This window comes from Enhydra lutris, unplaced genomic scaffold, assembly GCF_002288905.1.
Source record: "Enhydra lutris kenyoni isolate GAN:26980312 unplaced genomic scaffold, ASM228890v2 scaffoldscaffold4, whole genome shotgun sequence".
NCBI lineage: Eukaryota > Metazoa > Chordata > Mammalia > Carnivora > Mustelidae > Enhydra > Enhydra lutris.
In genome coordinates, this window is record NW_019154088.1 from 1,344,204 (window position 1) to 1,411,699 (window position 67,496).

A 67,496-nucleotide genomic window follows, 5' to 3' on the forward strand; every position below is an offset into this window, starting at 1 on the left:
TCTTTGAGCATGTAAAATTATCAGAAAATACTGATTGAAACAATACATTATTTTATTATCTTTAACGACTTTATTTATTCATCTGACAGAGACAGCAAGAGAGCACAAGCATGGGGGAGCAGCAGAGGGAGAGCGAGAAGCAGGGAGCCTGGCTTGGAACTTGATCCCAAAACCTTGGGATAGATGCTTAATCGACTGAGTCACCTGAGCAACCCTATTTTTTTTTTAATTTTACTTATTTATTGAGAGAGCATGTAGAAGTGTGGAAAGCAGGAGAAGGAGAAAGAGAGAGAGACAGAGAATCCTCAAGTAGATTCTGCCCAGCATGTGGAGCCATATGTGGGCTTGATCCCATAACCCTGAGATCATGGCCTGAGCCAAAACCAAGAGTCAGATGTTTAACTGACTGGGTCACTCAGGTGCCCTTAACATAGTTGTTGTTTTTAATAACTTTAAGAGCTTTATGTTTTCACTTTTTATAGCAGTTTTACTTGGTGTAAAAAGACAGCCTATTTCATTTAAAAGGAATGTGCTAGCCAGTGATGGAAGATGAGGACTCACTAACTTCACTAAAAAAGGGATGAGTATTTCTAAGTGATCTCTCAGGAGGCAAGTGGCAAACCTAACTGTTTTATCACCAGTGCACAGCACAGTGCCCTGAGAGGGTGCACATGTACTTACTTACAGACCCAATCACCTTAAAAAAAAAGCATTTATAGCAAAACTAAAGAATTTCTATTTAGAGTACACTTATTTACAGTTTCTGTAGCTCATCATGCTTGTTTCCTATATCAAGAAACCCAGCTCTTGACTGAATCAATGCACCTACTATTTGCCTCCATGGAAAACAGGGTCTTTTCTTTTTCTGGTCCCCCTAAGAAGCCACTCTCATCAAAGCATAGAGCTTTGCAGAAGATTTATTGGGAGGATGATTCCTGTGGTGATTTTCTCACATAAATGAATTATGTGTTTTATTTCAAAGGTACCAAAAAATCTTCTGCCACCCCTTTCTACTGTAACTCTAGAAGGTCTCCCTGAGAGAATCATTCCCCATGCTTAATTGAAGGCTTTGCTGTTTCTGATAGGACACATAGGAGCCCCTATTCGTTGGTTTTGTTGGGTATCATTTCCTTGTCTGCGTCTAGGCATTCATTACAGTATTTGTGTTAAGGAGTCTGAGTAAGGGTGTTTCCCAGGGAGCATAGGCCGTGCTGTGTACCTGGAGTTAACTCCAAAACTGGCTACCAAGAAATGATGAGGAAGGGAGAAACACCAAGAAGAATGTGGTGGTTTCTCAAAGACAAACTTACTCCACTGCATAATTTTACCTCCAGCCTCTTCTGACTTCAGACTCTGCCAGTAGTCTCTTCTGAAAATCCATGAGCCATAGTTTTGATATAATTGGTGATAATATGTGAATTCTTTGGGGGAATTTTCAAGACAACTGGAGATTTGAAATATAGGGGTGAGTCCCTGAATTTGGCTCCTGAGAGTTAAAATTATTCATCACATGCCCTATCTTTATGTGTAAATCCTCCAGTGAAACTCAAGGAAACACTAGGCAATTTGCAATTAGATTTAAGAAGACATTAATATAAAAAAAACAGCAAATAATTAGATATCAGTAAAATAAAAGACACTCCCTTCCAAAGAAGTGATTTAGATATATAAAGAGAAATGTCTTTACATTTCACATTTTCTTTTTCTTATTCACTATACAATGTTTCCAAGTTCTAGATAGCTTATAAAAGTATAAATAAAAGGGAGAGGTGTTGATAAAATAGAATATACAATAACTGAACAACAAAAAAAGAAACAATGTTTTTTCATGGTCTGAATTTCTTATTATGAATACTACTGTACAATATAACTATAATTTTTAAAAGCCTCAACAAATTAAATGTCAGTCATGATTCGATAATACATCTGTGGCTATTAGCAACAATAGCTGAGGTTAATGAAACTTAACATCAGGGAAAAACTGAAAAGAACAAATGTACTTGATTCTTTCATAAAACAGAACTCCAGAAAGAGATGAGTCACAACTCGAGGAAGAGTTCCAATAAGCTCTAGATCTTTGGGTTTTGCTAGGTTTTGTGTTTTAGTTCATATAATTTATAACTGAGCAGAGAAGGGAATAAGACCTAATCACTCAAGGCAATGATTCTGCCTCTGAGTTCTCATACCATGTAATGGTTTCTCATTATCTCTTGAATTTTTTATTAATAAATAAAATATGCACAGAAGTACACCTGGCAGATCTTGCACATCTTGTAAGTTTTCACAAAGCAAACACTTGTGCCTATCAACCACATCAAGCAACAGAACATTACCAGCACCTCAGAAGCCCTTCCTGTCACCTTTCTGTCCCTATTCCCCTTCCAGGATAACCACTCCAGGAGCTTTTTAAATATCATATATCAGTATGGCCTATTTTTGAACTTTATTTAAATAGGTTCATATAGTATACACACTTTTGTGTCTCACTTTTGGGATCAACATTGTTGATCCTATCTTCCTCTGTGTTAGCCATTCAAAAAATTGTTAGACTTTATTGTAAAAAAATGGTTCATATTTTGTCTATGTAATTTCTTAGACTGGATTTCTATCATGTCAAGAAAACATTTCAGATTTTCAATTTCATTTGTAAAGCAAGTAGATTATATTCCTCAAATTCATATAACTGGATATACCAACGTCCAATACCTCAAAACTCTCTCTTCCATCCATCGTTATTACTTTTATTATGTTGCCTATATAATTTTTAATGATGCATGAAAATTTAGATACAAAAATATAAGCAGAAATTGGAATCTCTAAGGAAGGACATGAAACTGAGAAATGAAACCCATGCTTACTGACTGATCTCTGTTTCTCTCCTATTCAGGTAACAAGATACCTTCCTCCCAAAGTCAATGAATGAGACAAATCATTCCTGGGTGACCGAGTTTGTGTTGCTGGGGCTCTCTAATTCGCAGGAGCTCCAGCCTTTCTTGTTTCTCGTATTTTCACTACTTTACCTAGCAATACTGCTGGGAAACTTTCTTATCATCCTCACTGTAACCTCAGATTCCCGCCTTCATACCCCCATGTACTTTCTGCTTGCGAACCTCTCTTTTATAGATATATGCGTTGCCTCTTTTGCTACCCCCAAAATGATTGCAGACTTTCTGGTTGAGCACAAGACTATTTCGTTTGATGCCTGCCTGGCCCAGATTTTCTTTGTTCACCTTTTCACTGGCAGTGAAATGGTGCTTCTTGTATCCATGGCTTATGACCGTTACGTTGCTATATGCAAACCTCTCCACTACATGACAATAATGAGTCGTCGTGTGTGTATTATACTTGTTCTCATCTTCTGGCTTGTGGGTTTCATCTATACTACTAGCCAGTTGGCATTTACTGTTAACTTGCCTTTTTGTGGCCCAAATCAGGTAGACAGTTTTTTCTGTGATCTCCCTCTAGTGACAAAGCTGGCCTGCATAGACACTTATGTTGTCAGCCTACTTATAGTTGCAGACAGCGGCTTTTTTTCTATGAGCTCCTTTCTCCTCTTGGTTGTCTCCTACACTGTGATACTTATCACCGTCAGGAACCGCTCCTCTGCTAGCATGGCAAAGGCCCGCTCCACACTGACTGCTCATATCACTGTGGTCACATTGTTCTTTGGACCATGCATCTTCATCTATGTGTGGCCCTTCAGCAGTTATTCTGTTGACAAAGTCCTTGCTGTGTTTTACACCATCTTTACTCCCATCTTAAACCCGGTTATTTACACTCTAAGGAACAAAGAAGTGAAGGCAGCTATGGCAAAACTGAAGAGTCGGTACCTGAAGCCTGGTCAGGTTTCTACTGTCATAAGAAATGTTCTTTTCTGGGAAACAAAGTAAACTTATACAATGTAACTACTGTAGCCTTGACTCTAGACAATTATAGATGGGATAACTATGATGTTAAAGTAGATCATTTTGACCAGAAGAAAGGGTGGATCAATTTGATTGAAAGAGTAATTATAATAATAAAACCCAAAGATTGGACCTTACTGATATTTAGAATCTCTAGCCTTATTTGTGTGTCCTATATCTATTTCATACTTTTTTATTTAAAATTTTTTTAATATACAGCCCTTGAATACATTATAAATGGCATTTACTCATATATAATAAATAAACTGCACCTCTTCTTCTCAAAACTCAGATGCCAATTATGGAGTAATAGGTATATTTACCTATACAATAGAGAAAATAGATCTGTTTACATATACATGACACACCTAGATAAGACTGCATTTCACACAGTGCTAGGTAAATGAACACATGAAGCCAATTCTATTATTGGTGTTAATGTTACAGTAACATGTAAAATAGCAAGGCTATCCAGCAAAGGCATTTATAGTCAACACTTTCACAAATCCTTCTTCAATGTTGCCTCTTAATACATATTATTCATGGAAACAACTAGCTGAATAAATTTATTCACCAGAGTGTGCTGCATTTAGTTGGGGGTAATTTCTGTTTATTTTTATAAACAGATTGTATTTATTTACTTGAGAGAGAGAGAGAGAGTCCAGCATGAGCAGGGAGAAAGGCAGAGGTAGAGAGAAAGAGAGAAGCAGAATCTCTGCTGAGCAGGGAACCCAAATGCAGGGCTAGATCCCAGGCCTCAAGGATCATGACCTGACCCAAAGGCAAATGCCTAACCCAATGAGCTACTAGGCACCTCTTAATTTATGTTTAATACTGATAAAATAATCTGGAGAACTTCATAGATGAGTTATTTACCACTTATCATCTTGATTATGGGAGTCTGAAAGCTCATATAAAACACACTCTCTCTCTATAGGTATTCATAATTCCTGTCTTTTCAGATAAGGTAGTTTTTTACATATCAATAGTTGGTAGAAATAATCATTTTCCTATGTAGACTTAGCTATAATTTTATTTTTATATTGCATAATGCAGGTCCAGAAAATGACAGAACCCTATTTCAAGAACTTTGGGGTAGCAATGAAATGCCTCCTCCATGATCACTCATGAAAATAAGAATTTCTAGGAATACTCATTATAACTTATTTTAGACTTTTACTCTATTTTTATATTCACATTTTACTATATTCACATTTTTCCTATATTTTTCTACTGTATTCTATTTTAATAATCTGTTATAATGTTACCTGTTTTCTAGACTCCAATCTTTAGAATCTCCTAAAGGAATTCTACAACTATTATTACTGAAAGAAAAATTAAGTTCTCACTTTTGAAATAGAGGGTACCAATTTATTATTGACCTAAAGGCAAAAGCAATTCCAAGAGGGACATTTATAGTGATACAGGGCTACATACAGAAAGTTAAAAAGTCTCTGTGCTATTCCTTATGTTCCACATAGGAGTGAAATTGTATGATAATTTTCTTCCTCTGCTTGACTTATTTCACTTAATATAATCCCCTTGGGGTTGGGGAGATTGGATAACTGGATAATGGGTATTAATGGGGGCACATGTTGTGATGAGCACTGGGTGTTATATGCAACTAATGAATCACTGAACACTACATCAAAAACCAATGATGTACTACATGTTGGCTAACTGAACATAGCAATAATAAAAAAAAAAAGTAGAAAACCATCAAATAAACAATCTAACCTTACACCTAAAAGAAGAACACCAAAGGCCAAAGTTAACAGAATAAAGGAAATAATAAATATTAGAGTAGAAATAAATGAAATACAGAGTAAAAAAAATAGAAATGTTCAATGAAACCAAGAGCTAGTTCTTTGAAAAGATAATTAAAATAGGTAGATATATAGCCAGACTAATCAAGAAAAAAGAAAGAACACAAATAAATGAAATCAGAAATGAAAGAACAGTATCAGCTGATACTACAGAAATACACAGGAGTATAAGAGGATACTATAAAAAATTATATGCTAACAAATTGGATGGACAAGAATAAATGGATACATCCCCAACAAACATATACTGAACATCCTAAAAACATTTTCCAATGATGAAACAGGAAGAAATTAAAAACCTGAACAACTAGTAGTAACAAAATCAAATCAACAACCCCAAAATTCCCAACAAATAAAAGCCCAGGACTTGATGGATTCACAGGGAAATTATAACAAATATTTATAGAACAGTTAATAGTGAGGTGCCTGGCTGGCTGAGCTGGTTAAGGACCAACTCAGGTCATGATCTCAGGGTTATGAGACAGAAACCACACTGGGCTCCATGCTGCACATTGAATCTGCTTAAGATTCTTTCATCCTCTTTCTCTCCCCCTCTCTAAAAAAGATAATAAAAAAAATAAGGAACAGATAATACGTGATACATTGCATCAACAAGAGAAATGAGAAAAACCATTCTATCACTTCAAAAGTTGGAGAAAAGGCATTTGACGAAGTACAATATCCATTCATGATAAAAACCCTCAACAAAGTAGGTTTAGAGGAAGCATACTTCAACATAATAAAGGCCATATACGAAAAGACCCATACCTAACATCATACTCAATGGTAAAAACCTAAGAGCTCTCCTTCTGAGATCAGGGATAAGACCAGGATGTTTGCTTTCACCCCTTTTATTCTTCATAGAACTAGAAGCCCTAGCCATAGCAATCAGACAAGAAAAAAAAAATAGGCAACCATACTGGTAAAGAAGTTGTTCAACTGTCACTATTTGAAAATGACATGATCTACATACAGAAAACCTTAAAGACCCTACCAAAAGAAACAAAACAAATGAACAAAGAAAAAAAAGATACAAACAAAAACCATATTCATAAATATAGAGAATAAGTCAATGGTTACCAGAGAGAGGTGGGTGGGGCAATGGGTGAAACAGTAAAGAGGATTAAGAGTACACTTAACCATGACGAACACTCAGTAATGAATAGAATGTTGAATCACTATATTGTACACCTGAAACTAATATACCACTATATGTTAATTATACTGTAGTTAAAATATAAGAAGAGAAAAATAGTTAACATCTCTTCTCAAATTAATTAAAAAAAAAAGATGAAGAACTAGAAGAAGCTTCCAAATTCATTCTACAAGGCCAAACTAGACAGAATCCACAATAAAAAGCAAACTACAGGCCAAAATCCCTCATTTACACAGATGCAAAAATCCTTAACAAAATATTTGCAAACAAAATCCAAAAATACATAAAAAAAATCATTCACAATGATTAGGTGGGATTTATTCTGGGGATGCAAGGATGGTCTAGTATTTGTAAATCAATCAACATAATACACCATATCAAAAAAGGGAAGATAAGAATCATACAATCATCTTAATAGAAGCAGGAAAATGACAGTATATCATTCATTCATGACAAAAATCCTTAATGGGCACCTGGGTGATTCAGTTGGTTGGGTGCCTGATTCTTGGTTTTGGCTCAAGTCATGAAAGAAGAAATAAGCATAATGATGGCAGTGTCACAGCCTAAAAACATTAGGGATACCTTTTACAGTATGCTATGTACACCCAATCCATTTTCCTTTGCTTTCTTTTTCCAAAAACAGCTTTACTGAAGTATGACTGGCATACAAGAGATGGTGGGGATTAAGAAGTGCACTTGTGTGGTAAGCACTGCATATTGTACAGAAGTGCTGAATCTCTATATTGTATACCTGAAACTAATACCACATTGTAAGTTAATTGGACTTTAAATAAAAACTTAAAAAGTTATCCATATTTAAGTGTACCTCTTGATGTCAGAAACAAGTCTAAACCCTTGAAGTCATCATCCCTTTAACCCAAGAATGTCACCTGAATGAAGTGAATACCTGCTTTAATTCCTTCCTCAAACAGCAATAAGCATGTGATATTCATCAAGATGGCCACCATCAAAAATGCTCCTATTATAACATTTTATTTATACCAACATATCACAATTAAAAAACCCTAGTATACAAATTATAAAAAATAAAGGGTGACAAATTTATCAAATCATTAAAATATGGTTTTCAAAGAGTTACATATGAAAATGTGAACATTATTCTTCATGTAGCAATAGATGGAAAATGAACCAAAAGCTTCAAAAACATTACTAACAGTTTAGACACAATAAAGCCTTTTCTTACTTGTCTCTTGTTTTCCTTAATTTAAAGAACATTATTAGGATATTTAACCATAATTATTATAATAAATCTATTAACTCTACCCTCCCTTTTATGTCATATTCCACAATTGGCCTATTTTTGTATCCTTTTCTCAACAATTTATTTCTCATCCGATTCTCTAGTCCTGAACCAACATTTCAAATGTCTTGGAGAAGTAATAATTCACAATATATGTTACAAATATTTAGTTTTAAAAGATTATATCAAGATTTGACAAACTGAAAGAAATAATCAAATGTTTCACTTGAAAATGTGGTATAAGATAATCTTGAAGAGACTATCTTGTTTCAACAAAACAAGAAACAGATGATTATGCTGTGACTCATATGGCTTTATAAACTGTGAAACACATACAAATATGCTAAAAGTGCTTGTGGAGCTTTTACTTCAGAGTAGTTATTTGGGGGCGCCTGGGTGGCTCAGTGGCTTAAGCCTCTGCCTTCTGCTCAAGTCATGATACTAGGATCCCAGGATCAAGCCACACATTGGGCTCTCTGCTCAGCAGAGAGCCTGCTTCCTCCTCTCTTTCTGCCTAATTATGATTCCTGTCTATCAAATAAATAAATAAAATCTTTTTTTAAAAAAAAAGGGACATGGTTTCACTTGTTTGTGGAGCATAAAAAATAGAATGGAGGACAAGGGGAGATGGAGAGGAGAAGGGAGTTGAGGGAAACTGGAAGGGGAGGTGAACCATGAAAGACTATGGACCTGAAAAACAATCTGAGGGTTTTGAAGGGGTGGGGGTGGGAGGTTGGGGGAACCAGGTGGTGGGTATTAGAGAGGGCACAGATTGCATGGAGCTCTGGGTGTGGTGCAAAAACAATGAATACTGTTATGCTGAAAAGAAAAAAAAAAAAAGGGACACCTGGGTGGCTTAGTTGGTTAATCGGATGCCTTCAGCTCAGGTCATGATCCCAGGATCCTGGGATTGAGTCCTGCATCGGGCTGCTTGCTCAGCAGGGAGCCTGCTTCCCCCTCTGCCTGCTTTGACTGCTGCTCCCTCTGCTTGTGCTCTCTCTCTCTCTGACAAATAAATAAATAAAAATAATAATAATAAAAAGTTACCTTAAAAAAATCTTTAAAAAACAGTAGTTATTTGGAACTTGCATATGATTTCAGTCTTAACAAATTCCTATTAAAATGTCCAAATAAATTCAAAAGTTCTAAACATAACCTGCACTGAAAAATAATATAAACACCCAGAGGAGTAATTTTTGTGACCATAGAATAGAGAATTGTTTCTTATACTTGACATCAAAAGCAATAGCACCATTATGTATTTAATCCAAAGGATACAAAGAACTCAAACTCAACAACCGAAAAACAGGTAATCAGGTCAAAAAATGGGCAGAAGACATGAACAGACACTTCTCCAAAGAAGACATACAAATGGCTAACAGACATATGAAAACTCTTCAGCATCACTAGCCATCAGGGAAGTTCAAATTAAAACCACACTGAGATATGACCTTATACCAGTTAGAATGGCCAAAATCAACAGGACAGGAAACAAGTGTAGGGGAGGATGTGGAGAGGATGTGGAGAGGACCTTTCCCACTGTTGGTGGGAATGCAAGTTGGTGCAGCCACTTTGGAAAACAGTGGAGATTCCTCAAAAAATTAAAAATAGAGCTACCCTATGGCCCCACAATTGCACTACTGGGTATCTACCCCAAAGGTACAGATGTAGTGAAAAGAAGGGCCATATATACCCCAATGTTCATAATAGCAATGTCCACAATAGCCAAACTGTGGAAAGAGCTGAGATACCCTTCAAAAGACAAATGGATAAAGAAGATGTGGTCCATATATACAACGAAATCTTACACAGCCATCAGAAAGGATGAATACCCAACTTTTGTATCAACATGAACGGGACTGGAGGAGATTATGCTGCATGAAATAAGTCAAGCAGAGAAAGTCAATTATCATATGGTTTCATTTACTTGAGGAGTATAAGGAATAACATGGAGGACATTAGGAGAAAGATAGGAAAAGTGAATTGGGGGAAATCGGAGGAGGAGACGAAAGATGAGAGACTGTGGATTCTGAGAAACAAACTGAGGGTTATGGAGGGGAGGGAGGTGGAGGTATGGGTGAGCCTGGTGGTAGGTATTATGGAGGGTATATATTGCATGGAGCACTGGGTGTGGTGCATAAACAATGAATCTTGGAACACTGAAAAAAATAAAAGATGTTAAGAAAATAAAGAGATGCAAAGGCTTAAAAAAAAAAGAACAAAACAAAACAAACCAAAAAAAAAACAAAGGATACAAAAATAATGATTCAAAGGGACACATGCCCCTCAATTTTTACAGCAGCAATGTCCTCAATTGCCAAAATATGGAAAGAGCCCAGATGTCCACTGATGGATGAAAGGATAAAGATGATGTGACATATATAGAATGGAATATTATTACTTAGCCATCAAAAAGAATGAAATCTTGCCATTTGCAACAACATGGGTGAAACTAGAGGGTATCATGTGAAGCGAAGTAAGTCATTCAGAGAAAGACAACTACTATATGATTTCACTCATGTGAAATTTGTGGAATTTAAGAAACAAAACAGATTAACATACGGGAAGGGAAGGAAAAATAAGATAAGGTAAGAACACAGAGGCAAACCAAAGAGACTCTTAACTATGGGGAACAAACTGAAAGGTTTTGGAGGGGATGTGGTTGGGGGGATGGGATAATTGGCTAATGAGCATTAAGGAGGCCATAAGGATGGGAAACTGAGCACTTGGTGTTATATGCAACTGATCAATCACTAAACTCTACCCTGAAACTAATAATACATATTGGTTAACTAACTTGAATTCAAATAAAAATAAATTTAAAAACATATTTAAAAACTATAAAAAAAGTCAAAACTTCAAAGGATATATTCAAGAAAGTAAAAAGCCTACAGATTAGGAGAAAATAATTGCAGATTACATATCTGATAAGGGACTTATGTCTAAAATATGTTATTTATACTTTCTACAATTCAGCAATAAAAAGACAAATAACTCAATTTAAGTGCTCAAAGGATTTGAATACATATTTCCTGAAAGAATACAAACAAGTATTATGTCTCCATCAGAAAGGATGAATACCCAACTTTTGTAGCAACATGGACGGGACTGGAAGAGATTATGCTGAGTGAAATAAGTCAAGCAGAGAGAGTCAATTATCATATGGTTTCACTTATTTGTGGAGCATAACAAATAGCATGGAGGAAAGGTGAGTTAGAGAGGAGAAGGGAGTTGAGGGAAATTGGAAGGGGAGGTGAACCATGAGAGACTATGGACTCTGAAAAACAATCTGAGGGTTTTGAAGGGGCGGGGGTGGGAGGTTGGGGGAACCAGGTGGTGGGTATTGGAGAGGGCACGGATTGCATAGAGCACTGGGTGTGGTGCAAAAACAATGAATACTGTTGCGCTGAAAATAAATTTAAAAAATTTAAAAAAATAAAGGGGATGATATCAGCATTTCCCCATGGAGGATGATATTTGCTGTGGGTTTTTCAGATAGATTTTATGAAGTTGAGGAATGTTCCCTCTATCCCTATATTTTGAATCATTTTAATCAGGAATGAAAGCTGTATCTTGTCAAATGCTTTTTCTGCATCAATTGAGAGGACCATGTGGTTCTTCACACTTCTTTTATTGATTTGTTCTATCACATTGATTTGCAAATGCTGAATCACCCTTGCATCCCATGGATAAATCCCACCTGGTCATGGTGGATAATCTTTTTAATGTACTGTTGTATCCTATTAGCTAGAATCATGTTGAGAATCTTGGCATCCATATTCATCAGGGATATTGGTCTGAAATTCTCCTTTTTGGTGGGGTCTTTGCCTGGTTTGCAGATCAGGATAATGCTGGTTTCATAAAAAGAGTCAGGAAGTTTTCCTTCTGTTTCTACTTTTTGAAACAGCTTCAAGAGAATAGGTCTTATTTCTTCTTTGAATGTTTGGTAGAATTCTCCAGGGAATCCGTCAGGTCTTGGGCTCTTGTTTTTTGGGAGGTTTTATGATCACTGCTTCAATCTTGTTTCCAGATATTGGTCTATTCAGGTTGTCAATTTCTTCCTGATTCATTTTTAGAAGTGTATAGGTTTCCAGGAATTCATCCATTTCATCTAGGTTGCTCAACTTACTGGCACATAACTGTTGATAATAATTTCTGATGACTGTTTCTGTTTCCTTGATGTTAGTTGTGATCTCTCCCTTTTCATCCATCATTTTATTAATTTGAGTCCTCTCTCTTTTCTTTTGGATTAGTTTGGTCAATGGTTTATTGATCTTATTGATTCTTTCAAAAAACCAGCTTCTAGTTTCATTGATGTGTTCTACTGTATCTCTAGTTTCTGTCTCATTGATCTCTGCTCTAATCTTAATTATTTCCCTTCTTGTGTGTGGAGTTGGCTTAATTTGTTGTTAATTCTTCAGTTCTTTAAGGTGTAGAGACAGCTGATGTATTCTGGACTTTTCAATTTTTTTGAGGGAGGCTTGGATTGCTATGTATTTCTCCCTTAGGACTGCCTTTGCCATATCCCATAAGTTCTGGACCGAAGTGTTTTCATTCTCATTGGTTTCCATGAATTATTTAAGTTCTTCTTTGATTTCCTGGTTGATCCCAACATTCTTAAGCAGGGTGGTCTTTAGCTTCCAACTATTTGAATTCCTTCCAAACTTTTACTTGTGGTTAACTTCCAGTTTCAAAGTACTGTGTTCTGAGAAGACTCCACCCTCAAACTACCAGAACTCATACAGCAATTCAATAATGTGGCAGGATTCAAAATCAATGTACAGAAATCAGTTGCTTTCTTATACGCTAACAATGAAAATATAGAAAGGGAAATTAGAGAATCGATTCCATTTACTATAGCACCAAGAACAATAAGATACCTGGGAATAAACCTAACCAAAGAGGTAAACAATCTGTACTCGAGGAACTACAGAACACTCATGAAATAAATTGAAGAAGACACAAACAGATGGAAGACCATTCCATGCTCTTGGATTGGAAGAATAAACATTGTTAAAATGTCTATACTGCTTAGAGAAATCTATACTTTCAATGCCATCCTGATCAAAATTACACCGGCATTTTTCAAAGAGCTGGAACAAACAATCCTAAAATTTGTATGGAACCAGAGGAGATCCCAAATTGCTAAGGAAATGTTGAAAAACAAAAATAAAACTGGGGGAATCACGTTACCTGATTTCAAGCTTTACTACAAAGCTGTGATCACCAAGACAGCATGGTACTGGCACAAAAACAGACACATAGACCAGTGGAACAGAGTAGAGAGCCCAGATATGGACCCTCAACTCTATGGTCAAATAACCTTTGACAAAGCAGGAAAAAATATACAGTGGAAAAAGACAGTCTCTTCAATAAATGGTTCTGGGAAAATTGGACAGCTATGTGTAGAAGGATGAAACTTGACCATTCTCTTATACCATACACAAAGATAAACTCGAAATGGATAAAAGGGGGTGCCTGGTGGCTCAGTGGGTTAAAGCTTTGCCTTTGTCTCAGGTCATGATCCCAGGGTTCTGGAATCGAGCACTACATCAGGCTCTCTGCTCAGCAGGGAGCCTGCTTCCCCATCTATCTCTCTGCCTGTCTCTGCCTACTTGTGATCTCTGTCTGTCAAATAAATAAATAAAATCTTAAAAAAAAAGAAATGGATAAAAGATCTCAATGCGAGGCAGGAATCTATCAAAATCCTAGAGGAGAACATAGGCACTAACCTATTTGATAATGGCCATAGCAACTTTTTTCAAGATATGTTTCCAAAGGCAAAGGAAACAAAACCAAAAATGAACTTTTGGGACTTCATCAAGATCAAAAGCTTCTGCACAGCAAAAGAAACAGTCAACAAAACAAAGAGGCAACCCACAGAAGAAAAACAAAGAGGCAACCCATGGAGAAGATATTTGCAAATGACATCACAAAAAAAGGGCTGATATCCAAGATCTATAAAGAACTCCTCAAACTCAACAAACACAAAACAGATAATCACATCAAAAAATGGGCCGAAGATATGAACCGACACTTCTCCAAAGAAGACATACAAATGGCTAATAGACACATGACAAAATGTTCATCATTTAAATTCGGCATACATAACTTTTTTTTTAATATTCATTTTTTAAATTTATTTTCAGCATAACAGTATTCATTGTTTTTGTACCACACCCAGTGCACCATGCAATCCGTGCCCTCTCTAATACCCACCACCTGGTTCCCCCAACCTCCCACCCCCCCACCTCTTCAAACCCTTCAGATTGTTTTTCAGAGTCCATAGTCTCTCATTGTTCACCTCCCCTTCCAATCTCCCCCAAATGCCTTCTCCTAACTCCCCATGTCCTCCATGCTATTTGTTATGCTCCACAAATAAGTGAAACCATATGATAATTGACTCTCTCTGCTTAACTTATTTCACTCAGCATAATCTCTTCCAGTCCCGTCCATGTTGCTACAAAAGTTGGGTATTCATCCTTTCTGAGGGAGGCATAATACTCCATAGTGTATATGGACCACATCTTCCTTATCCATTCATCCGTTGAAGGGCATCTTGGTTCTTTCCACAGTTTGGAGACCGTGGCCATTGCTGCTATAAACATTGGGGTACAGATGGCCCTTCTTTTCACTCCATCTGTATCTTTGGGGTAAATATCCAGTAGTGCAATTGCAGGGTCATAGGGAAACTCTATTTTTAATTTCTTGAGGAATCTCCACACTGTTCTCCAAAGAGGCTGCACCAACTTGCATTCCCACCAACAGTGTAAGAGGGTTCCCCTTTCTCCACATCCCCTCCAACACATGTTGTTTCCTGTCTTGCTGATTTTGGCCATTCTAACTGGTGTAAGGTGGTGTCTCAATGTGGTTTTAATTTGAATCTCCCTGATGGCTAGTGATGATGAACATTTTTCATGTGTCTGATAGCCATTTGTATGTCTTCATTGGAGAAGTGTCTGTTCATATCTTCTGCCCATTTTTTGATATGATTATCTGTTTTGTGTGTGTTGAGTTTGAGGAGTTCTTTATAGATCCTTGATATCAAACTTTTGTCTGTACTGTCATTTGCAAATATCTTCTCCCATTCCGTGCGTTGCCTCTTTGTTTTCTTGACTGTTTCCTTTGCTGTGCAGAAGGTTTTGATCTTGATGAAGTCCCAAAAGTTTATTTTCACTTTAGTTTCCTTTGCCTTTGGAGACATATCTTGAAAGAAGTTGCTGTGGCTGATATCAAAGAGGTTACTGCCTATTTTCTCCTGTAGGATTCTGATGGATTCCTGTCTCACATTGAGGTCTTTTATCCATTTTGAGTTTATCTTTGTGTACAGTGTAAGAGAATGGTCGAGTTTCATTCTTCTACATATAGCTACCCAGTCTTCCCAGCACCATTTATTGAAGAGACTTTTTTCCACTGTATATTTTTCCCTGTTTTGTCAAAGATTAACTGACCATAGAGTTGAGGGTCCATATCTGGGCTCTCTACTCTGTTCCTCTGTCTATGTGTCTGTTTTTGTGCCAGTACCATGCTGTCTTGGTGATCACAGCTTTGTAGTAAAGCTTGAAATCAGGTAACGTGATGCCCCCAGTTTTATTTTTGTTTTTCAACATTTCCTTAGCGATTCAGGGTCACTTCAGGTTCCATAAAAATTTTTGGATTATTTGCTCCAGCTCTTTGAAGAATACTGGTGGAATTTGGATTGGAATGGCATTAAAAGTATAGATTGCTTTAGGCAGTATAGACATTTTAACTATGTTTATTCTTCCGATCCAAGAGCATGGAATGGTCTTCCATCTTTTGGTGTCTTCTTCAATTTCTTTCATGAGTGTTCTGTAGTTCCTCGAGTACAGATTGTTTACCTCTTTGGTTAGGTTTATTCCCAGGTATCTTATGGGTCTTGGTGCTATAGTCAATGGAATCGATTCTCTAATTTCCCTTCCTGTATTTTCATTGTTAGTGTATAAGAAAGCCACTGATTTCTGTACATTGACTGTGTATCCTGCCACGTTACTGAATTGCTGTATGAGTTCTAGTAGTTTGGGGGTGGAGTCTTTTGGGTTTTCCATATAAAGAATCATGTCATCTGCGAAGAGAGAGAGTTTGACTTCTTCATTGCCAATTTGGATACCTTTTATTTCTCTTTGTTGTCTGATTGCTGTTGCTAGGACTTCTAATACTATGTTGAACAAGAGTGGTGAGAGTGGGCATCCTTGTCGTGTTCCTGAACTCAACGGGAAGGCTGCAAGCTTTTTCCCATTGAGGATGATATTTGCTGTGGGTCTTTCATAGATAGATTTTATGAAGTTCAGGAATGTTCCCTCTTTCCCTATACTTTGAAGCGTTTTAATCAGGAACGGGTGCTGGATTTTGTCAAATGCTTTTTCTGCATCAATTGAGAGGACCATGTGGTTCTTCTCTCTTCTGTTACTGATTTGTTCTATCACAGTGATTGATTTGCGAATGTTGAACCATCCTTGTAGCCCAGGAATGAATCCCACCTGATCATGGTGGATAATCTTTTTAATGTGCCGTTGGATCCTGTTTGCTAGGATCTTGTTGAGAATCTTAGCATCCATATTCATCAGTGATATTGGTCTGAAATTCTCCTTTTTGGTAGGGTCTTTGCCTGGTTTGGGGATCAGGGTAATGCTGGCTTCATAGAAAGAGTCTGGAAGTTTTCCTTCTGCTTCCATTTTTTGAAACAGCTTCAGGAGAATAGGTGTTATTTCTTCTTTGAAAGTTTGGTAGAATTCCCCAGGGAATCTGTCACGTCCTGGGCTCTTGTTTTTTGGGAGGTTTTTGATCACTGCTTCAATCTCGTTACTAGATATCGGTCTATTTAGGTTGTCGATTTCTTTCTGGTTCAATTTTGGGAGTTTACAGTTTTCCAGGAATGCATCCATTTCATCTAGGTTGCTTAGCTTATTGGCATATAACTGTTGATAATAACTTCGGATGATTGTTTCTACTTCCTTGGTGTTAGTTGTGATCTCTCCCTTTTCATTCATAATTTTATTAATTTGGGCTTTCTCTCTTTTCTTTTGGATTAGTGTGGCCAATGGTTTATCGATCTTATTGAGTCTTTCAAAAAACCAGCTTCTAGTTTCATTGATACGTTCTACTGTATCTCTGGTTTCTACCTCATTGATCTCAGCTCTAATCTTGATGATTTCCCTTCTTATGTGTGGAGTTGGTTTGATTTGTTGTTGATTCTCCAGTTCTTTAAGGTGTAGAGACAGCTGCTGTGTTCTGGATTTTTCCATTTCTTTGAGGGAGGCTTGGATGGCTATGTATTTCCCCCTTAGGACCGCCTTTGCTATATCCCATAGGTTTTGGACCTAAGTGTCTTCATTCTCATTGGTTTCCATGAATTGTTTCAGTTCTTCTTTGATCTCCTGGTTGATCCAAGCATTCCTAAGCAAGTTGGTATTTAGCTTCCAGGTGTTTGAGTTCCTTCTGAATTTTTCCTTGTGATTGAGCTCCAGTTTCAAAGCATTGTGATCTGAGAATATGCAGGGAATAATCTCAGTCTTTTGGTATCAGTTGAGTCCTGATTTGTGACCCAGTATGTGGTCTATTCTGGAGAAGATTCCATGTGCACTTGAGAAGAATGAGTATTCTGTTGTTTTAGGGTGGAATGTTCTGTATATATCTATGAGGTCCATCTGGTCCAATGTGTCATTCAATGTTCTTGTTTCTTTCTTGATTTTCTGCTTCAATGATCTATTTCTGAGAGAGGCGTGTTAAGGTCTCCTACTATTAATGTATTCATATCAATATGACACTTTATCTTGATTAATAGTTTTCTTATGTAATTGGCTGCTCCCATATTGGGGGTTATAGATATTTACAATTGTTAGATCATCTTGGTGGATAGTCCCTTTAAGAATGATGTAGTGTCCTTCTGTATCTCTGACTACAGTCTTTAGTTTAAAATCTAATTTATCTGATATGAGAATCGCTACCCCAGCCTTCTTTTGAGGCCCATTGGCATGAAAGATGCTTCTCCATCCCTTCATTTTCAGTCTGGGTGTATCTTTAGGTTCAAAATGGGTCTCTTGTAGACAACATATAGATGGGTCCTGTCATTTTATCCAATTTGCAACCCTGTGCCATTTCATGGGCGCATTTAGGCCATTCACCTTGAGAGTGATTATTGATAGATACGTTTTTATTGACATCGTGTTACCTTTGAAGTCTTTCTTTCTGTAGATTGTCTCTATATTTCTGTTCAATGCTATTCTTAGGATTTTTCCTCTTTTATAGAACCCCCCTTAATATTTCCTGCAGTGTTGGCTTGGTGGTTGCATAGTCTTTTAAGCCTTGCCGTTCTTGGAAACTCTTTATCTCTCCATCCATTTTGAATGTCAGTCTTGCTGGATAAAGTATTCTTGGCTGCATGTTCTTCTCATTTAGTGCCCTGAATATCTCTTGCCAGCCCTTTCTGGCTTGCCGGGTCTCTGTGGACAGGTTTGACGTTATTCTGATGGGCTTTCCTCTGTAAGTAAGGAGACTCTTTGTCCTAGTGGCTTTCAAGAGATTATACCTACAATTATGATTCCTCAATTTGACTATCAGGTGCCTTGATGTTTTTCTGGAATCTATAATCTTGGGTGGAGACCATTCGGCCTCTAGTACATGAATGCTGCTTCCATTCGCGAGATTGGGAAAATTTTCATGAAGAACTTGTTCTACTGTATCTTCTAGACTTCTTTCTTTCACCTCCCCTTCAGGGATTCCAATGATTCTGACATTGCAACGTTTCACGGCGTCATTTATTTCCCTGATTCTGTTTTCATGGTTTCTAAGCTGTTTGTTCCAGGCTTCCTCTTGATCCTTTCTATCTGTTTGTCCTCCAGATCACTAATTCTATCTTCTGTCTCAGTTACCCGAGCTTTGAGAGAATTTAGATTAGATTGGAACTCATTGAGAGCATTGTGAACCTCAGCCCTCGTAGCTTTTAGTTCTGCCCTAACATTGTGAACATCCTGTCTGCTCGCTTTCAGCTCAGCCCTAATCAATTCTGTTTGGTCATCCATGGCTTTCTCCAACCTACCTATTGCCTGGATAATTGTTAGCCTGAATTCTCTTTCTGACATATTGTCTATGTTGATAGCCGTTAGCTCTGTTGCAGAAGGTCCATCCTCTGTATTTTTCTTCTGTTGGGCATTCCTCCTCCTAGTCATTTTGATGAGTGATGACTGAACAGATGTAGCTGGTTGTATCGACCGTGGTGCAGTCTGGGTCACCCTGGAACACTTCTGAGCAATCAGGATTCCCCACCCAAATGAGAGAAAAAAGAAAGGAAAAAGAAAAAAAAAAGAGAGAGAGAGAGAGACAGGAAAGAAAGGGAAGATGAAAGAGAAGGTTCAGCCCAAATGGGCCCCAAGGTAAGATTTATGAGGTATACAAACAAAAACAGACAAACAAAAAGACTGATAAAAGTATAACAAGAGAAAAAAATCATATATATGCAAATAAAGGAAGAACCTTGTTGAAAAGAACCCTAAGTGTAAGATTTATATACTATCAGGACAAACACAAAAACACCGAAACACTGGTGGAAGAAAAAGATGGGAGAGTGGTTATAAATTCTCAGTGTGGGCGAGGAAGGTTGTTTTGATTCTTCCTGGATGTATCTTGATATCTTTGTTAAAGGACTCAACTTTCCTAGGCTAAAGGGGGATTAAAAATTGGTTTACCTATAGGGGTAGTACTGATTGGGGAAAGGGGATTACTTTGAAGTTTAACTCTATACGAATATTAGAAAATAAAAATAAAAAAGGAATAAACTAGACTAAACTAAAATTTTAAAAAAAATTCAAAAAATAGAAATGCAAAAGAAAAACACAGGTGTATGTATCAAAAAGTTCAGGTTAGAAGGTTATTATGGAATTTGATGTACTGGACAGCTCGCTGTGATGGTAAATAGGTTAAAAAATTATCTATAAAAAAAATGAGCCAGAATAGTGGGAACAAATTAAAAACAAAAGTCCTATGAAGTAGTGGTGGTCGTTCTCTTGTAGTCTTTTTTTTTTTTTTTTTCTTTCCTGGTTGGCTTTCTGGGGGAGGGGCCTGCCACTTGGGTTTTCAGTCAATGATGTTCTCTGAGTTAAGTCCTCCAGTCCCCCTCAAGGGGGTGGGCTCTGAGGAAACTTTTTTTCAGGCTTTTGTTCTCTGGAGGTTTTTATGTTTGTTCACCTTTTTTTTTTTTTCTCTTGCCTTGACCGCTTTTGATGGTTTTTGTAGGTTTAGAGGAAAGCAAACGGCACCCTGACCTCCCTCTCAGAGAGAAGCCTCAGTCTGTTCTTCTGTGGGTGTTGCAGAGCCCATATAATCCCCCCTTGGCCGCTGGCAGAGCAGGTTCCGAGTCACGGTCCCTGGGGACCCAGGATCTTCTGCTTGTACCCAAAACCACGGCAGCAGCGGCGGCTGTCTGGGCAGCTCCAGACCGCCAGAGAGGTTCCAAGCAGCGATCACACACTGAGATTTTCCCGCTGGACCGGGCTGGGAGTGCCTGGTCTTTCTGGGTCTAAGAGCGCCCGGCTAGCGCACACCTCTTTCAGGCTCTGAAACAATGGCGCGTGTCAAAGAGCGCCAGCTGGGCCTTTGTACCTCTCTCAGGGGAGGATGAAGGGCATGTGCATCTCAGGCTCTGTAGCAGGGCTAGTGCGTTCTGCCATCTGGCGTGGCTCCCATCCCCTCACAGGGGCCAGAACCCACGCAATCTCGGGTCCGCTGGCGGCTCAGGGACCAAGACCTGGTTTCTCCGCCGCACTCTCTCTCTGGCTCCGCTCCAGGGGAGGCTGTCCTGGGACCAGGGACTTAAGCCCCTGTCCCTAGCCACCCCGATTCCCACAATTTCCCCCCCTCCCCGTGATCTTTTGCTCTTTTGGAGTGCTTTCAACCAGTCTCCAAGTTAATGCTGGTCCCCAGACGCAGGGCACTCTCGCTCATATTAGGGGTATTACTTTCCAACCGGTCACCTCTGGTGGCTCCCTCCCACTTTCGTTTATCTTCTGATATCAGTCCGCCTTTCCTACTCCACTTTACCTGCCCACTGGCGTCTTCTGCCCCTGTAGAGATCCAGATGTGTATAATTCTGATCTCAGGCTGATTTCATGGGTGATCGGAGTTCTTTGGTAGGTAATCAGCTCACTTTAGGGTACAGGTTGAAAAGGCGCCTCCTCCTACTTCCCTGCCATCTTCTCTGTTTTTCGGCATACATAACTTTTGACTCATTTGAGAAAATTTTAGCAATAAAGGTAAAATAAAGGTCAGATTGACTGCATGTATGAATGTGTGTGATATTAGCAGCAAAATTTTAACTAGTATTAAATCTAAGGGTCAGAAAGATTAGTGATTTTTCCTTTATTTTTATTTGAATTTGAAAGATTTTACTATTTTAATTTTCCCTAATAAAAATGAAGAGATGGATACAGTTAAGTTTATAAACACTCTATTACAATGACTGTTCCTCAACCCAAAAATACTTAATTCCATTTATACAACTGAATATCAAGCTTTTAATTATTTATTCACACATTTTTTTCAGTTGTGAACAAAAGTACTTCAAAGATTTCTTCCATGCCTCTGACTAAATCTCACAGTCCTGAATAATTTTCTCAAAGCTACCTTCATCTCCTTATTTTGGAAACTATAGATCTCCTTATTTTGGAAACTATAGATCAAGGTTGAAAAGAGGAGTTAAAACAGAATAGAACAAACTCAGAATCTTCTGTATCTCAGCTGGATTGCCTCTTGTTGGGCTTACATATACAACTATGATAGAGCCATAGAACAGGAACACCACAGCCAGATGGGAGCCACATGTGGAGAAGGCTTTATGCTGACCTTCTACTGAGGGGACCCTCAGCACAGCTCTAATCACCAGGATGTAGGAGCTGGTAATAAAAAGGAAGGTGGAGAAAATGAGGACTGAGTTATAGATGGCACAGATGATCTCAGTAGCAGGAGCTGGCACACAGGACAGCTTTATAAGGATATCTGGGTCACACAGGAAGTGATCAATCTTCTTGGAACAACAAAATGGGAGTTGAATGATGAGGTTCATAGGCAAGAGGAAGTATAGGAAACCACACACCCAGCACCCAGCTCCTATTCTGATGCAGCGCTGAACAGTCATGACAGTGGGGTAGTGCAGGGGCCTGTAGATAGCAAGGTACCTGTCAAAGGCCATGGCAGACAAGAAGAAGATCTCAGTGGTACCCATGGAGAAGAAGAAGTAGGACTGGAGGAAGCAGCCATAGAAGGAGATGGTGCTGGTCTCAGAGAGTAAGTTGGCCAGCATATTAGGGACAGTGGAGGTGATAAACCAGATCTCCAGGAAAGAAAATTGGCCAGCAGGATGTACATTGGAGTTTGCAGTCGATGGTCCCACCTCACAGCACAGATAATGCATAGATTTCCAGTTAGTATCAGGATATAAGTCCCAGAGAAGACTGAAAAGAGGAAAACCTGAATTTCACAGGTTTAAGAGAAGCCCAAAAGAATGAATTCACTCACAGAGCTTGAGCAATTATTTATGTTGGAATATTCATTTGTTTGTAATGCTTTAGAAACAACAAATTTCTATAAGATAAACGGCCTTTTAGTATTACTCATTAAGGCAAATATATTGATTATGATTACACCACTCTGCATGTCAATAAAATAATATTATAACTCATGGAGAAATATCTTCATCATTTTTAACTATTCATAGTCCTATTCTAGATATAACAAATATAAAGTGAACAGATACTTGCCTGTCATCCTGAGCGTTACAATCAAAATTTTTGGTATTGACAATAAGCAATTCTATATTCAAAGATCTACAAAGTCTGGTCAAGCAGTTAATGAATACAGCATTTTTAACATACAAAGATATTAAGATAATAATGTTCCATAATCTTTGCTCTATTTGTGAGAGAAATATGTCAAGTGGATTTGAAGACAATATCCAATTTTTTAAGTACTATATGCAAGATAATTAATGTTTTATTAATTAACAAATAATTTTATTGTTAGGTTATGGGCAACACTCATATATATTTTAGAATAGATTATAAGTCAACATTAAAATGAGAAATTAAAAAGTTAACAGACAGGAAGCAACAAGTGTTGGCATGGATGTGGGGAAAGGGGAACCCTCTTACGCTGTTGGTAGAAATGCAAGCTGGTATAGCCACTCTGGAAAACAGTATGGAGATTCCTTATATGTTAAAAATAGAGCTACACTACAACCCAGTAATTGCACTATTATGTATTTACCCCAAAGATACAGCTGTTGTGAAAAGAAGGGGCACCTGTACCCCATGTTCATAGCAGCAATGTCCACAATAGACAAACTGGAAGGAGCCAAGTTGTCCTTCAACAGATGAATGGATAAAGAAGATGTGGTCCATATATACCATGGAATATTACTCTGCCATCAGAAAGGATGAATACCCGTCATTTACACTGACATAGATGGAACTGGAGGAGATTATGCTAAGTGAAATAATTCATACAGAGAAAGACAATTATCATATGGTTTCACTCATATGTGGAACATAAGGAATACTGCAGAGGACCACAGGGGAAAGGAGGGAAAACTGAATGGGAAGAAATCAGAGAGGGAGACAAACCATGAGAGATTTTGGACTCTGGGAAAGGAACTGAGGGTAACAGAAGGGAGGTGGTTGCGGGGGGCATCAAGGAGGGTACATGATGTGATGAGCACTGGGTGTTACATGCAACTGATGAATCGTTGAACACTCCATCAAAAACTAATGATGTAGTATATGTTGGCTAATTGAGCATAATAAAAAAAATAAAAGTCTTAGACCTGAAAAAAAAAATTTTAAATATCAATAGCTCCCTTCAGTAAAAATAGTAAAAATACACTCTTAAAAATATTACATGTAGTGTAATATTACATGTAGTGACTCAGTGGGTTAAAGCCTCTGCCTTTGGCTTGGGTCATGATCCCAGGGTTCTGGGATTGAGCACTGCACCAGGCTCTCTGCTTAGCAGGGAGCCTGCTTCCCTTCCTCTCTTTCTGCCTGCTTCTCTGTCTGCTTGTGATCTCTGTCTGTCAAATAAATAAATAAAATCTTTAAAAAAATCACATATATATAATTTTTTTTAATGTTCACTGCATTTCAGTACTTAGGATGCTGCGCAGAAAGTCAAAGAGATCACAATTATTGAATTTTTGTCAACAAAGACAGCCCAGGAAAGTGTGTATGTTTCCTATTCATATTCCTTCCTATAGGAAGGAAATGCCATTTAAAAAATTTCAGTTCTAATAACAAATACTATTTGAGGACACTTCCTTTAAGTTGGTTGTCTAACAGTCAGCATTATCATCATCATTAATTTAAATATGAGAGGGTAAGGACAGTATTCAGTGAGGTTCTTCAATACCATATGATTGGTATGGAGGGTAAGTCTTCAACTCTCAGGTGTTTTATGTGGAAAGGACAAAGACTCAAAAGTGATGTCTAGAAAATAGTGGTTCTCATAGTATGTTCAGGGACTCCTGATGGTCTTTGAAGATATTTCAAGGCATTAAGGTCAAAAGTAATTTCATAATAATGCTAAGATATAATTTGCTTTATTCATTCTTATTTTTTCTTGATTACTGAATGGAGTTTTCTAGACTGCATGATGGGTGATCTCCTACCAAAATGTTTGATCTCACAACAAATGTCTAGTGATTAAAACCAAACAACATCCTACTGTTTTCTCTTAAACATTAAAGAAATTTATTAAAAATGTTTAAAAACACAACACTTTCCATTAATTTTTGTTATGCTGACAAAAACAATTATTTTTAAATTGACATTTATGGTAATGTGATTATTTTATTATTGCCACTTTAAAAGGAGTTTAGTATAAACTTTATTTTTTGTTTTAATTTCTAAATGGTAAGTATGAATAGCTATAACTCATATGAACAAAACCACTTTGGGGTATTTGATGAGTTTTAAGATTTGGAAGGGGTCCTGAAATCAACAAGTTTGAAAACCACTTACTTTGCAAAAATTACATCTATCTATAAATAAAATGAAAAGTTTATATTTTTTGTTTTGGTTTGGTTTGGGTTTTGGAATTGCATAATATAAATATGTTAAACTGTAAATAATGCTGTGAGGACACAGCAGATTTCAAGTATACAAATTATTAACTATTGCTACCATGCTGTACATTAGATCTGTAGAACTTACTCATCTTGTAACTGAAGCAAAGTAAAAGTACTACAGGAGGTGATGGATAATTAGTTTGGTTAATTAGTTTGACGGTGGCCATCATTTTATGATGCATATCAAATCATGTCATTGTACCCTTAATACATACAATTTTTATTTGTCAATTATACCTCAATAAAGTTGGGAAAAAATGAACTATAAAATAGGACAGTTTGGAAATTAAGAACAAATAGAGAAGAAAAATAAATTAATCCATAGTACTAAAGTCTTAATCATGAATTCACATATATTCATACTCTTTAAAGGAACTATATACTTTTTAAAATATTTTATTTATCTGACAGACAGAAATCACAAGTAGGCAGAGAGGCAGGCAGAGAGAGAGGGGGAAGCAGGCTCCCTGCTGAGCAGAGAGCCCAATGTGGGGCTCGATCCCAGGACCCTGGGATCATGACCTGAGCTGAAGACAGAGGCTTTAACCCACTGAGCCACCCAGGTGCCCCAGGAATTATATAATTTTAAAGGTTTTCTTAAAAACAAACTTTGAAATTTGAAAAGTAACAGACTCATACTTAGGAAGAATTTTTCTAAAACAGTAATTTCATCTAAATTCCAAAGTAATCACAGATAAGAACCCAGACTGATGCCCTGGATTTAGTATGTAATACAGTGTTACAAAATTGCAGCCCATGTAAACCCTCAATAATCTCCTATTACTTCTGCCATTAACTTCAGGTTTTCCCTCTTCATGTTTTTCTTCATTTATTCTACTATCTCTTTATGTGTGTGGAAATGTCTCTAAACATCTTAGTGTCTACCTATTTCTCATTGTTTTGTTTGGCTTTTTTCTATTACGAGTACATGCATGCATGTGTGTATGTGTGAATACCTTGCAATTCTTTCCATGTCTATAATTTATTCTCATGTGATACATCTTCTCCAGATTTCATAAAACAACTGCCTGGAGTCTAGCCTTCTAGCCAATCAAGTTCTTTCTCTTGCCTCCTCCCCCAACTTTGTATTTACCTTCTCTTTTTGTAATCTCTTTCTTCAGTGTAACTGAATATGTATGAAAGTTAAATATATTTCATTTTATATATGGACAAACATATATTCACATATGTATTACATATATTTATGAAACGAGAGAGGATGGGTTTTTACAAACATTTTCAAGTTGAAAAACTGATGTGTAAAATACTATCTTTCTTCAAAAGGAAATTTTTTAAGATTTTATTTATTTGTCAGAGAGAGAGAGTGCACAGGCAGGCAGAGTGGCAGGCAGAGAGACAGAGGGAGAGGGAGGCCCCCCACTGAGCAGGGAGCCTGATGCAGGGCTGGATCCCAGAACCCTGGGATCATGACCTGAGCCGAGGGCAGCTGTTTAACCCACTGAGTCACCTAGATTTCCTCAAAGGGAAATAAATTTTAAAGATATTCATAAAAATCCTCATCTTTAACATATAAAAAAATTTTGCAGATTGAAATACGGACAGGAATGTGAGTACCAAAACTTAAAAATAAAGAATAGAAAAAATACAGTTATCTTGAAAGTAGAATATTGTGCTACCAATTAGAAAACATCATTAAACAAGGCATAGAAAAGGCAAATTACTTACTAGACATTAAAGTCAAATATGTATCATTCATAAAGCTATGTCAAAGTTCACTGTGCTCAAAGAGGCTGATCCTCAAATTCTGCAAAACATGAATAAAATTTTCCTTCTTTCTTATCCTCTAAAAATAACAGAAATTAACAGGGCAATAGGCAATATATCACTTGAGTTTCATTGAAGGAAACAGTCACTTACTGGAAACACATTCACTTACTGGAATTTTCTCTACCTACAGACCCCAACTCCTACACAGAGCAATACAAATGGGAAACTAGCAAACTACTTTAAGAGTTCTAATACATTTTTGAAGTAACATTTGCTTATAAGCTCTAAAAAAATGCCTGGCTTTAATTCTGAAGAAAAAATATTTTCATAATTCACATATTAAGTGGTGGCATATAAAACTAGGAGTGGGTGGAAGGGGGATATAGAGGGGCTTGGAGTCATGAGAGCTTTACCTTACCTGTAGATACAAAATGGGTATCATAGAAATCTGTATGGTTGAACACCATCTTCTATATCACAGTGAAAACTCTAGTCTCAGATCTCAGAAAAAGAACAAATATAATAGTGTTCCATGCACTACTGTGGGGATTCATAGAACTGCAGACCCTTTTAGGAGAAGAACATTACAAAACCAGTCACGGGCCTCTTCAGGCTTGCCCTCTTATACTTCTCTTGCTTATATAAACTGACAAAGCAATAGGAAACTTGACAGTTGAAAAGAGAATCATAGTCTCATGATCTACACAGAACAAAATGAACAAATGAAATAGGAAGCCCTTTTACTTTTTGTGAGGATCATCTTTGGGGAGTGGCTCTCTAGAAAGGGAATTTACAAAACAATGGCTCCATTTCCTCATTCAGCATGCTGGAATTTGTTTCAAATTCAAACACGTTTCCTACTTTAATTCACAGATTTTTAAATTTGGAATAAAAAGAGAAATACAAACACATAAAATGATTTGGGCAGGTATAAGTTTGCTGTTTAACTGTGATAGAAGTAACCTTCTCTCTGAGGATAAAGAAAAAGTTGTGATTCTGGCAATGAGACCTCTTTCCAATCTTAGAGAAAAAACTATGGAATATAGGTTAACACAGAGATTAGGAGCCCACTGTGCATTTAAGCATATTAAAGACTCTCTTCTTTTGTTTCAGACTATTTATCATCTTAACTTCAATTTGTTTGTCCCACCCCAAGCTCACCACAATCACAAACACTGAGATGCATTCTTTAACAATGAGTAAATTTCTTTAAATAAGAAAGACATTTATGGAAATTTCCCTTGTAGTTAAGTACTTTGCTAATGCCTTTTAATGGCTCCATAGTATAGCATAAACATTTTATGAATAAACAAAATTTACATAATGATCCCCAAGTTTTTGAGACCTTTGGTATAATAATTGGAGCTATGAAGATTTTAAATCTAATATTAACATATATCTTGAGTAGAATATTTCCAAATAATAGAATATGATCAAATAGAGGTTAGTCCTTTAAGAGATATTCAATATTACATCATTTACATCATATGTGAATATAATATATAAACGTAACTTTTTAAAATCATTGACTGATAGAAAAATATAGGAACATCTTACTAATGGTAGAAAAAGTAATAGATAAAATTGAACACCCATTTTTGATAGATTTCATAATAAACCAGAGAAGAAAATTTCTCTACTTGGTAAAGAATCTCTGTACCAGAAATAAATGGCTAAAACATTTCTATAATAATAAAATGGAAAGCAATCCAATTAAAATCAAGTACAAACAAGAATGGCCACAATAGTAAAGAGAGTTACTGTTTCAAGTGATTCACTGTCCTTCCTGTAAAAGGATTATATATCCATGTCTCACAAATGTTACGCTAGCCAATGTAACTTGGTTTGTCCAATGTAGTGTATGACAAATTTAAATATATCTTTTTTTTTAAGATTTTATTTATTTATTTTTCGTCAGAGCAAGCATGAGTGCATAAGCAGGGGGAGGGAGCAGCAGGCAGAGGGAAAGGCAGGCTCCCTGCTGAGCAAAGAGCCTCATGTGGGACTTGATCTCAGGATCCTGGGATCATGACCTGAGCTGAAGGAAGATGCTTAGCCAACTAAACCACCCAGGTGTCCCATAAATGTGCCATTTCTAAAGAAAACCTATAACAACCATTATGCAAATATGCCATAGCTCCTTTCCCTATGTAATGAAAAAAGTAATTTTCTTTTGTCATGGATCCAAGAATGAAAGAGAAATATAGAACCAAATGGACCAACAAGTATATGATTAAGAAAGTAAAAGGAGGTTGCTATTAGTCACTGATCTTTACAGGTAATTTTTATGATAACATAAATTGGGAAAAGCAATTGATATCATCATCATGACTATTCTTATCCACACCAATGAGACAAAAATAATTTATGGTATGACTATTAGAAGAGAGAAATTTTAATTACTGGCTGAAGAAATGATGTTTATGATGAACAAGAGAACCAACTATGTTAAACATAAGATGATTCAATAAAATGACTACTGAAAAAATAAGGAGAAAACACAGTCTTCCTTTTATGGATGCAATAATGTGTAAACTAATGTGGGGAAATTATTTCATTTTCAGTACCAACACGAAATCAAAACAACCTAGAAAAACCTTTGCAAGATAACTGTGAGCATTATCAATAACAAATCTTTACATTGGTATATAAAAGAAAACCTGATTAATAGGAAAGGCATACCATGTTGCTCAACTGATCAACTAGTTAGTGTCAAGGATAAATAATTAACATTAAGTCAATATACAAATTCAATGCAATTTAGACAAATCCCAATCAGACTGTGTGAAAAGGATTGTTATAGGTGTTTGAAACTTGACAAAGATTTAAAAATCTTGATTGTTTATTTCTCAAGATGTGACATGTATTTTGGAAAAGTAGAATAATGAGGTAAAATTAGGCCTACCATATAAGTTATATTTAAATGAAATTACTTAAAACTGTGGTAGGAACTATTGTAATTAATTGACCAAATAGAGAGTATATAAAACGAAATAATACTTAACTTCACAGAGTTCAGATTCTGGTAAGGGTTATTTTCAATTCAAATATGGAGAAAAGATAAAATATTAAATACAAAGTGTTAAAAATTAAATTCTGACTCTACATCTTACCATACACATATAATAACCTAGATCAAAACATGTGATAAACTTCAAAAGGTTGACCAAAACACAAAAAAATACATACTTTTATATCTTAGTATAAGAAAGACTTTGTGTAAGAGATTCAAAACCCAGCATTATAATAGAACAAATGAACATTCATTGACTTCATAAAAGTCAAATGTTTGAAAGTAAAACAGTGCCACTAACAGTATTAAGTAACAAAGATAGAATTTTTGATGGGTATACCATGAGATAGAAGCCACTAATTTGCACTGACACCATAAGTTACAAAAATTTTTATGAAGTATATAAAAATTTACATGAATTAGGTATCCTTCAAGGGAAGTCTATAATATTTGACAAAAGGGAAATTTATAATATAAGATCCAAATTGACTCCAGCATATCATTTGAGGGCATTTTCTACAACAAGCCAGAAGAAAAGGAATCCAAGGAAACAGTGAATGTCTCTGGGCAAGAAGTTGCCCTAGAGTTTGAAGCTGGCAAAGTAGCAGATATTTGGGAGAAATGGTCCTGAAGAGAAGGAACCTAAAGAAAAGGAGCTCAAAAATCTATGGATTATTTTTCATTTCATTTCTTTCATTTCAGTGACCAGAAAGACCAATTTTAAAAGTGAGGTTCCAGTTCAAGAACCAAGGAATACATACCAGAAATAAAAACAAAATTAAACAGAAGAACCCTAACAAACACAAAAAAACATGTCTGTAAGAAGTATGAAATATATACAGCACTTATATTGCCATCATGTGATATAAATACAGGACATAGTAAAAAGTCCTAATATATGTGTAATTAAAGTCCTTTATATAAATGAAAAAAACTACTAAATAAAAACAATATTTAAAGAAATAGTAGCTGAGATATTCCCAAATGTAATAAAATACTTAACTTACACATTTAAGAGAGCCAGTGAATCACAAGTATTATATAAACAAGTCACATTTCACTTGGCTAATGCTAAAAACCAAGGACAAAGGAAAAAAATAAGAAAACCAAAGATGGGGGAAGTCATATTACTTTCAAAGGAGAAGTAGTAACACTGATGGCAACTACTGAACAGGAACAATTGAGTCGGGAAGTAGATAAAATATTTAAAAAGTGGTGAAAAAAAAGAGAAATTAACCAACCTAAATGATGTGAAGGCAAAAAATAAAAATTTTTCAGAAAAAAAAAGATGAAAGAATTTATTGCCATAAGACTTATCACACTACAAATAATAGTAGTCCTTTAGGCTGGATAAAATGACCCCTAAAGGAAACACAACACTCAGGAAGAATTGAAGGGAAGTAGAAAATATAAATATTGGGTAAAAGTTGACTGCTCAATACCACAATAAAACAATTTTATGATTTATAATAAATGTAAAAGCAAACAAGACAATGAAAACATGTGTGACTAAATGAAATAATTTTTCCACTGTTTTGTAAGTTTTAAGTAATATTTTTGTGAATTACATACAATGTATTAGCAAGAGAAGTTATAAATAAAAATCCAACACAGCAGGAGACAAGATGGTGGGGAACTAGGAGGAGGCACCGTTTCAACCTGTACCTTAAAGTGAGCTGATTACCTATCACAGAATTCTGATCACCCATAAAATCAGCCTGAGATTAGAATTATACACGTCTGGATCTGTACAGGGGCAGAATATGCCAGTGGGCAGGTAAAGTGGAGTGGGAACATCAGACTGATATTGGAAGATAAACTAACAAAAGGGGGAGGGAGACACCAGAGGTGACCGATTGGAAAGTAATACCCCAATACAAGAGTGCCATGTGACTGGGGACCAGCATTAACTTGGAGTCTGGTTGAAAGCACTCAAAAAGAGCAAAGGATCTCGGGGGGAAATTGTGGGAATCGGGGCCGTTAGGGACAGGGGCTTAAGTCCCCAGACTGAGGACAGCCACCCCTGGCACTGAGCCAGAGAGTGTGCGGCGAAGAAACCAGGTATTGGTCCCTGAGCTGCTAGCGTGCCTGAGAGCGCCTGGGTGGTGGCTCCCGTGAGAGGCTGGGAGCCTTGCCCACTGGCAGAATCACAGCCTTTTTGCACTCTCCACGTGTGCGCCATGCTGCACTATCAGAGTCTGAGTCACGCCCCACACCTCCCCCTGAGAGAGGTGCATTCAGGTGTCAGCTCAGCACTCTCAGACCCGGAAAGTCTGAGCACACCCAGCCCAGGCCAGTGGGAAAATCTCAGTGTGCTATCACTGCTTGGGACCTCTCTGGCAGTCTGAAGCTGCCCAGACAGCCTCCTTTGTCATGGTTTTGGGTACAAGCAGGAGTTCCTGCATCCCTAGGGACTGCAACTGGGAACCTGCTCTGCCTGCGGCCAAGGGGAAATTTATGTGCTCTGGAGCACCCAGAGGGGAACAGACTGAGGATTCTCTCTGAGAGGGAGGTCTAGGTGAAGTTTGCTTTCCTCTAAACCTCCAAAAACCATCAAAAGCTGTCAAGGCAAGAGAATACAAACAAACAAAAAACCTCCAGAGAACAAAAGCCTGAAAAACGGTTTCCTCAGAGCCCACCCCCTTGAGGGGAGCAGGAGGACATAACTCAGGAAACACTGCCTGAAAACACACGCGGCAGGCCCCTCCCCCAGAAAGCCACGGCGGGTGGGGGGGACACACACAAAAAAAGACAAGAGAACAACCACAACTACTTCATAGATACAACTTTTATGTCCAATTCGTTCCCACTATTCTGGTTCATTTCTTTTTATAGATAATTTTTTTAACCTATTTACCCTCAAAGTGAGATGTCCAGTATATCAAATTCCATAATAACCTTTTAACCTGAACTTTTTGATATATATACCCATGTTTTTCTTTTGCTTTCTTATTTTTAATTTTTTTAATTTTATTTTAGTTTAGTTTATTCTTTTTTTTTTAATATTCACATAGAGTTAAACTTCAAGGTAATCCCCTTTCCCCAATCAATGCTACTCCTATAGGTAAACCAATTTTTAATCCCACTTTATCTTAGGAAAATTGAGTCCTTTAACAAAGATATCAAGATACACCCAGGAAGAATCAAAATAACCTTCCTCACCCACACAGAATTTATAACCACTCTCCCATCTTTTTCTTCTGCCAGTGTTTCTGTGTATTTGTGTTTGTCCTGGCAGTATATAAATCTTATACTTGGGGTTCTTTTTGACGAGGTCCTTATTTTGTTTCGCTTTTATATATATATATATTTTATTATTTTTCTCTTGTCATCTACTTTTATCAGTCTTTTTGTTTGTCTGCTTTTGTTTGTATACTTCATAAATCTTACCTTGGGGACCATTTGGGCTGGGCCTTCTATTTTATCTTTTTTTCCCCCCCTCTCTCTCTTTTCTCTCTCTTTTTTCTTTTGTTTGGGTGGGGACAATTGATTGCTCAGAAGCATTCCAGGGTGCACCTTGACTGCACCACAGTCAATACATTCAGCTACATGCGTTCAGCCATCTCTCACCAAAATGACTAGGAGGAGGAATGCCCAAAAGAAGAGAAATTCAGAGGCTGGGCCTTCTGTAACTAATGGATAATCATGGCTATTGACATAGACAATATGTTGGAAAGGGAATTCAGGCTAACAATTATCCAGGCAATAGTTAGGTTGGAGAAAGCCATGGATGACAAAATGGAATTATTTAGGGCAGAACTGAAAGCCACCAGAGATGATGTTCACAATGTTCTCAGTGAGTTCCAATCAAATCTAAATTCTCTAAAAGCTAGGGTAACTGAAGCAGAAGATAGAATTAGTGATCTGGAGGACAAACAAATAGAGAGAAAGGGCCAGGAGGAAGGCTGGAACAAACAGCTTAGAAGGCACAAAAACAGAATTAGGGAAATAAATGATGCCATGAAACATTCCAACGTCAGAATTATTGGAATCCCTGAAGGGGAGGAGAAAGAAAGAAGTCTAGAAGATATAGTGGAACAAATTCTCCATGAAAATATTCCCAATCTTGTGAATGGAACCATTGATCATGAACTAGAGGCAGAACGGTCTCCCCCCAAGATTATAGAATCTCGAAAGTCCTCGAGACACCTGATAGTAAGAATGAGGAATCATAATTGTAGACAGGCTCTCTTGAAAGCAGCTAGGACAAAGAAGCTCCTTACATACAGAGGAAATCCCATCAGAATAATGTCAGAGCTGTCCACAGAAACCTGGAAAGCCAGAAAGGGCTGGCAAGATATATTCAGGGCACTAAATGAGAAGAACACGCAGCCAAGAATACTTTATCCAGCAAGACTGACATTCAAAATAGATGGAGAGATAAAGAGTTTCCAAGAGTTTCCAGCAAGGCTTAAAAGAGTATGTGACTACCAAGCTGACACTGCAGGAAACATTCGGCGGGTGGGGGGGGGGTTCTATAAAAGGAAAAATCCCAAGAATATCACTGAACAGAAATATGGAGACAATCTACAGAAAGAAAGACTTCAAAGGTAACACAATGTCAATAAAAATGTATCTATCAATAATCACTCTCAATGTGAATGGCCTAAATGCGCCCATAAAACGGCACAGGGTTGCAGACTGGATAAAATGACAGGACCCATCCATATGTTGTCTACAAGAGACCCATTTCCAACCTAAGGATACACCCAGACTGAAAGTGAAGGGATGGAGAAGCATCTTTCATGCCAATGGACCTCAAAAAAACGCCAGATTAGCGATTCTCATATCAGATAAATTAGATTTTAAACTAAAGACTGTACTCAGAGATAAGGAAGGACACTACATAATTCTTAAAGGGACTATCCACCAAGATGATCTAACAAGTGTAAATATCTATGCCCCCAAAATGGTAGCAGCCAATTACACAAAAAAACTATTAATCAAGATAAAGAGTCATATTGATATGAATACATTAATAGGAGGAGATCTTAACATGCCCCTCTCAGTAATAAACAGATCATCCAAGCAGAAAATCAATAAAGAAACAAGAACATTGAATGACACATTGGACCAGATGGACCTCATAAATAAATACAGAACATTCCACCCTAAAACAACAGAATTCTCATTCTTCTCAAGTGCACATAAAACCTTCTCCAGAACAGACCACATACTGGGTCACAAATCAGGGCCACCAATACCAAAAGACAGATTATTCCCTGCATATTCTCAGATCACAACGCTTTGAAACTAGAGCTCAATCACAAGGAAAAGTTCGGAAGAAACTCAAACACCTGGAAGCTAAATATCACCTTGCTTAGGAATGCTTGGATCAACCAGGAAATCAAAGAAGAACTTAAACAATTCATGGAAACCAGTGAGAATGAAGACACTTTGGTCCAAAACCTATGGGATACATAAAAGGCGGTCCTAAGGAGGAAATACATAGCCATCCAAGCCTCCCTCAAAAAAATTGAAAAATCCAGAACACACCAGCTGTCTCTACATTTTAAAGAAGTGGAGAGTCAACAACAAATTAAGCCAACCCCATACATAAGAAGGGAAATAATTAACATTAGAGCAGAGATCAATGAAATAGAAACTAGAGATATAGTAGAACATATCAATGAAACTAGAAGTTGGTTTCTTGAAAGAATCAATAATATTGATAAACCATTAGCCACACTAAACCAAAAGAAAAGAGAGAAAGCTCAAATTAATAAAATTATGAATGAAAAGGGAGAGATCACAACTAACACCAAGGAAGTAGAAACAATCATCAGAAGTTATTATAAACAGTTATATGCCAATAAGTTAAGCACCCTAGATGAAATGGATGCATTCCTGGAAAACTATAAACTCACAAAATTGAAGCAGGAAGAAATCAACAACCTGAATAGACCACTTTCTAGTAATGAGATTGAAGCAGTGATTAAAAACCTCCCAAAAATCAAGAGCCCTGACGGATTCCCTGCTGAATTCTACCAAACCTTCAAAGAAGAAATAACACCTGTTCCCCTGAAGCTGTTACAAAAAATTGAAACAAAAGGAAAACTTCCAGACTCTTTTTATGAAGCCAGTATTACCCTGATCCCCAAACCAGGCAAAGACCCCACCACAAAGGAGAATTTCAGACCAATATCACTGATGAATATGGATGCTAAGATTCTCAACAAGATCCTAGCAAGCAGGATCCAACAGCACATTAAAAAGATTATCCACCATGACCAGGTGGAATTCATTCCTGGGCTACAAGGATGGTTCAACATTCGAAAATCAATCACTGTGATAGAACAAATCAATAACAGAAGAGAGAAGAACCACATGGTCCTCTCAATTGATGCAGAAAAAGCATTTGACAAAATCCAGCATCCGTTCCTGATTAAAACGCTTCAAAGTATAGGGAAAGAGGGAACATTCCTGAACTTCATAAAATCTATCTATGAAAGACCCTCAGCAAATATCATCCTCAATGGGAAAAAGCTTGCAGCCTTCCCATTGAGATCAGGAACATGACAAGGATGCCCACTCTCACCACTCTTGTTCAACATAGTATTAGAAGTCCTAGCAACAGCAATCAGACAACAAAGAGAAATAAAAGATATCCAAATTGGCAATGAAGAAGTCAAACTCTCTCTCTTCGCAGATGACATGATTCTTTATATGGAAAACCCAAAAGACTCCACGCCCAAACTACTAGAACTCATAGAGCAATACAGTAATGTGGCAGGATACAAAGTCAAAGTACTAAAATCAGTGGCTTTCTTATACACTAACAATGAAAATACAGAAAGGGAAAATAGAGAATCGATTCCATTGACTACAGCACCAAGACCCATAAGATACCTGGGAATAAACCTAATCAAAGAGGTAAAGGATCTGTACTCGGGGAACTACAGAACACTCATGAAAGAAATTGAAGAAGACACAAAAAGATGGAAGACTATTCCATGCTCCTGGATCGGAAGAATAAACATTGTTAAAATGTCTATACTGCCTAGAGCAATCTATACTTTTAATGCCATTCCTATCAAAATTCCACTGGTATTTTTCAAAGAGCTGAGCAAATAATCCTAAAATTTGTATGGAATCAGAAGAGACCCCGAATTGCTAAGGAAATGTTGAAAAACAAAAATAAAACTGGGGGCATCACGTTACCTGATTTCAAGGTTTACTACAAAGCTGTGATCACCAAGACAGCATGGTACTGGCATAAAAACAGACACATAGACCAGTGGAACAGAGGAGAGAGCCCAGATATGGACCCTCAACTCTATGGTCAAATAATCTTAGACAAAGCAAGAAAAAATATATAGTGGAAAAAAAGACAGTCTCTTCAATAAATGGTGCTGGGAAAACTGGACAGCTATATGTAGAAGAATGAAACTCGACCATTCTCTTACACCAAAAACAAAGATAAACTGGAAATGGATAAAAGACCTCAACGTGAGACAGGAATCCATCAGAATCCTAGAGGAGAACATAGGCAGTAACCTCTTAGATATCAGCCACAACAACTTCTTTCAAGATATATCTCCAAAAGCAAAGGAAACAAAAGTGAAGATGAACTTTTGGGACTTCATCAAGATCAAAAGCTTCTTCACAACAAAGGAAACAGTCAAGAAAACAAAGAGGCAACCCACAGAATGGGAGAAGATATTTGTAAATGACAGCACAGACAAAAGGTTGATATTCAGGATCTATAAAAAATGTCTCAAACTCAACACACAGACAAAAGTTTGATATCCAGGATCTATAAAGAACTTCTCAAACTCAACACATGCAAAACAGATAATTATGTCAAAAAATGGGCAGAAGACATGAACAGACACTTCTCCAATGAAGACATACAAATGGCTATCAGACAAATGAAAAAATGTTCATCATCACTAGTCATCAGGGAGATTCAAATTAAAACCACATTGAGACACCACCTTACACCAGTTAGAATGGCCAAAATTAGCAAGACAGGAAACAACATGTGTTGGGTAGGATGTGGAGAAAGGGGAACCCTCTTGCACTGTTGGTGGGAATGCAAGTTGGTGCAGCCACTTTGGAGAAGAGTGTGGAGATTCCTCAAGAAATTAAAAATAGAGTTTCCCTATGACCCTGCAATTGCACTACTGGATATTTACCCCAAAGATACAGATGTAGTGAAAAGAAGGGCCATCTGTACCCCAATTTTATAGCAGCAATGGCTACGGTCGCCAAACTGTGGAAAGAATCAAGATGCCCTTCAACGGACGAATGGATAAGGAAGATGTGGTCTATATACACTATGGAGTATTATGCCTCCATCAGAAAGGATGAATACCCAACTTTTGTAGCAACATGGACAGGACTGGAAGAGATTATGCTGAGTGAAATAAGTCAAGCAGAGAGAGTCAATTATCATATGGTTTCACTTATTTATGGAGCATAACAAATAACATGGAGGACATGGGGAGATGGAGAGGAGAAGGGAGTTGCGGGAAATTGGAAGGGGAGATTAGCCATGAAGACTATGGACTCTGAAAAACAATCTGAGGGTTTTGAAGGGGCAGGGGGTGGGAAGTTGGGGGAGCCAGGTGGTAGGTATTATGGAGGGCACATATTGCATGGAGCACTAGGTGTGGTGCATAAACAATGAATTCTGTTACACTGAAAATAAAAAAATAAATAAATATTTAAAAAATCCAACATAGAGAATATTAAATTTATGAAGTCACTGGTTAATGCAAAACTAAGCAAAAAAGGAGAAATAAGGAAATAAAGAGCAGATGGAAATATAAAAAACAAACTGGTAAACTGAATTATATTGATAATTACATAAAAATAGACATTTTTCACATTCCATTTTTTAAAAAGATTATTACCACAGGCTGTTTAAGAAACACACTTTATGCATCAAGACACAGAAAGGTTGAAATAAAAGGATGGAAAAAAATTAAATACAACACTTAAGAAAAAAAAATAGATCTTTCTTATGATACAAAGACCCATTAATCATCAAGAAATAACAGTTCCAAATTTGCATGTAGCTAATAACATAATTTCAAAGTATGTAAACAAAGTTATAGCAGGATAGAAAGTTTTTAATTACTTCAGATTTTAACACACCTCTCTTGGTAACGAGGAAAACAGATAAAAATATCAGTAAGATTTTAGATGTATTAGCATGAGTAAGTAACTTAAACTGACATATGTAAAAAGTAAAATAGAGTTGGGCAATAACCCCAAAATGCACAATCTTTTGCAAGGGCACATAGAACACTTACCAAAATAACCACTTCTCTGGGCCAAAATGCAAGTCTTAACAATGGTTAAAAGCATAGATTTTATGTTCTCAGACAACTGTAGAATTAAGTAGGAAATCTGTAACATAAAGTTAACAATACTGAAAAATAAAAAAAAAAAAAAGGAAAACCCCAGATATTAAGAATAATGGAAAATTTTAAAGGGCATCACTACAAATCCTTCATACACTAAATGGTTAATAAGAGAATATTATGAAGCACTTCAGTAAAAATTTATTTTTTGAGAGAGAGAGCCAGAAGATTGGGGGCGGGGGTTGGGACACTCTGACTGACTGAGCCACCCAGGCACCCCTTGAGTAAATTTTAACTTTTAGACAATGAATGAAAAAACTGATGCAGAGTACACCAAAACTACAACCATTAAATATAGAAAATTTTAACAATGTCAAGCATATTAATGCTATTGAATCTTTAACTTAAAACCATCTCCAAAAACTCCAGGCCTAAAAAGTTTCATTGATGAACACTTTCAAATATTCATGGAAAATATTTACATGATTATTCCTTCCAGCACCAGGAGACTACATATTCTTCTCAAGCACACACAGAATATTTTCCAGAGCATAAGTTAAGTCACAAAACAAGCCTTAAAATAGATAAGAAGTTTGAAATAATAGTATTTTCTCCAGTCATAATGACATGAAACCAGAAATGAGTAACAGGAAGAAAACTAGAAAATTCACAAATGTGTGGAAATTAAACAACACACTCCTGAACAACCAATGGGTAAAAGAAGAAATTGAAAGGGAAATAAAAAAATAATTGAAACAGGGACACCTGAGTGGTGGCTCTGTTTTTTAAGCATCCTACTCTTGATTTCGGATCAGATCATGATCTCAGAGTTGTGAGACTAAGCCCCTCCACACCCTATTTGTGTTCTCCCCCTTTTTCTTTTTCTCTCAATAAATATAAATAAAAAATAACTAAAATAAATGAAAATGTGCCCACAACACATTAAAACTTATAGTAAGCAGCAAAAGTTTTAAGAGGTAAGTTTACAGATAAAAGCATGCATTAAGAAGAAAGATATCAAATAAAAAGCACGATTTTACACTTCAAGGAACTAGAAAAAGAATAACCTAAGCCCAAAGTTAATAGAAGAAGGAAATAACAGCAATCAAAGCAGAAACAAGTGAAATGGAGAACAGAAACCCAATAGAAATTATCAATAAAACTAAGAGCTGTTTTTTTTAAAGTTAAATAATACTGACAAAGCCTTAGCTAGACTAAGAAAAAGAGAAAGAAGACTTAAATAAAATCTGAAATAAAAGGGGAGACATTATAAATGATAAAACAGAGATGTAAAAGAATCATGAGACTACTATGAATAACTGCATGCCAACAAATTGGATAACCTAGGAGAAATGGATAAATTCTGGGAAAAAACTACAACTTATAAACACTGAATCATGAAGAAACAGAAAACTTGAATATACCAATAACAAGTGAAGAGATTGCATCAGTAACCAAATGACTCCCAACAAAGAAAAGCACAGGACCAGATGGTTTCACTGGTAAACCCTATAAAATATTAAAGAGGAACTGACAGTCTTCCACAGAAGATGGTGGAGTAGAAGGATCTCAAACACCTCATCCTATGAATGCAAATAGGTAACACACACATCAGCGTAAAAATAACCCAGAAACTGACCCGAATACTGGCAGAAGAGACACTCCACAACTAACTGTAGAAAAGAGGCCACAGAGAAGAGGGTAGGAGGGCAGAGACAAGACTGGAAGCCAAGATGATCCACAGGATTGTCTGCAGGAGGGAATGACCAGGCAGGTATGAAGAGAAGAGAGGACCAGGCCCTCACACCGAGTACCCCAAGCAAAAGGGGCCCACACAGGGAAGAAGAATTCACAGAACATTTGGCTTTGAAAAAAAGAGGAGCCTAACAACCAATGGGGGCTTAACATCTGGAACTAAAAATCAGTGCTCTTGCCAAGAGAGTGGAGACCACACTCTTAAAGGGACAGCAGAACAAATAGCCCCACTGAGACACAGCTCAGAGGCAGCAGTTTAAAAAATCCCTGGAGTATATGGAAAGATTTATTTCCTCCTCTGAGAGCATGTATTGGAGGGGCAAGGGATCTTTAGGAGACTTCTCTGAGAACCAAAGAGTAGGATGGCACCATTTACGTCCCCCACACCCTAGACTAGATACAAGGACAACTGCAGGAATCAGCACAGTTCCAACACTTTCCCCAGCTTGCTAACAGTGTGCCTCACCCTGGAACACTTCTGCAAATCTCCCCCTTCCATTCCAGCTGGCTTTGGTAGGACTTTTTCCAGGTGGCTACATGGCCCCTCACACAGCTGATCACCGTGGATCTTCTGAAAGAGAGATGATATTTGCAAATGACAGGGTAGGTATCCAAAAATATATAAAGAACTCATACAACTGAACACCAAAAATCCCCATAAAATAACACTTAAGAATGGGCAGAAGACATAAAAAGACATCTCTCCAAAGAAGATATACAGATGGCAAACAGACATATGAAAAGATGCTCAACAGCTGTCATCATCAGGGAAATGCAAATCAAAACCACAATGAGGTATCACCTCACACCTGTCAGAATGACTAAAAGCAAAAACACAAGAAACAACAAATGTGGTTTTATTGGTGGGAACACAAACCAGTGCAGCTACTGTGGAAAACAGTATGAAGCTTCCTCAAAAAATTCAAAATAGAATTACTCTGTGTTTCATTAATTCCACTATGGAGTATTTATCCAAAGAATACAAAACCACTAATTCAAAAAGACATACATCCTTATGTTTATTGCAGCATTATTTATGATAGTGAAGATATGGAAGCAACCCATGTCCATGTCTATCAATAGATGAATTGATAAAATGTGGTATATATATCTAATGCAATTTTATTCCTCAACCATAAAAAAGAATGCAACATTGTCATTTGCAATAACATTGGGGGAGGGATAGAGGGTATAATGCTAAGTGAAAAAAAGTCAGAGAAAGACAATACCATATGACTCCACTCATACGTATAATTTAAGAAACAAAACAAATGAACAAAGAAAAACAAAAGGGACAAACCAAGAAACATATCTTAGTCTTTTTATTATTTGTCCCAGTGATAATATGTCTGTTTCAATTATTTTTCCAAAAATCTCTTGGTTCAAATTCTCATATTTGCAGTTTCATTTGCTTTCATTTATTTACTATATATTTTGCCAGAGATAATTATTATTACTATTAAAGTGATCATATTTACATGACTATAGTATCATTTAGTGTAGACCTTAGTTTAATTTACCATAAATTGAGAAAAGAAGTACACTGATGCTTATAGATATCACCCATTGATTAAAAATCACTTCTGCCACATTTACTACAATTTCATAATAGATTAGACGGTACAACACGAATTCTTTCAAGAATTCTATCACGCTTTTTAAATTTATTTTTTATTTTTTTAATAAACATATAATGTATTATTAGCCCCAGGGGTACAGGTCTGTGAATTGCCAGGTTTACACACTTCACAGCACTCATCATATCACATACCCTCCCCAATGTCCATAACCCCACCACCCTCTCCCTACCCCCCTCCCCCACCTCCGCCACCCTCAGTTTGTTTTGTGACATTGAGAGTCTCTTATGGTTTCTCTCCCTCCCAATCCCATCTTGTTTCATTTATTCTAAGAAACATACTCTTAACTATAGGGAACAAACTAATGGTTACCAGAGGGGAGGTGATTGGAGATGAATGAAACAGGTGAAGATGAAGAAGATTAAGAGTACAGTTATCATGATAAGGACTAGATCAAGATTTGACAATGACATAAGCAGATTCCTCCTAAAAATGTGTGCTATGAAACAATCTATTCAGGGATATCAAAACCATAAAATTTAAAAAAATGATTATACTTTAACTCATATGACCCTATAAACTTTGTGACATATTTGAATATGCCATCAAGTGTTTGAAGAGGTTTTATTTCAAAGGAGTGATTTGGAGCTTGCATTTGACTCCTCTCTTAACAAATTCCTATAAAATAACCAAGTGGATACAAAAGTTGGAAAAAGTCATCTGCAACAAAACATAAAAATATAAATAAATGTAGTAGTAAGTTTTGTGAACATGGGTTAGGCAATGACATAACATCATATATATGTAATATCAATATCCCAAGTAACATAAATATGAGTAACAGAAGTAAAAAAATGGATAAATTGGACTACATCAAAAACCAAAATTTGAAAGGACACAATTAAGAAAGTAAAAAGGCAGGAAATAGATCAAAAAAATTTTGCAAATTATATGTCTGATAAGGTACTTATATCTAGAATAAAGATCTTCTACAACTGTAAAAAGATAAAAAACTCAAAAAATGGTCAAGGATCAGAATATATATTTCTCCAAAGAAGATATATAAATTGCCAATAAGCACATGAAAATATACTCAACATCATTAGGACAATGCAAATGAAAACCACAGTGGAATACCACTTCTTATCCACATGGACAACTAAAGTTAAAAAAAAAAAAAGTAGAGAAAAAGGAAACAAGCGTTGATGAGGACACAAAGAAACTGAAATGCCCATACACTATGTTCTGGGCTGGTATGATAGTAATATGGTGCAGCCACTTTGGGAAACTGCCAGCCATTCCTCAAAATGTTAAGTACAGAGTTCACATATGACCCAGCAATTCTACTTCCCGAGATAGACCCTAGGAAAGTGAAAACATACATTCACACAAAAAAATTTTTAATGCATAACTCATAATAGACCAAAAATGGAGACAACTCAAATGTCCACAAACTATTGAATAGATAATACAAGGTGGTATATCCATATAAAGGAATGTTATTCAGCCATCAAAAGAAATGAATTACTGACATATGTTACTACTTTAATAATCCTTCTATACATTATGTTAAGTGAAAGAAGCCAGTGATAAAATGCCACATATTCTGTGATTCCATTTATACGAACTGTCCAGAATAGGTCAGTCTACAGAAGCAGAAAGTAGATTAATGGTTTCCAGGGTCTAGAGAGAGGTGAGGTTGGAAAGTGATTGCCTATGGGTCCAGCATCTCTTTGTGGGATAAAGAAAATTCTGTTTGAGAATATGAGATACTAGTGTCCTTGACGTAACTGGTATAAGCAAATCTAACAATTTCTGCAAATCTAACAATTTCTCTAATTATAAGGTTATCTGGGAATCACTGGGGCTTATCTCCTAAACTGTGTAACCTTACACAGTTTTCTAATATGGCCTTAAATGGTGTATTAGAAAAAACACAATCCATCATTTATTCAAAATAGAGCTCTTAAAAAATAATTCATGAAAGTGGATATACAATGGAAAACTTATTGGCAATAATGTGGATCTACATACTAAGAGTATTTTGATTAAATCCTGGTGAGAAAGTAAGAAGAAACACAATTATGATAAGATAATATTCCTAAGAAAGTGAGTGCATCTTAGCTTTTTAAATACTGACACAGGAAATAAAAAGCAGCCAGATTGAAAAGCACCTAGTCCAGAAGCAAGGGGGAGCGACTGACTAATTTTAAAGCTGGAGACACAGGAACCTGAAGAGACTTTATCCAGAGAAGGAAACACTGGTTGACACCATTTTTGCAACCTCATTCTGACTCGCTATGGAACGAGTACCCTGCAGGTACCATTTTTAGTGCCTTACCTCATGCCTGCTAGCATTGGAGGACATATTTCATCCACCATGCATAGAGAGCTGGGTAAAACCAGGAAGGGTAAGAATTTAGTGTCCTGCCCCTACCACTCCCCCTAACCTCTTCAGCATTTGATATGTAAACAACAGGGCAGGGAGAGTGCCCTGAACTCTACCCCCCATGCCATGCAGAAGACAAGGTGCAACTGGAAAAACAAATGACTTAAATCATGCTCTCCCTGTGCAGTAGCCAAGTCTGAAAATGCCCAGGCAGGTGCTCCCGGCCCTGACCTCCCTGGGCAGTCCTGTGGCCCTACCACAGCTGGAAAGCACGCATAGTCCACACAGAGTGCATGGCTCATCAGAGAAGACTGTACTTTTGGCCCATGTAGAATAGCTCATACACAAGACAGTTCCTTCAAGACTAAGAGAGGTTGCTACTTCACCTAATGTATATAGACCATCGCAGAGTGACAAGCAGAATGGGGAAACAGAGGAATATGTTCCAAACCAAGGAATAAGACAAAACCCAGAAAAAGACCTTAATGAAACAGTTAAGCAACCTACTCGATAAAGAGTTCAAAGTAATAGCCATAAAGATACTCACTAATCTCAGGGAAAGAACAGACGAACACAGGAAGAACTTAAACAGTAAGCAAGAAAATGTAAGAAAGTACTAAACAGTGAAGAAAACCACCAACAAATGACAAGGCAAGCTCCAGAATGGAAGAAGATACTTATAAAACCATATCTCTAATAAGGTGTTGATATCCAAAATACATAAAGAACACATACAACTTAATAATAAATAACAACCAAAAAATTTTAATAAAGGGGCAGAGGACTTGAATAAACATTTTTCCAGATGGCCAAAAGACAGAGGAAAAGATAGTTAACATCACTAGTCATCAGTGAAATGCAGATCAAAACCACAATGAGATACCACCTCACACTTGCTGGAATGGCTCGTACAAAAGAATTAAAAAGACAAGAATAACAAGTGTTGGAAAAGATATGGAGAAAAGGGAGCTCTCCTGCACTGTTGGTGGGAATGTAAATTGGTGCAGCCACTACGGAAAACATTATGGAGTTTCCTCAAAAAATTAAAAATAAAAGTACTATATAATCCAGTAATTCCACTTCTGGGTATTTACCCAAAGAATACAAAAACACTAATTTGAAAAGATACAGGTACCCTGACATTCACTTCAGTATTCTTTACAATAGCCAAGATATGGAAGTAACCCAAGTGTCTATCAACAAATAAATGTATCTATAAAACAATATTACCCAGCCATAAAAAAGAATGAAATATCACCATTTGTGATAACATGGATGGATTCAAAAGGTATGATGCTAAGTGAAATAAGCCAGACAAAGACAAATACCTTATTATTTCGCCTGCATGTGAAATCTTAAAAACCACAGAAATGGGCCAAAAAGACACTCTTAAATACAGAAAACAAACTAATGATTGCCAGTGCGGCGGTCAGTGGGGGAATAGGTGTAGTAGAGGGAGATTAAGAGGTTGAAATTCCCAGTTATAAGATAAATGTAATGGGGATGAAAAGTATAGCTTAAGAAATATAGTCAATAATATTGTAATAATGTATGGTGACAGATGGTGACTACATTTTTTGTGGTAAGTGTTGAGTAATAGAATTGCTGAATTAAGATGTTGTAATCTGACAGCAATATAACATCGTATGTCAATTATGCATCAATAATAAAAAAAATTAAAAACAGAAACAAGGAATAGAAGCAGAAAAGTACCTCAGTATAACATCTATGAAAAGCCACAGGTTAACATTACAGTAGTGAAACACTAAAAGCTCTTTCTCCAGATCAGGAATAAGGCAAAAATGCCCATTCCCACCACTTCTTTCAACATGATATTGGAAGTACAACCCAAAGCAATTATGCAAGAAGGAGAGATAAAAAGTATCTTCTATATAGGAAAGTGAGAAATAATATTACATATTTGTACACTACATGATCTTATATGTAGAAAATCATAAAGATTTCATCAAAAACACTTTTGGAACTAATAAATTCAGCAAAGTTGCAGGACACAAAACTAACATACAAAAATTGGTTGTACTTGTTGTGATAAGCAGTGGGTATGTATGTAAGTTTTGAATCACTAAATTTTACACTTGAAACTAATATTACACTCTGTGTTAACTAACTGGAATTTCAATAAAAACTAAAAAGAAAAATTACTTGCATTTCTATGTGCTAACAATAAAGAGTACAAAAAAGAAATTAAGAAATCAGTTTCATTTACAATAGCATCAAAACAGAAACTTAGGAATAAATCTAAGCAAGGAGGTGAAAGACTTTATCCTGAAAACTATTAACATCAATAAAGAAATTAGAGACACAAATAAATTTAAATGTATCCTGCACATTCATGGATTGGAAGACTTAATATTGTTAAGATGTCCACATAACTGACAGTAAACTACAGATTCAATGTAGTATCTATGCTATGTGAATTTAGCAAACTTGCTACAACCAATCTAGAAAATAGTGGGGAAATGTTTACAATAGCTCAAAAATATCATAAAGATGAAAAAACCTCTAACAAAAAAAAAATGATACAAGACCTTTCATCTCAATACGAAAACACATAACTGAGAGAAATTAAGTGAAGAAATTTCACCACACACAAAATTTAATTTAAAATAGATGATATTCTCAGATGTAAAAGCTAAAATATTTAGGCATCTAGTTTATAACAGAATATGTTCATGATTTTCAGAGAGATGAGTTCTTAAAACACTGTCTGTAACCATATATATATATTAAAAAAAACTTGATATTATTAAAGAACTTCTGTTTACTGAAATACACCAAGAAAGTGAAATGCTAAGTCATCAAAAAGGTTACATCATTGCAAACATATATCCAACTAAGAATTTTATTATACATTATTCAAAAAAAAACTTGTGTAAGTCAATAAAACACAGATGATCCAACTAACAACCGAGCAAACAATTTGAATGGACACTTCATGAAAAAGATTTCCAAACAAAAGTCAGAATAGCCATAAATACAGAGAGCAAACACAGTTGCCAGAGGGGAGGAGGATAGGCGGATGGGCAAAATGGGTGAATGGGGAATGGGAGACACAGGCTTCCAGTTATGGAATGAAGTAGTCATTGGGGATGGAAGGTATAGCATAGGGAATATAGTCAATGGTATTGTAACAACATTGTATGGTGACAGTAGCTACATTTGTGAGCACAGCATAACATATAGATTATCTAAACCATGATACTATACACCTGAAACTAATGTAACATTGTTAATTATATTCAAATAAAAAAATAAAAATTTTGAGTGAAAAAAATAAAAATATTGAGCAGAAAAAAAATTTCCACGTGAAAAATGTTTCACTATCATTACTTACCAAGAATATACAAATTAAAGCAGAGATACACACCTAGAAGAATGGCTAAAATACGTATGTGTGTGTGTATAGATAGATACATATATCTATCTACCTATATTTATTTATTTATTTTAAAGATCTATTTATTTAAAGACAGCAAGAGAGAGAGAGTGTATAAGGGGTAGAGGGAGACAGAAATAGAGGCTTAAGCAGATCCATATGGGGCTTGATCTCACAACCCCAAGATCATGACCTGGTCCAAAATCAAGAGCTAGACACTTAGCTGACTGCATCACCTAAGAGTCCCTCAAACATACATATTTTAAAGATGGATAATTACAAGTGTTGAAGAGGATGTGGAGCCACAGAAACTCTCTTAAAATGCTGAGGGATTGTAAATTAGTAAAATCACATCTGAAGAATATCTGAGAGTTTGTAACACTAAATCTCTATCTACTCAAGGATTAAAAAGTCCCACTTAATATAATATCCAACAGAAATGAGAGTTATGTCCTTCAATAAACATGTATATGAATTGTCATAACATCTGTATTTGTATCTTCCAAAAATGAGAAACCATCCAAAAAGTCCAACAATGTCATGTGTAAGTAAATTTGATATGTTCATACAATGCAAGCAATAATACATCTCAATGGTAATAAAAGTGTACAAATACTGATAAACATAATGGTTTGGATAAATTTCACATCAAGGAATCAAATATATGGAGCACATGTATTATATAATCTCATTTAGATGAAGTTCAAAGTTAATCAAACGTGATATAAATCATTAAAAAAAGTTAACCATAAGGATTACTGACTGAGAGGATGGCATGAGGAAGCCTCTTTGATGTTCTATTTTTCCATTTGGTTGGAAGTTTACATAAGTAAAAATTCAATTGATTGTAAATTTGAACTAAAAGTAAATATTCCAAATATCTGCATCATGCAATATCTTTATATCTAGAGAACTTCTGTATATTAATAATGAAAACAAACACTCAGAATGTAAAGTGACAATATGAACATAAAATCTTCAGAATATGTAACTAATAAAATTTTTTTTAAATTCAAAAGTTTGTTTTAATTCATTTGATAACATTAGGATAGCCCCAATATTAAACATAACAATGGTAGTACAAAATCCTTAATAAATCACAAGCACCCGGAATTTGGAAGGATATTTTAATACTATCTTCTGACCAAGTAGAGTTTATCAAGAAGCAGTATAGTGGTTTAAGACACCAGACTGTGAAGCCAGGTAGCCTAGGAATAGTTTATTATTTTTAAATTTAAAAAAATTTTTTTATAAACATATAATGTATTATTAGCCCCAGGGGTACAGGTCTGTGAATCGCTAGGTTTGCACACTTCACAGCACTCACCATAGCACATACCCTCCCCAATGTCCATAACACCACCACCCTCTCCTTACACCCCTCTCCCCAGCCACCCTCAGGTTGTTTTGTGACAAAAAGAGTCTCTTATGGTTTGTCTCCCTCCTGATCCCATCTCGTTTCATTTATTCTTTTCCTACCCCCCACCACCTCCCCACCATTGCATCTCCACTTCCTCATATCAGGGAGATCATATGATAGTTGTCTTTCTCTGATTGACTTATTTCGCTCAGCATAATACCCTCTAGTTCCATCCATGTCGTCGCAAATGGCAAGACTTCATTTCTTTTGATGGCTGCATAGTATTTAATTATACATATACACACCACATCTTCTTTATCCATTCATCTGTTGATGGACATCTAGGTTCTTTCCATAGTTTGGCTATTGAGGACATTGCTGCTAGAAACATTCGGGTGCATGTGTCCCTTCGAATCACTACATTTGTATCTTTAGGGTAAATACCCAGTAGTGCAATTGCTGGGTTGTAAGGTAGCTCTATTTTCAACTTTTTGAGGAACCTCCATGCTGTTTTCCAGAGTGATTGCACCAGCTTGCATTCCCACCAACAGTGTAGGAGGGTTCCCCTTTCTCCACATCCTCGCCAGCATCTGTCATTTCCTGACTTGTTAATTTTAGACATTCTGACTGGTGGGAGGTGGTATCTCATTGTGGTTTTGATTTGTATTTCCCTGATGCCGAGTGATGTGGAGCACTTTTTCATGTGTCTGTTGGCCATCTGGATGTCTTCTTTGCAGAAATGTCTGTTTATGTCCTCTGCCCATTTCTTGATTGGATTATTTGTTCTTTGTGTGTTGAGTTTGATAAGCTCTTTATAGATTTTGGGCACTAGCCCTTTATCTGATATGTCGTTTGCAAATATTTTTTCCCATTCTGTGAGTTGTCTTTTGATTTTGTTAACTGTTTCCTTTGCTGTGCAAAAGTTTTCAATCTTGATGAAGTCCCAATAGTTCATTTTTGCCCTTTCTTCCCTTGCCTTTGGTGATGTCCCTTGGAAGAAGTTGCTGTGGCTGAGGTCGAAGAGGTTGCTACCTGTGTTCTCCTCAAGGATTTTGATTGATTCCTTTCTCACATTGAGCTCCTTCATCCATTTTGAGTCTATTTTTGTGTGTGGTGTAAGGAAATGGTCCAGTTTCATTTTTCTGCATGTGGCTGTCCAATTTTCCCAACACCATTTGTTGAAGAGCCCCTCTTTTTTCCATTGGACATTCTTTCCTGCTTTGTTGAAGATTAGTTGACCATAGAGTTGAGGGTCTGTTTCTGGGCTCTCTCTTCTGTTCCGTTGATCTATGTATCTGTTTTTATGCCAGTACCATACTGTCTTGATGATGACAGCTTTGTAATAGAGCTTGAAGTCCGGAATTGTGATGCCACCAACTTTGGTTTTCTTTTTCAATATTCCTTTGGCTATTCACGGTCTTTTCTGGTTCCATATAAATTTTAGGATTATTTGTTCCATTTCTTTGAAAAAAATGGATGGGATTTTGATAGGGATTGCACTAAACATGTAGATTGCTTTAGATAGCCTAGACATTTTCACAATATTTGTTCTTCCAATCCATGAGCATGGAATATTTTTCCATTTCTTTGTGTCTTCCTCTATTTTTTTTTAATGAGTACTTTATAGTTTTTGGAGTATAGATTCTTTGCCTCTTTGGTTAGGTTTATTCCTAGGTATCTTATGGTTTTGGGTGCAATTGTAAATGGGACTGACTCCTTAACTTCTCTTTCTTCTGTCTTGTTATTGGTGTATAGAAATGCAACTGATTTCTGTGCATCAATTCTATATCCTGACACTTTACTGAATTCCTGTACAAGTTCCAGCAGATTTGGAGTGGAGTTATTTGGGTTTTCCACATATTGTATCATATCATCAGCAAAGAGTGATAGTTTGACTTCTTCCTGGCCGATTTGGATGTGCTTTATTTCTTGTCTGATTGCTGAGGCTAGGACTTCTAGTACTATGTTGAATAGCAGTGGTGAATAGCAGTGGTGATAATGGGCATCCCTGCCATGTTCCTGACCTTAGAGGAAAAGCTCTCAGTTTTTCTCCATTGAAAGTGATATTTGCGGTGGGTTTTTCATAGATGGCTTTGATGATATTGAGGTATGTGCCCTCTATCCCTACACTTTGAAGAGTTTTGATCAGGAAGGGATGCTGTACTTTGTCAAATGCTTTTTTAGCATCTATTGAGAGTATCATATGATTCTTGTTCTTTCTTTTATTAATGTATTGTATCACTTTGATTTGTGGATGTTGAACCAACCTTGCAGCCCTGGAATAAATCCCATTTGGTCGTGGTGAATAATCCTTTTAATGTATTGTTGGATCCTATTGGCTAGTATTTTGGTGAGAATTTTCGCATCTGTGTTCATCAAGGATATTGGTCCATAATTCTCTTTTTTGATGGGATCCTTGTCTGGTTTTGGGATCGAGGTGATGCTGGCCTCATAAAATGAGTTTGGAAGTTTTGCTTCCATTTCTATTTTTTGGAACAGTTTCAGGAGAATAGGAATTAATTCTTCTTTAAATGTTTGGTAGAATTCCCCTGGGAAGTCATCTGGCCTTGGGCTTTTGTTTGTTTGGAGATTTTTGATGACTGTTTCAATCTCCTTACAGGTTATGTGTCTGTTCAGGTTTTCTATTTCTTCCTGGTTCAGTTGTGGTAGTTTATATGTCTCAAGGAATGCATCCATTTCTTCCAGATTGTCAAATTCGTTGGTGTAGCTTTGCTCAAAGTACGCTCTTATAATTGTTTGTACTTCTTTGTTATTGGTGGTGATCTCTCCTAATTCATTCATGATTTTATTTATTTGGGTCCTTTCTCTTTTCTTTTTGATAAGTCTGGCCAGGGGTTTGTCAATCCTATTAATTCTTTCAAAGAACCAGCTCCTAGTTTCATTAATTGGTTCTATTGTTTCTTTGGTTTCTATTTCATTGATTTCTGCTCTGATCTTTATTATTTCTCTTCTCCTTCTGGGTTTAGGCTTTCTTTGTTGTTCTTTCTCCAGCTCCTTTAGGTGTAGGGTTAGGTTGTGTATTTGAGACCTTTCTTGTTTCTTGAGAAAGGCTTGTACGGCTACATATTTTCCTCTCAGGACTGCCGTTGCTGTGTCCCACAGATTTTGAACTGTTGTGTTTTCATTATCATTGGTTTCCATGAACTTTTTTCAATTATTCTTTAGTTTCCTGATTGACCCATTCATTCTTTAGAAGGATGCTGTTTAGTTTCCATGTATTTGGGTTCTTTCTAAATTTCCTCTTGTGATTGAGTTCTAGCTTCAGAGCATTGTGGTCTGAAAATATGCAGGGAATGATCCCAATCTTTTGATACTGGTTGAGACCTGATTTATGACCCAGGATGTGATCTATTCTGGAGAATGTTCCATGTGCACTAGAGAAGAATGTGTATTCTTTTGCTTTGGTATGGAATGTTCTGAATATATCTATGATGTTCATCTGGTCGAGTGTGTCATTTAAGGCCTTTATTTCCTTGTTGATCTTTTGTTTGGATGATCTGTCCATTTCAGTGAGGGAAGTGTTAAAGTCCCCTACTATTATTGTATTATTGTTGATGTGTTTCTTTGATTTTGTTATTAATTGGTTTATATAGTTGGCTGCTCCCACGTTAGGGGCATAGATATTTAAAATTGTTAGATCTTCTTGTTGGACAGACCCTTTCAGTATGATATAGTGTCCTTCCTCATCTCTTATTATAGTATAATATAGTATATAAATATATAGTATTTGGCTTAAACTCTGATTGATCTGCTATAAGGATTGCAACTCCTGCTTTCTTCTGATGTCCATTAGCGTGGTAAATTCTTTTCCACCCCCTCACTTTAAATCTGGAGGTGTCTTCGGGTCTAAAATGAGTTTCTTGTAGGCAGCATATTGATGGGTTTTGGTTTTTTATCCATTCTGATACCCTGTGTCTTTTGATTGGGGCATTTAGCCCATTAACATTCAGGGTAAGTATTGAGAGATATGAATTTAGGGCCATTGTATTGCCTGTAAGGTGACTATTACTATTACTATATTGTTTCTGCTCCTTTCTGATCTACTACTTTTAGGGTCTGTCTTTGCTTAGAGGACCCCTTTCAATATTTCCTGTAGAGCTGATTTGGTGTTTGCAAATTCTTTCAGTTTTTGTTTGTCCTGAAGCTTTTTCTCTCTCCTTCTATTTTCAATGATAGCCTAGCTGGATATAGTATTCTTGGCTGCATGTTTTTCTCGTTTAGTGCTCTGAATATATCATGCCAGTTCTTTCTGGCCTGCCAGGTCTCTGTGGATATGTCTGCTGCCAATCTAATATTTTTACCATTGTATGTTATAGACTTCTTGTCCCAGGCTGCTTTCAGGATTTTCTCTGTCACTAAGACTTATAAATTTTACTATTAGATGACGGGGTATTGATGTATTCTTATTGATTTTGAGGGGGGGCTCTTTGCACTTCCTGGATTTTGATGCTTGTTTCCTTTGCCATATTAGGAAAATTCTCTCCAATATACCTTCTGCTCCCCTGTCTCTTTCTTCTTCTTCTTCTGGAATCCCAGGTATTCTAATGTTGTTTCATCTTATGGTACATTTATCTCTCGAATTCTCCCCTCGTGGTCCAGTAGCTGTTTGTCTCTCTTTTGCTCAGCTTCTTTATTCTCTGTCATTTGGTCTTCCATATCACTAATTCTTTCTTCTGCCTCATTTATCCTAGCAGTACGAGACTCCATTTTTTATTGCACCTCCTCATTCATAGCATTTTTTATGTCAACTTGGTTAGATTTTAGTGTTGTTTTTGTTGTTGTTGTTGTTGTTTTCTCTCCAGAAAGGGCTTTTATTTCTCTGGACAGGGTTTCTCTATCTTCCATGCCTTTTTTGAACCTGGCTAGAACCTTGAGAATCATTATTCTGAACTCTAGATCTGACATATTACCAATGTCTGTATTGATTAGGTCTCTAGCCTTCAGTACTGACTCTTGTTCTTATTTTTTTTGTGGTGAGTTTTTCAGCCTTGTCATTTTGTTCAGATACGAATATATGAAGAAGGAAATGAAATAGTAAAAGGGTGGCAAAGACCCCAGGAAAATGTGCTTTAACCAAATCAGAAGAGACCCAAATATTGGGGGGAGAAAGGGGGTAAAATGAAGTTCAGAAAAAAAAAATTAAGAAGAAAACAAATAAAGAAAAAATATAAAAAAGAAAAAAATATACATATATATTAGACCGGTGACTAGAACAGGTCACCTGCTTAATTTTGGGAGTATTTTGGTCTCTTAGTAGAAACTTCCTCCCAAAATTTTAAAGAATGAAAAACATATATAATGGTAAACACAATGAAGGGATGTAATATGACTATAAAGATGAAAATTTTTTTTTTTTATTTCTAACAAAGGAGTTGATAAAGTAAGTTAGTTGGGAGAATAAAGACAAAGAAAGTATAGAGAATTTTCTCAGGCTGGAGACTAGATCAAGCCCAGTGCTAGATTTGGGGTATATTTTGATTTATTAGAAGAAGTTGTACCCCAAATTTTTTGGAAGAAAAACCCTATGTGTATCCAAAAAACAAAGTTAGATACAATGAAGGATATAATATGACTATAATAAAAGTTCAAAAAAGATTTTTTTAAGAAAGGTATTAAGATAAACTAGTTAAAAATTGTAAAAGAGGAAAGGGTAAAAGTTAAAAAAATTAGAAGAAAAAAAATAAAAAAAAATTAACTTTGCAAGACTAAGATTCATGGCGAGAAAGCCATGAATGCATGCTTTGCTTTCTCCTCCTCTGGAATTCTGCTGTTCTCCTTGGTAAGTGAACTTGGGTTGGCTGGATTTCTTGTTGATCTTCTGGGGAAGGGGCCTGTTGTAGTGATTCTCAAGTGTCCTTGCCCCAGCACACCCTTACCAGGGGCCAGGCTAAGTAATCCACTGGGGTTTGCTTTCAGGAGCTTTTGTTCCCTGAATGCTTTCCGTAGAGTTCTGGAGGACAAGAATGAAAATGGTGGCCTCCCAATCTCTGGCCTGAAGGAGCCAAGAGCTCAGGGTCCCACTCTTCAGTGCGCCCTCAGAGTAACGCATTCAATCACTCCCGTCTCCCTGGCCTCTGGCTGCGCTCTGAGCTCACCCAGCCTGTGACCAAGTGTCTCTGTCTCTGGCACACAGCTCTGCCTGGAGTTTCTGAACCTCACAGATCCCTGAGCTTTTCCAGGTCAGGGTCTCCCTGGATCTTGTGGGGACCCCACTCAGAGCACCGGCCTGTGCCTCAGATTATGGTTCAAGATAACCCCGAGTTGAGAGCTCACTCTTCAGCTCTGTCTCTGTAGCCAGCTTCCCCGGCTTCCCCGCTCTAATACTTGTAAGCTCTGTGACACTCAGACACCCCTGATCTTTCTGTGACCCCACAGGACCTGAGGCTTTCCCTGCATGGGCTTACACCCCAGTATAGCCTCTGGAGTGATGTCCCTCAGTGAAGCAGACTTTTAAAAGTCCTGATTTTGTGCTCCATTGCTCTGTCGCTTGCAGGGAGCCAGACCCTCCCCCTGTGGTCTATCTTCCCGTCACTTTGGATTCACTTCTCTGCCAGTCCTACCTTTCAGAAGGTGGTCAATTTTCTGTTTCTAGAATTGTTGCTTTTCTTCTCTTTGATCTCCTGTTGGATTTGTAGGTGTTTGGAATGGTTTGAGCTATCTAGCTGATCTCCTGCTACCTGATGTCATGTCAGCCTGCTACTTCTCTGCCATCTTGACTCCTCCCCTCTAACTAATAAAAATCTTAAAAAATGTTCATTCACACTGTGATAAGGCAAACGCAATTTAAGATAACAAGGTATAATTTTTACCCATCACACTTGTAAAATTAAAATTAAATAACGGTAACAACTGATATTATCCAGTGTGGAAAAGAGTGTGAAATCAGTGTCATGTATATTATTCATGGGAGCATAAGGTAGTCTAGCTGCTTTGGTAGAAAAAAAATATTCTGTCAACCTCTGCCTCAGAAATTTCACTTTCAGGTCTCTATCCCTTATAAATAATAAATGTCTAAAAAACAATGAACAAAATTCAAAATGCAATATTGTTTACTACAGCACTATTTGTAAGAATAATAAAATAATAGATGATGTACATGTTGTCAAGAGAGTACTTCATTATAGCATACCATGTTTTAAATGCTAATTCTTTTATCTCAGAGAAATAATTTTTTACTCAATTTGATAGTATAAAAAAGGGAGTCACCTGAATGCATAAATAGCCCTTTTATCATTCTATTTTTATCATTAAGAGCACAACTTGCACCCATATTTCCACAGTTAGTACAGATGATAAGAAATGTGTTATATACAATAAGTTGGACTGAAATGTACTCTAGATGGGCAGACATTCAGGAAATTTGAGTGAGGGTCAATGACCTAGCAATAAACTCGAAGTGAAATGATCCTTCCTCCAGCCCTGTACAAAGGGTAGAGTCCCACAAGAGTTATAGGGATAGAGAAGTTAACAGGGTTACTACAGCAGCCTAACCATCTATATAGGACGATTTGCCATCCCAAGGAAAATCTCTACAGATCCTAATGCCTGTCGCATGGAATCTTAAATTCTACCTTTGAAATTTTTTTCCTGAAGACTTTTATTAAAAAACATACAAACAAACAAACAACCAAAAAAAACTAGTATGTCAAGGAAAATTAACTTAGGTCTTGATGGTGAATGTAAAAATGAAGAGGGGAAGAAAATACTGATTGATGGAAGGCAGAGATGCATCAGGTTGAAGTTAAATGCCCCCGACCAGGTGACTTCATGTTCCAAAATACCTTGGCTACTTCATCATTGTCTTAAAGTTGAAACTTACTGAAGAATATATATTCAGTATCAGCTAAGGAGAAAATAACTTCTAATGGATCAATCTCTCTCTTCCTAGAGAGACATATTTCCTCTGAAATCTGAAGATTCTTGCATTTTGTGTGAAGTATCTCATTCACTTCCAAAGTTACTAATGCCCCTTGTTTAATTTCTTTGATCAAGGAGCCAGGTCAAATAGATAAAAACCAGAGGTGGTGAGAAACTTTGTCCTGGCAGGCTTCTCAGAGACCCCATCTATTGAGGGAAGGTTATTTGGACTATGTCTTTTCTTCTATGTGTCCAACTTGAGTAGGCAATGTCATCATGGTCATAGTGGCCTCTTAACTATATTAATTCATCACCCATGCATTTCCTTCTTGGCAACCTCTCTTTCCTGGACTTATTATTATTATAGTTATTCAACAGTAACTACCCCTAAGCTTCTGGCTGACTTTCTTGATAAAGATAAACTCATTCACTATGACCAATGCATCGTGCAGTTCTTCTTTCCACATTCTGAAGGTCAGCTGAGATATTCTTGCTCACAGTGATCGCCATGTTGCAAGTTGCAAGTTGTAACCACCTGCACTATACCATTATCATGAGTTGAGAATTATGTTGTGTGTTGGTGGCTGCCTAATGAATGGGAGGGTTTGTGTACTCTGTCCAGATGATTCTCACTATCCATCTGCCTTTTTGTGGACCAAACCAGGTGGACAACTTCTTCTGTGATGTTCCCCCTGTCATCAACATGCTTGTGCAGACACATTTGTCATTGAATTGTTAATAGTATCTAACACTGGGCTGAGCTCTACTGGCTCCTTTGTGGTGCTGGTTTCTTCTTACTCCACTATCCTGGTCAAGATTCTCTCCAAGGAGGGAAGATGAAAGGCACTCTCCACCTGTGGCTCCCACCTCATAGGAGTAACACTCTTCTTTGGACCCTGTATTTTATCTATGTTCATCCCTTCTCCACATTTTTCTGTGGACAAGATGGTATCTGTTCTCTAATATTATCACCCCCATGCCATATCCTCTCATCTATAGAGTTCAGAACAAAGAGGTCAAGTCAGCCATGTGGAAACTGTGGGATAGGAGTGGACTTACTTGGAAAAAGCAGGAGACATAAGCAGTTGAAGTGATTTTTTGACAGCAGAGAATCTGAGGTTAAAATAATTACTTTTCCACTAATGAGTTAGGAGAGGATAGCCTAATTGTTCAGTTTTTTTCCCATTAAATCCTAATAGTCCTATTAATGGCACTATAATGAAACTCAGAAAAACTCCTGTCATACTGAATTATTCTGTCTTCTGCCTCCTTTTTCTTCTCTGAAGCATCTGTTTGCTGTTTCTCCATAAATTGTGTTCTTTCATTCTACTCATCCATCTGATCAAACCTTATTCCATCCATTCTTTTCATTTAGTTTGACACCACACACTGGCATAAACACACCTTTCCAAACTCTTACCACTTTCTTCTCCACCTTGTCTCTGGTTTTACTGTCTTCTCAACTTTTATATTCTAACTAGATATCTGCAATGAACTGAATTAGGAATGTATATGTATTTATTACTCTCACAAAATATTTAGAGCGTTATCAGTTAGATGAATTAGAGTGAATCCAATTTATGTAACTTCTAACAACAAACTAATGGGATATATTAGTTGGCTTCATCACTTCATCATAGCACTACCATCTAGTAGTACAATTCAGAGGTCAATTGCCTAATAGTGTGGGTTCAACTAACTATTTTTGAATTACAAATCAAGTGAATCTTAGACAAGTCGTTTAAATTATTGCAGCCCTACTTCCCTCAGCTATAGCATAAATAGAATGATGCTTACCTCTCAGTGACTTGGTGAGAGCTAAAAATGGCAAGAGATGGGAATATGTTTAGTTTGGTGCTTATTCATTAGATTTTTCAATGACAGAAAGGTACATATGGTGAAAATTTAAACTGGTTTATTACCCTTAATGAAACAACAGTATGATCTACCATAACCAGTTCCAGGAAAATGCTAGAAAGTGTACAGAAATGAGCCAAGACATGTCCATCTTTATCCATTTGGGGAACACCCTATATTATTATCAACATTATCATAAAAAACCCTCACTGGCATTTGTTATCCTCAGTATTAAGACTAGTTCACAGGTTTATGTACTCCTTACTAAAATTTTATAATCAAAGACAGGAAAATTGAATTGTCAATTAAGAACTAACTGAACACAAAATACAAATGGATAATAAAGCATTTTTAACAAACTTTGATTTTTAAAGTTTTTTAAACACTTATTTATTTATTTGGAGAGAGAAAGAGTACACAAGTGAGCACAAGTGGGAGGGGCAGAGGGAGTAGGAGAGAGAATCCCAAGCAGATTCCACACTTGGCATGGAACCTGCTGTGGTGCTCAATCTCAGGACCCTGACATCACCATCTGAGCAGAGACCAAGAGTCAGACTATGCCACCCAGGTTCCCCTATTTTTACTGTTTTTTAAAATAAGGGAATCACAGAAGCAATTTCAGCAACTAATTTGTGGGACAGAGACAAAAGCCAAAATTGTTAGGTAATTTCATTGAAGACTTCAGTTTTGTCTTTATTATCGCTCTGTTCCCAAAGCTTTTTAAAACACCTAAAATAAAAAAGACTCAACAAAAATATGTTCGGTAAATGAAGGAGGTTTTTATATGTTCATTGATCAATTTGGTAAGGATTAAGGAGGAGTTAATTCAGAGCTGTTTTCTTTTCCCTCACTTGGAAAGATAACTTGTAAGTTTTTCATTGAGAAATAGGAAACACTTTGAGAGTTGTCACAGAAGCAATATTTAATAAAAAAATAGACACATCAAAACACCTATGCATATATAACATTGTCAGAGAAGTCAGATATCAAAATTAAAAAGGTAATTAAGTAATCAAATTCACAACACAAGCAACTATAAATCATGTGATTTCATATATCAATACTGACTATGGGATCAGCAAAGTCAGAATTTTAATTCTTAGTACTTTAATAACAGTATTACTAACAGAGGAGGTATTTGAAGTTCAAAATTCAGCAAAATTGAGGCAATCATAATGACACAATCCAGTTTAGTTTTCACTAGAGATTAATACAGAGTGTCTCTCTAGTACTGCTAGAAATTTCCAACTAATCAATGATACATGGAAAAAGGGATGTTTGGGAATTTAAAAAAACTATTCAATATTTTGTGGTAGGAGAAGATAAAACTTAAGATAAAATCAGAGTTTTCAGAAAATATAAACAGACATAACTGTAAATCCTATAGGATAAGTGAAAATACGTATCTAAGGATAAAGCTTTCTAGAAATTCAAGAAAACAGACATATTTCAAAAATATTGCTTCTGTATATTTAAACAAATACTCAAATTGTTCACCATACTAGCAATTATAAATTGCTTCTTTTCTTATCCTTTTCAAAGGCCACTTTCATTTCAACATAACATTAAACTCTATGAGAAACCTATCCAATGATACATTTAAATCTTCAAACCTAGTATATAATGCTTTTATTCAAATAAAATATGAAACCACTGATTTTAAACAAAAATTCTTACCCAGTAGTGGAATTACTAGGTCACATGGTAGTTCTATTTTTAATTTTTAGAGGGAACTCCACACTGTTCTCTCCAGTTACTACACAATCTGCATTCCCACCAACAGTGCATGAGGGTTCCTTTTTGTCTACATCTTCATCAACATAGGTTATTTCTTATCTTTTGATTTTAGCCATTCTGAAAGAAGTGAATTAATATCTCAACAGGTGTGAATTTATATCTCATTGTTGTTTTGATCTGCATTTCCTTGATGATGAGTGATTTTGAGCATTTTTTCATGTGGCTCCTGGCCATCTGTATGTATTCTTTGGAAAAAAATGACCCTCTGCCCATTTTTAATGGCATTATTTTTGGGTTTTTTGGTGTTGGATTTTACAAGTTCTTTATATATTTTATATATTAACCCCTTATCAGATATATCATTCAGAAATATCTTCTCCCATTGAATAGCTTGCCTTTTTGTTTTGTTGGTGGTTTCCTTCACTGTACAAAACCTTTTTGTTTTGATGTAGTCCTAACACTTTAATTTTGCCTTTGTTTCCTTTGCCTTTGGAGACATATCTAGAAAAATTTGCTATTGCCAATGTCAAGGAAATTACTACCTTTGTTCTCTTCTGAGATTTTTATGGTTTCAGGTCTCACATTTAGGTCTTTAATCCGTTCCGAGTTTATTTTTGTGTATGGTGTGAGAAAGTGGTCCAATATCATTCTTTTGCATGAAGCTGTTCAGTTTTCCCAGTACCACTGGTTGTAAAAATATTCTTTTTCCCATTGTATATTCTTGCCTCCTTTGTCCTAGATCAATTGACCATAAATGTTGGGTTTATTTCTGGACTCCTCTATTCCATTGATTTATGTGTCTATTTTTGTGCAAGTCCTATACCGTTTTGATTACTAAACCTTTGTGGTATATCCTGAAATCTAGGATTGTGATATATCCAGCTTTGCTCTTGTCTCTCAAAATTTCTTTGGTGATTCAGGGTCTTTTCAGGTTATTCAAAGAAAACAAAAAGACTAAGTTGAAAATATACATGTACCCACATACCTATTGTAGCACTATTTACAGTACCCAAGATAAAGAAACAACCTAACCATGTCCATCCATTGATGAATGGATAAAGAAGATGTGGTGTGTATGTGTGTGTGTGTGTTTGTATATATTACTCAGCCATAAAGGAGAATGAGATCTTGACATTTGCAACAACATGGATGGATCTAGGGGGTATAATGCTAAGTGAAGTGAGTAAGACAAAGACCACTACCACATTTCATTCATAAGTGGGATTTAAAAAACAAAACAAAGAAAAAAAAAAGAACACAGACAAAAAAACAGGCTCTTAATACAGAAAACAGGTGGTTGCTAGAGGGAAGATGGGTGGGGAATGGGTAAAATAAAGGGGATTAAAGGTACACTTATACTGATGAGCACTGAGTAATGCATATAACTACAGAATTATACTGTAAACCTGAAACCAGTACAACACTGAATGTTAAGTATACTTCCATCATAAAAATAATTCTAAACCATGTTGACAGTATTGTTTAGCTTATAATAAAATCATAAACGATTCCTAGAATTTCATTCTCTTAACACAAGTATTTATTCCTCATTCCTACCAAACTATAGATATGGGTACAGATCAGCAGTTGATCTCTGCTCCACCTCTACTTGGGACTCTTATTAACATTAGGGTAGGGAAATGTTATGTGGTGAATCTCCACTTACTACAATGAGCTCTTAATTATACCAATAAGTTCAATTATTTGAATAAAATTTCCTGAACACCATAACTATTCAAGGTGGTAAGTTTAGATTAAAAATATTAAATCTATTCTTAAAATCATTCCCAAAAAGAAAATTCACATTAGTGAATTCTTCAAACATATTAGGAGGAAACTCTACCTGTGAAAAATGGAAAACAAATTTTAAGTCTTTTTATGCCATCAGCTTGTCTTTAATTCCAAAACATGACAATGAGGTTATAACAAAATTAATTTCACCTATGAACATGAAAGTTATAATCCTTAGTAAAATATTAGCAAAGTGAATCTAACTTGTATTATTCCAGATATGAAAGGCTGGTTTGATATTCAAACATCAATTCACATAATAGACCATGTTTATATACTGATAGATATAGTAAAACATTTGATAAAATTCAACACCAATTCATTAAAAAAATTGTAAACTGCCAGCAACACAGAATTTTATACTAGGAAATACTTAATCTGATAGAGTATTCACACAAATAACTAAACTAAATAAAATAGATACTGTGCTCACTTTGATAAAGGGAAATACATAAGAATGCTGGGTATTATCACTTTAACAACACTGTTTTGGAGGACCAGATGGCATAATGAGGCAACAAAAAGAAATAAAATGGAATAGAATTGGAAGGGGAAAAAACTATTCACAGATGATACAATGTATATATATGGGAAATTCAAAAGAATCTACAAAAGCTCAATAAAGAAGTTTAACACAATTACTGGATAAGAAGTCAATATTTTATTGTAAAATCAATTATAGACTCCCAGATCTGAAACAAGATGAAAAAAATGTGCTATTCTGTATTCCTTCTACTAAAAGCTGGATTTTTAAAAAATATAAACTAATAATCTTTTAGCTAGACTAAGAAAATAAGACTAAAAATAAGAAATGAAAGCAGAGATATTACAATGGATGTCAAAGAAAGACAAAGAATCATAAAACATCATTAACAATTGTACACCAACAAACTGGATAAACCTAGAAGAAATGGATAAATTCCTAGACAATTACAATCAGCCAAGACTGTCATGAAGTCCAGCAGCAGCTTCTACTAAACACTAAAAGATAAGTGATACCAATTCTTCCTAAAATTTTCCAGATCAGGGGGGTAGGTGAATGAACAGGAAGGAACACTTTCACCTTATTTTACAAGGCCATAATTACCTCAGTACTACAGCTAATTAAGTACACTGTAAGAAGAGTAGAGTACAGGCCAATATCCCTAGGATATGCAAAAATTATCAACAAAATATTATCAAACCCAACTCAACTCTACATTAAAAGGATCATATACCATGAACGAACAGGAATTATCCCTGGGATGTAATGTTTCAATATATGCAATTCAACAAACATGATACACCATCTATACAAAATAATAGATAAAAATCTTATGATCATAGATGCAGAAAAGCATTAAAAAACACATTTTCATGACTAAAACAACAAAAACAACAACAACAACAACCTGGTATAGAGGAAACAAATCTCAACGTAATAAAGGCTACCTATGACAGTCTCATAGTTAACATCACACTCAAAAGTAAAAGGTTAAAAGCTTACCATCTAAAAGAAGGAATAAGGCAAGAGTGCCCACTCTTGCCACCCCTATTCAACACAGGACTGGAAGGCCTAGCCAGAACAATAAGGCAAACAAAACAAAACAAAACAAAACAAAACCAAAAAAACCAAAAACCAAAACCAAAACAAAGGCATCCAAATCAGAAAAGAAAAACTGTGTTTGTTTGCAAATTATATCATCCTATATAAAGAAAATACTAAAGACTCAACCAAAAAAGTGCTAGAAAAAAATTCAACAAATTCAGAAATATTGCAGGATACAAAAATCAACACAGATAAATCAGTTGCATTTCTATACACTAATAGCCAAACATCTAAAAAAGAAATAATCCCATTCACAATAGCATAAAAAGCAATATATCACTTAAAAATAAATTTGATCAAAGGAGGTGAAAGATCTATACACAGAAAACTACAAGACTGATGAGAGAAATTGAAAAAGACACAAATGGGAAGACATCTTGTGTTCACAGAATGGAAAAATTAATAGTGTTAAAATGTCCACACTATCCAAAGACTTCTATATATTTAATGTAATTCCTATCAATTTCACAAGAGTAATTTTTTAAAGAATTGAAAAAACAATCCCAAAATTTGTATGAAACCACAGAAGGATGAATACCCAAAGAAATTCTAAAGAAGAAAAACAATACTGGAGGAACTATACTTCCTGACTCAGAGCTACAGTACTCAAAATGGGATGGTTATTGGCATAAAAACAGATACATAGAACAATGGACTAGAATTGAAAGCCAAGAAATAAACCCTCACATATACGGCCAACTAGTATTTGACAAGTATGTGAACAATAGTCAATGGGGAAAGAACAATCCCTTCAAAAAATGGTGCTGGAAAACTGGATAATCACACACAGAAAAATGAAACTAGATTTCTATCTTAAAACACAAAAAAGTAACTTGAAATGGATTAAAGACTTATTTATTTATTGATGTTCATTAAAGTTAAAGGACTGCTACTGCCCCTCAGAACAATTTGTTACTTAAACTATAACCCCTGGAGGATTTTACTAGTTACCAAGCACATTTAGATAGGGTGCCCATTGTTATTTAGATGAGTCCTTTGAATGTGCTTGGTTAACTATAAACTTTATCCTCCTCCTTCTTTGTCCACAAGACATGTGACTAATGTTTGACCTTCATGGGTGGTTCCTCTGTTGGCTATTGTTTCTATCTAATAAAAGTAAGACTGAGGAGTTGCTTGGTGCAGCAGTCTTTTAGACTGTTGTCCCCTGCTCCCAATCTCTTGCAGCTGACTTGTTTGTGCCTAATTCTTCTCCTGTTGGCTGACTGGAAGCTGCAAGGGATTAAAGACTTAAACATACTGCCTGAATCCACAAAATTCCCAGAAGTGAGCATAGGGAAAAATCCTTGACACTGGTCTTAGCACCAAGTTTTTGTATATGATACCAAAAACATAAGCTACAACCGTAAAAATCAAATGTGGGATATTATCAGACAGCTTCTACACAACAAAAGAAACAAAATGAAAAGGCAACATACAGGATAGGACAAAATATTTGCAAATCATATATCTGTTAGGAAGTTAATATCCAAGGTTCACGTGGGTGACTCATTGGTTAAGCACCTGCCTTCTGCTCAGGTCTTGATCTCTGGGTTCTGGATTCAAGCCCTGCATAGGGCTCCCTGCTCAGCAGAGAGTTTGCTTCTCCCTCTCCTGCTGCAGCTGCCCTTCCCCCTCTCATGTGTGAGTTCACTCTCTTTCTCTCTCTCCTTCTCAAATAAATAAAATCTTAAAAAAAAAAGTTAGTATCCAAAACATATGAGGTACTCATACGACTCAATTGCAATCAATTAATCCATAAACAATCTGACTTAGAAATAGGCAGTAAAGCTGAATAGAATTTTTCCAAAGAAGACATTCAACTGGCTGACAGGTACAGGAAATGGTACCCCATGTCACTAATCATCAGGGAAGTGTAAATTAAAATCACAATAAGCTATCAGCTCACACATATTAGAATGAGGAAGGTCTTCAAAAAGAAAAGAGGTTAAGTATTGATGAGGATGCAGAGAAACGGGAATACTTGGGCACTGTTGGTAGGAATATTAACTGGTGCTGGCACTAAGGAAAAGAGTAAAAAAAGAAATTAAAAATCAAACTACCATATAATCAAGCAATCCCACTTCTTGGTATATATCTGAAAAAAAAAAAGAAAAGAAAGAAAAAACGATGTCAAAGAGGTTCCTACGCTCAATGCAGCATTGTTCACAATCACCAAGATATGGAAACAATGTAAATATCTGTCAACAGGTAACTCAATAAAGAAAATGTGAGATATAGACACACACACACACACACACACACACACACACACACAGGCAATTATTCAGCCATGAGAATAAAGGACGTTTGTGACAATATGGATAGATCTTGAGGGCACTATACTGAGTGAAATAAGTCCGAGAAAGACAAATACTGTATGTGGATGTAAGCTTACAGCAGGTAAAAATAGAATGTATTTACCAGGGGTTTAGGAGAACTCAGAGAAGTTAGTCAAAGGGTATAATTTCCAGTTATGAGACAAGTAGGTTTTGGGGACCAATGTATACCCCAAGATTATACTTAATAATATATTACATATTTTAAGATTGCTGAGAATGTAGATATTAAACATTCTAACCACAAAAATATGTTAATTATGTGATGGGATGAAGGTGTTAACTAACAAGCTAACACTATAGTGGTAATCATTTTGAAAAATCTATGTATGAAATCGATGTATTTTATACTTAAAACTTACTCAACACTGGATGTCAATTGTATCTCACTAAAGCTGGGGGGAAAAAAAGAGCTACACTGAGACTCTACAGATAGATCAAAATAAAATTCTAAATATTCAAGTAAGCCCAGGACAGCAAAAAAAAAAAAAAAAAAAAAAAAA

General features: G+C 36.3%; 1 protein-coding gene and 2 pseudogenes across 1 annotated transcript; 2 read left to right on the forward strand and 1 right to left on the reverse strand.

Annotated features, from left to right (window-relative positions):
- Positions 1-2,863: 2,863 nt before the first annotated feature.
- Positions 2,864-3,890, forward strand: LOC111161796 (olfactory receptor 4K15). The gene has a single exon (XM_022525762.1). The coding sequence runs from the start codon at positions 2,916-2,918 to the stop codon at positions 3,888-3,890; it is 975 nt and encodes a 324-aa protein (XP_022381470.1). The 5' UTR covers positions 2,864-2,915.
- Positions 3,891-21,720: 17,830 nt separating this feature from the next.
- Positions 21,721-32,199, reverse strand: LOC111159254 (annotated as a pseudogene).
- Positions 32,198-58,765, forward strand: LOC111159266 (annotated as a pseudogene).
- The last annotated feature ends 8,731 nt before the right edge of the window (positions 58,766-67,496 follow it).

Excerpts from the sequence above, each read along its gene's own strand:
- LOC111161796 (XM_022525762.1), top strand. The coding sequence starts at position 2,916 with ATGAATGAGACAAATCATTCCTGGGTGACCGAGTTTGTGTTGCTGGGG.